Source organism: Sander vitreus, chromosome 16, assembly GCF_031162955.1.
Source record: "Sander vitreus isolate 19-12246 chromosome 16, sanVit1, whole genome shotgun sequence".
Classification (NCBI taxonomy): Eukaryota; Metazoa; Chordata; class Actinopteri; order Perciformes; family Percidae; genus Sander; species Sander vitreus.
Window position 1 is genome coordinate 15,845,313 of NC_135870.1, and position 72,089 is coordinate 15,917,401.

General features: G+C 40.2%; 1 protein-coding gene and 1 long non-coding RNA gene across 2 annotated transcripts; both read left to right on the plus strand.

Moving 5' to 3' along the window:
• The first annotated feature begins 9,352 nt into the window (after window positions 1–9,352).
• On the plus strand, window positions 9,353–30,413 carry fgf10a (fibroblast growth factor 10a). Its single transcript, XM_078271847.1, has 3 exons — window positions 9,353–10,101; window positions 26,385–26,488; window positions 29,554–30,413. Exons 1-3 carry the CDS (start codon window positions 9,654–9,656, stop codon window positions 29,752–29,754), a joined length of 753 nt encoding a protein of 250 aa, XP_078127973.1. The 5' UTR covers window positions 9,353–9,653; the 3' UTR covers window positions 29,755–30,413.
• A 26,091-nt stretch (window positions 30,414–56,504) lies between these two features.
• On the plus strand, window positions 56,505–57,343 carry LOC144531038 (uncharacterized). Its single transcript, XR_013503185.1, has 4 exons — window positions 56,505–56,712; window positions 56,802–56,887; window positions 56,996–57,108; window positions 57,224–57,343. It is a non-coding gene; the product is annotated as an uncharacterized LOC144531038 (long non-coding RNA).
• Window positions 57,344–72,089: the final 14,746 nt, after the last annotated feature.

Sequence of the window (72,089 nt, forward strand, 5' to 3'; positions counted from 1 at the left end):
AGATGAAGTGTAGAAACAAGACTAAGAGTCTACACGTAAAGAATTTAAGACTTAAACTCCTCTCAGATGCAGACAACATGTCTGCCTCACATTTGTCCCTCCTTCTAATGAACCAGCATCTGATTGGTTCTGGCATTCATCCCACCTTTAATGATGACCACTGATTGGTCACAGGCCTTCTCTGCTTTCAACCTTCCGCCTGGTGAAATAAACAAGAAAGCCACGAGAAACATCAGTCATCAATAACAATTATCTCTCTCTTTCCCCCTCTTCCCCTTCCCTGCCAAAAAAACTCCTCCTTTCTCACTCATGCTATATAACTTTATTTAGGCTTTCTTTAGCTACATACATGTCTGGACTGTGACAGATGTGCCAGTTTATGCTGAATGTCAAACTTCATTATTGTCACCTAAGAGGTGCTCACTTGAGTCTGTTGTAGAAGTGTAGATTTACAACAATAAAAGTGCCAAGGAGTAGTCATGTTAGTTGTCTTCAAATGAAGCTGCAAGGCCAGCAACTAAAACAAAACATCTTTTCCTGTTTTCCTCTTTTGCCTTTAATTCTTCCAGAGAGGTGAATGGAAGAAGCTCTAATCATTAATTTATCCATCTGCTCGCTTTCTCTGAAACCAGAAATGATCCACCTGTTGCATTATTTACCTGGAACCAACACTCACAGTCCCTACATCAATATTTCAGCAAAGACCATGCACCTCCACTGGACAGCATGATGAGATAGATGTGGATGTTGGTACAGAGCATGGTGGACAAAATACAGCCCACAGGGGATTTTGTTCAAAATTAACAAAGTGGAGACATGTAGATTTTTGTTTTGCTTTATCTTTATGCGCAAACTATAATGTGCCTTTATGACTACATTTTTAGAACTGTAAATAAAGGTTGAGATGAGATGGCATCTACTCTATTCGGATGAATGGCTCTAAAATATGAAATATTTTTTAATTTGTCTTAGGCAAAGAAGACATTTACAGCAACAGATAGAACGCCTTGGCCAAATGTAATTTGTTAAAATGGCAAATGTATCATGAGAATTAGCATTCCAGTGGCAGTTGTGTTTAACATCTTCGCATGGGCCACACAGTAATTACTTCCATGTAGTTATTAAAATATGGAAACTATATCAGCTTGTAGAAGCACTGTTAGAAGAAGCTGTCAGTGGAGCATCAGGCAACATTTCAGAACTTTAGGTTTACATTTCAAAATGTAAACTCAGTCGTAGAAGCGGCACCATCTGATATGGGGAATCACAGTTTGTAATTTAAGCCAGTAGTTGACAAATTAAGTATGAAACTGGCTGCAGATGGATCCGATGAGGTTTTGTGATGTTAGACTTTAAACTATGTAGAGTACACTCTTTGCTTAAACATAGCGGTTACTCAAAAACAAACCAGGGCCAGATTCATCTAGTTTAATTCTATGACTGCCTTGTTGGCACTGTGTTTCCACTGAGAGTAATTCTTTATCCTTCACCACATTCAGCATTAGTGATGTTAGTTTATACTGAGCTCACAGAGCCAACACACAAAAGAAGCAACAAAAACTTCCGATCGAGAAGGCCCAGCCATTAATAAAATCAACACCTGCTGCACACACTTCCTATGTGCTCTGTGAAGTCTATGATTCTAACTGTTTGTTTGACTGTATAGCTCATTATGGCATGTGTGCTGTTGATGTATGGATATATCTGTAAGGCAGATGTCAGATGGATATGTCTGTTTCACAGATGCAAGGTTTGGTGTAGAAAAACCAAAATATGGCAGCACTTTCCTTCAAATGTATAATTAACTCTGTTATGACTTCATATTGAGTCATAATTTTTATCATGGCCCTGAGAAATAAACTATTCCTTCTCACTGTCGGGCAGTTGTGGATGAAGACGAACAGCAGGCCTTCATCAGACTGCTCTCTATGTTGTTTGTTTCCATTGGTAATGACCCTTTAGTCCTCTGACCTATCAGGCGCGTTTATTCCGATGGATCAGATGTATGAGTGTATTTCAAGAATTCCCTGGTTTCGATATCGTTATCCAATAATCATCTGGATCAGCCTCTAAAATGAAAAAGGTCACCGCACAGAAAATACTCATGTGTGGCTCATATGATGTTGCATGTTTCATGGACAGGCGGGGCCCCGCATGTTCTTCAACAACAATAATAACTCTGTTTTACCCGGGGGTGGGAAAGGACCGCTGCCTGATGGCGACACTGGAAAGGCGGCTAGGGCGCAGTACAATATCCCGGGGATCTTGCACTTCCTGCAGCACGAATGGGCCAGTTTGGAAGTAGAGAGAGCACAATGGAGCAGGCTGAATTACAGGTGAAAACTACTACATTTTATGAATACACGGTTATATATTAGTGGCACTACCTGGGCATTGCGCTGCTCCTTTCTAGTAACTTGCGTTGAGTTTCTGGGTTTGACTGTTCTGGTTACCCCGCCTTAATTTTTATTGCATTTTACCTCTAAACCCACAAAAAAAGACATGTAGGAAGGGTAGTAGCTACTCTTCTTAAGTGCTTTGATATCTTGAGAGCTGTCAGTGCAGACAGCTTATAACACATAAGCGACTGTGGAATCCGTATGTCTTGTTTATGAATCTTATTATACAGGCCTCTTCGACACCATCTGAGAGTTATCTCCTGTGCAGGACATGCCATAAGTCAGGAGAGGTGTCGTATCTTGCCAGAGAAGGCAAATATGGTAATTTTTCTGCAAAAGAACTGCTAAAGTTTGAAGCTGGTTTAGTTAGCATACCAACTTAACATTTATTTTGTTGTTACTTGTTAATAGTATAACTGTTATTTATTGTTAAATTATTGTAGTTGTGTGTTAGGTGACTTAGGTTTACTTATTATATATTCTTATTATATATTTAAGTACTTTAAAACGTTAATATATTGTGAAATTTTAAATCGAAAAAAAAACTCTACAAAAGAGCCTTTCTTTGATATCATTTTTCAGTTTTTCAAGAATCGGTTTAGGAATCGGAATCGTTTTAAAAGTACCAGTTCGGCATCGGAATCGTAAAAATCCAAACGGTACCCAACTCTCTTAGTGCTGCATTTAACACGCTGATCTGTGTTCGTTTCCATTTCAAGTGCATGTAGTACATTCCGATGGGATGACAAATATAATGCACTCAGTGGGAAGGGCAACACAGAGCTTTCAAAAGAGCTTTTTTGATTCATTTAAAATCATGACTTCAAATTGAAAAGCTTGTTCAGATCCTGAACAGATCCCAATCAAAGTACTCTGCATTTTTGAGATTTTAACTGCTGTTTGAGCAGCTTTTCAGCAGCTTGACCGTAAACTGTAATGTATCTGTACGTTATCACAAGACCTCCCTTTTTGTCTGTAAGTGCTTTAATGTGTCTGTAATTAAAGTTAACTGCCAGAGCCATTTCTGCAGAGCTGGTTTGAAGACCATAATGCATTCGAAGCCACCAGCTCAACCGCAATGAAACAATTAGAATCACTGAGCCGAACTGCTGGTCCCTAATGGCATTCTCCTCCTAGGCATGAGCAATCAAGACTTATCCAAGGCATGACCAGCGGAGCCAGAGGGAACCCTGTGTCAGCTCATCTGGGCTGGAATCCACGAAGCCGCTCACATTTACTGATCTACAATCCGCGTGGCTCTTTGGGAATAAATAAGATCATAGCCATTTGCTTTGGGTGCTGACCCCGGATCAGCACTTCCACTCTGCTTGACTTTGAAGTTTGGCCTCCGATTGCAACGGCAGTTTAAGCCAAAACCACGAGACAATGAGACTGACTCATTTCTTTCCTACGAGGGGGGAAAAAGATTTTGAGAAATGTGGCCACATCTAAAAAGAAATATATATATATTCATCATTAGAGAGACACTGCTTTTACGTTGTGACCTAAATGTACGAGACCTACTGTAACTATGTATTACTAGCATCGCAATCATAGTATGTCCGATTTTCTGTAAAACTTTACTTTTCTGTTTAACTATTGAGATATATATATATATATATATATAAATAAAAGTTCAATTGCTAGAAAATAAACTGTAAAACCATGTACATTCATTTTGAGCTGTGTGTAACATTGTAAAGCAAACATTTGAGTTAAAAACATTTCCATGAAGGGAACTCCCTACAGCCTTCAGGCTACAGTAGTTCAGGGGGGGAAAGACAAGTATGTGGTGCTTCACTGCATCTAACAAATTGTTTTCTGGTGTGACAAAACAATCTTTCCCTCACAGACGAGTGACTTCCAACATCTGAGTCTCGTTAGGACTGTTACACAGAACAAGACTACGGGGCGAGGCAATGAAGACTTAGTCAGAAATTGATCAGCAACTGATAATTACTTCAATAGTGATTTGTGCTTACTATTACAACACAGCAATGAGTAAACGGTTTGAAAGTTTCAGCGCAATATAAGAAGGGTCAGCAACATACTCTGCATTTGTTTTTGTGTTTGTCCATGTGTGTGGGTGTGTGTTGTTTGTGTTGTCACACCCAAAATTCAAGCCACAGAGCCACTGACCAGATGTTTTTTTTCCTCTTTCTCTCTATCTCGTGGCATTTTTCTGTTTGACTTCCTAAAAGTTTCCATTGCTTCACAAGTTCCCATTCATTCATTCATTCAACTGCCATTGCATGTCATGCACAATGCATGAGCTTCTGTGATCAACACTATCCTAAATATATAATTACTTATCAAATTTGACCAAAAAGATCACAGTTACATTCAAGACTTAAGGGCTGCGACTAATGAGTATTTTCTAATTGATCCTAATGTTGATGTTCTTTCTCAACAATTCAATTGATAATTTCTTACATAAAATGTCAGAAAACATGGGCACCCAACTTTTGTATTCATGAAAACAGCTAAATTTGTGGCTTGTTTGGTGCATATTTTTCCATGTAGCTCTCAGTCTCGGCCCCCCATCACTAGCAGATGGGTCTGACCCAGACATAGGCAAACTACGGCCCACGGGCCATGTACGCCGTTAGGCTTTTTAATCCGGCATGCCTAACTTGTTAACTATATTATTAAATTTCATTATTATTAAGTCACATTCATTTTGACATCCCTGCAATTGCCGCGGAACTTGTTTCTCCAATGTTTCCAAATGCACGTGAATGCTACATTACCCTCAACTTCCAAAGAAAAGAAAAGTGAATAGCGAGTGCCGAGTGTTTAAGAAGGAGTGGACAGCAAAATATTTTTTCACTGATGTCCGATCAACGGCTGTATGTCTGATATGCCAGGAAACTGTTGCAGTTTTTAAAGACTACAATATCAGCCATCACTTTGCAACGAAGCATGTTAACTATGCTAGCAAGCAGTCTACGCAAGAACTGCTGAGAAGTTGATGGCTAATTTACAGACTCAGCAACATTTTTTTCACTGACAAACTGCGATTCAAGGGTCCAGTACCAGGGCAAGTTTTCTGCTAGCATTTAAATTAGCAAAGGCTAGCAAGCCTTTCTCAGAAGGCGAGTTTTTGAAGGAGTGCATGATAGAGAAAGCAGGTCTCTTATGTCCGGAGAGCAAAGGCAAGTTTGAAAAGATCAGTTTATCACGAAGGACAGTGACTCGCCGTGTGGAACTGATTGATGAAGATATTGCCAGCGAGTTAAACAAAGCACTGGATGAAAGCAACGGCATAAAAGACACTGCTCAGCTCCTAATTTTTATTCAAGGGATTAACGAAGGTTTTGAGATAACAAAGGAGCTTTTAACCATGGAGTCCCTGAAAGGTAAGACGCGGGGAGAGGACTTATATGACAGGGTGTCTGCTGTCATCGAGAGAATGAAGCTACCTTGAAGTAAACTTGCCAATGTCACCACGGATGGATCGCCAAATTTAACTGGAAAACACATCGGGCTGCTGAAAAGAATCCAGGATAAAGTGAAAGAGGAAAACCCTGATCAGGATGTTATTTTCCTTCACTGCATCATTCATCAGGAATCTCTATGTAAGTCTGTATTGTAGCTTAATCATGTGGCGAATCCAGTAGTAAAACTTGTGAACTTTATATACATACATCGAGGACGTCCATACTGAAACGGTACAGTTTAGTTTTGAACTACTATGCATGTGTTTTGTTGAGGTTTCAGGTGTAACGTTGGGACTGGAGCGCAGTATCACAGAACAGAAGGCATCAATAAATTGTTGGGGAGGGTCATGCCTCTTTTCCCAATCATTTTGGAGGGTCATAGAAAAATGTATTGCTGGCAAAGGGAGGGTCAAGTCTATTTTGACTAAAGATCCCAAAACTTCTCCGGTAGCCCCTTAAATAAAAAACAAACAGTCCCTTAGAGAATCCTCTTACGGCACACTTGATCCAAAGAAATGAAGCTTGACAAGCCACTACGAAAAGTTTACGATATAAAGTGAGGATCTTCAATTACATACAGCATGGTGAAGAACGTCATTGTAAAGTGCTGTCTGTGGTGCTGAATTTTGTCTGCAGGTGTTGACATGTAAGATGGTCCAAGTGCAGCACAGATTTTCTCCATTAATCATTGCTTTATAAAATGTCAGAAAATAGTGGCATTGCTTGTAACAACAGTATTAAAATCAAAGATATTCAGTTAAACACATGAGAAAGAAAAACCACAAATCATCACAATTGAGAAGCGGGAACTATAAAGGCTTGGTATTAAGTTGACGTGAATGACAGATTGCTGGCATCATCCAACTGCTGCAAATTTTTTCTTAAGATTATTTTTGGGGCATTTTTAGGCCTTTATTTAGATAGGACAGCTTAGACTTGAAAGGGGAGAGAGAAGGGGAATGACCTGCAGCAAAGGGCCGCAGGTCGGAGTCAAACCTGCGGCTGCTGCGTCGAGAAGTAAACCTCTATATATGGCGCGCGCTCTACCAGGTGAGCTAACCAGGGGCCCAACTGCTGCAAATTCTTAGTTAGAGTTAACTACCTAGAGGGAAATGCTGTGTATAGGTCTTTCTTTGACATAGTTATTGCTGTGTTGTTGGTGCATCGCCAAAAAGAATTACGTGAAAATCCTGGAGTACTGATGCATGACTGATTGACACTGAGGGACTTAATGAAGGAAAAAAAATACAGCAGAACGTGATAACTTAAATCTGCTGCATACCTCTGACAGGAGTTAGTAGTTCCAGTAATAACTGAGAGGGGCGGAGATGTGGCTGTTGTCTAACAATGTGAAAAGGAAATTAAACAATACTGAAACCAGACAGCAGACCTAGATTCCTGATAGAGTAAATGCAGCAACACACGTAAGGTACAACTTCTTTCATCCAAACAGAGAGATGTTTATCTAAAGATTAAGCTCCAAGTAAAGAAATCACTTGAGAGTATCTGTCATAATAGCTGAGGGGGACTTGACTCAGCACTAAACTGGTCTGTGTATATTCACAGAGAAGACATTTTTGGCCATTTTCATGCACTATGTATCATGGAGGGTGGAGGATTCATAGGTTCTAACTCCATCACAAACACTACAGGAGGTAATTTTAGTAATGAACATCTCTTGCACTGGAGAAGAAGACCAAATCAGGAATATTAGTTGGAGAAACTTATGTCAATTAACTGAGCATTTATAGCTGTGTGCTATATAATTTAATTTGGCAGAAAAGGGTTGGCTCTTTGAGGGAGCAACCAGGTTTCTGCTGAATGAACAATTCCCCCCCAGGTGTCAGGTTAATAATGGCCGCACCTGCATGAATATGATTGGATGTTACAAGTCAGCTGGTAGCCACAGAGCTGTGAATGAGCCAGTGATTGTAGAAGCATGAATGAAGCGCAACTTCAGCGCTCTGCCTGAACTAATGCTATGCTTCTTTTATTTATTGTTGAACTTTGAACTGTCAAATATTTATGTTACGTCCCCAGGGATTACTATGTACTAAAAACTAGTAGAGACCATGACATGTACCTTATAATAAAGTTTAATATTGTTTTGGTACTGACCATAATATGTCTTAGCCCAGCCTACAGAATAAAAAACGTGTCACTGAGTGCTCACAGTCTCAGAGTAAATGTTATCAATTTCAAATTTATTGTACTTAGGCAATATTCTTGTGATGCAAATTTAATATTTCAGAATTTGGGCTTCATTTGTTAAATGTGTTTTGTAAAGAAACACGTTTATTATTTCACAGTGTTATTACAGTGCATTTGTGGTACCATTAGTACCAAAACACAGATATTTTATCAGCACTAGCATCGAAAAATGTCTAACAATACACAGTACTAATCAAGAGGACAGAAATATTAGAAAGATGAACCTAAGAGCTCAGCAAAAGTAGAGAGATATGAAGAATGGTTTTCTTTTGGACCTGCTCTGCTCCACTGGAGGAGTTTTGTCTGGGAAGGGGAGGAGACAGAGAAAAGAGGGAAAGGGAGGGAAAGAGAAAACAGGGTGGGACAGATCCCCCCCCCTACATACGCACGCACGCACACACACAAACACACACACCACGTACATGTGCAGACACACGTGCACACATACATAAATGCACGCAGCTCTTCAAAGCCAAGTGGTTTTCATAGACATCCAATTACACTAAGGGATGACATCTGGGGAACTGCAGCGAATAAATAAGGTGAAAGGAAAGACAAGATTCAGTCACCTCAGAGAAACTCCAGATAACCAGAAAGCACACCGCTGATAGAGATAGCAGAGAGGGAGAGGCAAAGGAAAGAGGGAGGGGGCCAAAGGAGAGGGAGCCACACACAGGAGGAAAGAAGAGAGGCAACGCACTGCTCCAGCACTCAGACTCCGGGAGGACAGAGCACAGATAAGAAGCTCAGCTCAGCTCACTGACAAGACGCACAACAAGGGAGAAAGACAAGAGCTCCCGGGCTCAGTTACACACTGAAGTAACTTCAAACCAGCTCCGACAAACCAAGAGAAACAAAGAGAGAAAAGAAGAGAAGAAAGTTTGGATTCTGTGAATTTTTGCCTGCGTTGCGTGGATTTCTCGGGAGATTTTTTTTTTACTCCCCGTTTTTATTTATTCATTTAGTACTGAGCAGTTTGGCATCTTTTATCCAGACCTCCTCCGCCTTCCCGTTATCCACCTCCCTGGACTGTTGAAGTGCGGTGGAGTAGATTTTAGCAGTGTATATGAATGAACTGTGTGTTTTTGTCTTTGGATGTGAAAGTGTAGGTGTACATTTAAACTTTAAAAAGGGATTTTGAGTAAGTGCGTGTGTGTGTGTGTGTGTGTGTGTGTGTGTGTGTGTGAAACCGGGAGCAAAGAGCAGCAGTGTTGGGAGGAGAGGGAGGAGGTGGTGAGAGGTCTTTGAGGCGAACCCCCAGTTGTTCCCGTTAAGAGGTGATCTGAGTTATTGATGTTGACGCATTCCTGCGGCGCTGCTGAGGAATAAACAGCACCGGGACTACAGCAGAGCCAGCCACAACACTGTAGGCTTCACCCCCACCAGCAGCTGCATCGCCATCACTTTTACCGATAACGCTACATCACACCAACCGTCAGCCATTCAGGTTATAACACCTACAGTCCCAGTGAGGTTGGGGGTCCCCAGACAGAGGAGGTTGTCAGTCAGGGGGAGTTTCTCCCACTCTCGCTCCCTCTCCCTGCACCCAGCTCAGCATGCCCCAGCCCCTGAGCTCCTCCACAGCTCTCTCAGCTCCACTACCATGTGTAGATGGACAGTGACACAAGGTGCACCGGTCGCCTGGTTCTCCACCTGCCCCTGCTACAGACCTCCTTCACTCATCCTCTCTGTCACTTTCCTTCTCCTGCTTCTCCTGCTCGGACCCTCCTCATCATCGCCCCTGTCCGCTTTATCACCCGACTCTGAAAAGCACCACAATGCACCGCGAGGGACTTCTCCTCACATCTTCATCTCACACCCGCCACCTTCCTCATCACCGGCCCCACTGCACGCATCCTCTGCTAGGTTGCCATGGGCGACCAATGTGTCATCGTCCTCAGCGACAGTCGTCGGGCGCCACGTGCGGAGCAGCTACAACCATCTACAAGGAGATGTGCGCAGAAGGAAACTGTTCTCCTACCAGAAATTCTTCCTTCGCATTGACAAGAAAGGAAAAGTTAATGGCACCAAAAGTGAGGATGATCCATACAGTAAGTTGACTTTGTTACATTGTTCTATGTTTCATTGGCTGTTTATATTTTGAGCTGTATTTAAGAATGGAGATATTAGCTTGTGAGAATTAGAAGGCCATCTGGGAATTTCTTAAGCTTTTATTGGATATTGAGCCATTTAGTTTCCTACTTTTTTTAGTTGCACTAAAAATTGATAGAAGGGAGGTCCATGTTATGAAGTTTGCTATTAAAATTAAAAACATTAAACATTAAAATGTTTAATAGCAACATTTTAATGTCCATATTTGTCAGAGAAAACACTATAGCAAATGATGGGACTGGTTTTTTTCACATTGCATTTATCTGTGAAGAGAGATGTTTCTGGTTTCCACCCCTGGCAAACGTGCACATCAAAACAGGTGACTGGGGAAAAAAAAAAAATAACAGTGCCGCATGCTTTTCAGCCGTTTCACCATGTGTAGAGGCAGGCCAGACTACAGAAAGTTAGTGAAGGGGGGAGCATGACAGTGGGAAAGGGAGAGGAAAAAACAAAATGTGTATGCCAAGAAGATAAAAAAGAGAGATGATCTACTGGAACCAATTAGAAATTGCCCAGAGAAAGTTCTTCTTCTTCGAGTAAATATCTAAAACACAGCTATTACCAAACCCCTGGGGAGAATGACAAGTCCATTTACTCCTTGCTGCTATTGTACTGCAGCTATAATAGTGGTGGGCACATGCTAAGTATGAGGTTATACAGACTCAGATGTAAAGTAATAAACATGCGATTCTTGCTCCTTTTTCTGGTTGTGCATTTTGAGGGCTGTGAAATATGAGTTTAACCTTTATTTACCCTAAGAAGGATCACTGAGCACACATGCTCTTTTGTCAGCACCACTCATATTCACAGTTACACTCTTTCACACTGGGTAGACTCCCAGCTCTTAATCCTCCACTGTTGGGCACTGAGAAACCCCACTGGTACCTTTAAAGCACTTTGAGATAACTTAACTTTAGGATTTGATGGAGGAAAAAGTATGATTGCATGATGAATGCAAAATGCACACATTTTGTGGAATCTGTTGTAAGATAATAGAACTTAATATCCATGTTAAGAATGTGCATTAACATACAATTATGGCTTTGTTTTCAGTTAATTAAAAACCAGACTGTACCACAATAGCTATGGCAGCAACAAAGCATCTCATCTGTAAAATTATAAATACTGTTAATGCCTTGTAAGGGTCATCATAATCATTAATGACTGATCCAGAATAGGAAATCAGCTGTTATCATTCTTCTGTTCACAACTTTATCTTCTAGTTAAACACATCTGGAAGTTCTCCACGACTGCCACAGTGTTCTGGTCTCTGCGCAGCTCAGAATAGCCGCATCGCCTCAGGGCACATTGACAGTAGTTGTTGAGGGAGAACAGAACATTACTCCCACATTTACCTGCCTAAAGTTTCCCTGCCAGCTCACTGAATTAGATGGGTGACGTCTAAAACACAAGCTAATTTCTTTAAGATAATACAAGAGGCTCTTGCTGCATTACTTCTACTGTTTGTGTTCCATTCTGTCACAGCATGTAAAGTGTGTGTGTCTTGGGAATGTAATCTTCAAAAATAGATCTTTATCATTTGCACAACTTTATACTGAACACATAGGTTTGTATACATCTGTCTGTGGCTCTGTGGCGCACACACACACACACACACACACACACACACACACACACACACACACACACACACACAGAGAGAGAGAGAGAGGCCAGCCTTGCACATGGCCTCCATATGGCAAAGCCCACTTTTATTAGGGCCAGGGCCAGTGTGAATATGTGTGTGCGTGTGTGTGTTTGTGAGTGTGTGTGTGTCACTCAGACACCAAGGCTCTGCCAGACATGGCTGAAGGAATTTCAATTAGCGTCCCTTCCTCCCTCCCCTTGCCTGCAGTCCTCTGACACACACACATGCACATGTGCAAACACACACATACACTTTTACACACATGCACATAAAGAGCTCAACCATTAGGGTGCAACGTGTCACTTACTATAATGACATCAGGTCATGCCATTAGAAGCGCAATCCATCAATTTCAACAGCTCTTGCCACTTGATTGTGGTGGGAAGTAGGTAAGAACTTTCTAGAGCACAAGAAAAAATCCTAAATATGAGGACTTGGCCAAACCTTTCAGGGCATATGTTGTCTTGGTAGAAGGCATTTCATCAAGTTGTATCTACCTGATAGTAAGCGCAGATGTTTAACATGTTTCAGACTGAAAGAAGATGGGTGGAAATCTGGTGGTAAACTGGAGAGATTCGGCTGTAATGAAATAAAGATTAAATAATGTGTGTGTCAGCACATCATTTAATATGTGTCAGTGCTTGTGCATTGACAGTATTTGCATCTGGGCACAAGCTTGCATGTACAGCAGTTTGTGTGCTTATGCGCCACCTCCTGCTATTTTGCATGTGCTCTAAAATCAGGAGAACAAATTGTACCCTTCAAACTAAACCAAACAGAACATAATTAAATTCTCCTCCCTTAACTGAGAACATGGATGTGGTACTTGACATACTAGACATGCTTTTTGCAGGACCATTCCTGCTCAGAAGTTGTTTTTATATGCATTTACACATTATAACATTGTTTATTTATACTGTACAGTTTTAGAGCTGATAGAACCAAAACAACTGCTTCAGAGCTGCACACAGACGTTTGGACAAATTAGATCTTTGATGCCGATTTCTGGTCTTTATGTGCTCATTAAACACAAATGACTCTTTTGAGAGAATCCTCTACATATAACATATTATATCATATAATTACACCTGGATAACACAGTGCACACAAATGCATCCAATGTGTCAGAGCAATCAGAGTGTTGCACATCTATACGTTTACCCAAGATCTTATTTGTATCCTTAGAAAAGCATCAAATTAACAGCTAGTGAGGGGGCAGTTGTTAGTGTTGTTATCATGGTCTAGTAGTCTGGTAATGTTCAGGAGGTCAGATTGCAAATGAGTGTCATTAGATGGTGTCAGAGGTTATGAAGAAGTTGCAGCTCCAGCTCTGGGGTCGAGGCTCTCCTCCACAGCCGAGCCTTTCTAATCATCTTGTCAAAGCTGAAGGGAGTACATCATTTATGGTTTTGGGCCTGGATTGTGAATGTGTGCTCACTGGTGCATGTCAGTGTTTGTCTAGTTGTGCTCATGTGATCAATGTCCTTCTATCCATCTCACCTCATAAATATGGTATAAATACCTTCAAAATAAGGCACTCCTAGTCTGAATATGGAAATCCTGTCAGGCCGTCGTGTGATTAGCATTGATCCTTTCACTGCCCATAAGCAACAAAACGGTCCTTGTTTTCTTCCCTCAATGTCCTCCACGGACTGTCACATCTTGTTTACAAACAAACAAATGAAGCAATGAAACAAATGGACATGTGTTTGCAGTTGGACCACAGACTTGTGGTCCTGCGTAGCTCAATTAGTAATGAATGGTGCCAACTTGACCACAGTTGGAGCTTTGATTCTAACTGTTGCCACCCGGATTGTAAAAACTGCCACACATACTTATTGTTAACATTAATCACAGTAGACACAGTACACACTGACATGAATGAATTGAACGCACCACGATTTATGGAGAGTCTAATACACTGGACATTATTCTGATTTAGTGCAGGTTTTCCATGTCCAGGCTAATTACACAGGTCCAGCCCCTCTGGTTTGACCCGAGTCAGGAAGCTTTGTTAATGCAAAGGTTAACACTACACACATCACTTTTGGCTGTTGTTTTACTCCGCCACAGTTAGTTATGTGCCGTAGCTGGGGGATGCAAATTTCACATTCTGTGTGCAAGACTGTGATACATTTTAATTCTTCTGGAGGAAACTATTCTCCTAAAGTGCATATTCCACATCGTACAAAAAACCACAAGCACTTATTTATCTTTCTCCTCTGCATCCATAAACCTCAAATGACTCAGCCAAATTAACACACAAAAAAACATGTAACAAGTGCCTGCCCTTCCTGAACATCTTGAAATTAGTCCCAGCTTTTTTCCCCTTTTTCAGTTTCTGTATGTCTTCATTTTTGCTGCCTTACTCTGACTGTTTCTCCCTGCATTCTGTGTGATGAGTTTAGGGTTCTCGTGGGAAAAGGTAACAGTGTGGCCTATAAAAGAGAGTTATGAGGAGGTACTGGATGTACCAGAGGTTAGTGTCAGCGTTGCTTTTCATTCAAAGTAACTTTGACATCTTCATGGACTCTTCTGTCCAACAGCCGTAAATAAAAGTGGGGTGCAAACATCTCCGCACAAGCTTGTTCAGGAAATACTGAACCTATCATTGAGTACTCGTAACTTAACATCAACAATTAGATTCAGCTGTCCTGTGAAAACATACAATAAACATATACTGCCTCTGACCCTCCTTCCAACTGCACTGACATTCATTTTTGCTTATGGCTGAAACAACCCGATGGGTTCTAAACAAAAATCATGGAAAACAATTCAAGGTAACGAGTGAAATTAGTCAGGCTCTTTTACTTCATCACCATACAACATCCTAGAAGCTACAATCTGCTTGTATGGACGAACAAATCCTAAAGTCAGCAGTACAACATTTTCACATGCCACTCTTCATGATGTTTTGGTAATATCTGAAATGCATCGAGAGTCTGGATCAAATCATGTCAGTTCTGATTCATGATTCCTTTTAATGGAATCTACGGAGCAAACACGGTCAATGTCCTGCAGAAATATTACGTAACATTAAGTATATCTTACATAAGAGCAATGTTATTTTACTATAATAAAACCAAGCCAAAGCATCGATAACATCGTTGTAGACTGTTTAGAAAGACGGATTAACGGGCCATTTACTGGTATTAACTGGAAGTTCAATGGTACTTCACAAAAGTTATTACATAATCTTTGTTTGGGACAAGAGTTATTCAGAGTCCTACAAATCAGGCCGTCAATATCTAAAAAGCAGAGACTCTGCACCGAGAAAACCTGCATGTACTGATGTGCAGCTTACACTGTGAACCTGAGGCTGTGAGGGAGTAAGCGTTGCTGAATTTACCTGCTGTAGACGTTTTACAACTTTCTGTTTTTAACTAAATATTAGACCGTCTGAGACTTTGGAAACTTTCAAAGGTCCAATATGAGTTGTTACTAGTGCTGTCAAACGATTAAAATATTTAATCGCGATTAATCGCATTAATGTCATAGTTAACTCGCAATTAATTGCACATCTATCTATTCTAAATGTCCCTAGATTTCTTTTTGTCCCATTATTTTTTCTCATTTTAATGCTCTTATCAACATGGAAAAGTGGATCGGCTTGCTTTGTGCAAATGTTTTTTATTAAAAACAACATTGGCATACTGTAGTGTTCAATTTCACACTAACATTCTCACTTGGAGCAAATCATCTCTCACACAATGTAACAGCTTTGACGAGGGGGTGGAGAATTCACATCAGCTGTGTGCTTGGCCATAAAGTGGTATTTCAGACTGGACGTGCTGCGATGATAGCTCAGTTCACAACGACAAAACACACAGATCACTTTGGTCTTGTCAATGGAACCATTTGGCAACTTTTTTAAAGTAAACTTTCCATTCAGAATCTTACTGGCATCCATTTTGGCGTCTTGCGCTCACCATCCACTCAAAACGTAACGTTAGCCTACTACTCTTTGGCCGGCTCGCAAGCCCAAACAAGTGTGTGCGGCGTGCCTGTTGTTTTGTTTCCAGTCTAGCTAGATCCTGTGTGGTGTTGTAGTTTTTCTAACGTTACTAGTTGTTGCAACAGCATGTGAAAAAAACTACAAAGTTTGCTAGGCCAAAAACAACGTTAATCTCGCGATAAAAAAAATGAACGCCGTTAAAATGGGTTTGCGTTAACGCCGTTAATAACGCATTTAACTGACAGCACTAGTTGTTACGCAAGAAATGATCTGGCCCGTACCATGGCAAGATGTGCAGCACTCATTGGTGTTTGGCATTCTCATCTCCTCATGACTGCAACAGTACAGTTCATTGATGGTCTACGTGTCGTGTAGTAATAAAAAGACAGTTGTCAGATACGGCATTCATTTGTAAAAACACTGCCCATTTTTGACTTGCATATTTGATTAAACTTGAAAGACTAAAATGTAATGTTTCAGTCAAATGCAATATTTTCATCTCAATAGTTTTGTGAATCTACAATGAATATTAAAAATGTTGTTTAAGTCAAGATAAGTACAACTTACAACTACTATTTACGCAACTCCTCCCCTCTCTCTCCCCACCTTCGTCAGCACTATTTTTTATCTCCAACATAGGGGTGAATGTAAAGGTCCAGATGTATGAGCGCGCTTTGACCCCACAAGCACCCAAACAGGGTAATTTATGGGGCATGTGTGTGTTAATGCTTTGGATGGGTCTGGAAAAACATGCAGAGCTGAAAATAATCAGAACAACTCTTCACAGTTAATACGTTTGGTTAAGATATTTCTAGTTAAGATAGTTCTACATTGTTAAAGTGCAGTTGTTATACTTTTGAAAGCTCAGTGTTTTGTGGATTTTTCATCTCAGTTTACATATTTCCTATCATTGCTGCTTGATATTTCCCATTAATTCACTCCCGTCCATTAATGTGTCAGCTAAATCAAGACTGAAATAAGAGCCAGATTTCTGTAGGCAGACTGAGGCGGCCCTGCCACAAACTCCACCAGTTAGGCACAACCTTAAACAAAAGTCTTTTAGCAGCAAATTATGTTTCTGTAAGAACTTCAGCTGCTTTGGAGCGCTTCGGCTCCCTGAGGAGAAAATGGCTCCAAACACCAAGAGTCGATTACTGTCCGCAAAGAATCTTAAGTTGGACATCTTGGTTTTGATAGACAGCCTTTTTCATCGTTTATGTTATGTGGAGGATTCTTGCCAAGTACACTTATACATATTCTTGAGAGAGGAAGAGAGATACTCTGACGTACAACTAGTTCTCAGTAATCAACCAGATTTCTAAACAACTATCAAGATTTAGTGTGAATCATCATTTCCATGCGACTGGTATACAAATCTGCTAAATGAGCAAGTGTGTACTTTACAAATGTACTTAAGTTGTGTGGACGTTTTGGATACATCTGAGAGTACGGAGTCCTATCCTTGAAAACTTGCAAACATGTTGCCCATTCAACTCAGTTTCTGGCTCATCTCAGTGCTGTCCTAACATCAATCCAACAGTTTGTTGTTGTCTAAATAACAAATCATTACATTTGGCAACAAACTGCAAAGCAGAATCCCAGCAATATTCACTTTCGAGTAAACAATGATGGGAACGTTTGTAGCATCATTTACTGTTAAGAGCCGGAAATTGCAGTATTTGCCATGTCAGCATGACACTTTTCTCCACGCCTTAATGTTGTAACGTTGTGTAATCTTAGCAAAGTTGGAGCCAGTACTACTTTGTTTTAGAATTTCATTGTGAAGAAAAAGAAAGGAGGAAAAATGCAAACACCAATGTGAAACTCAGATTATAAAAATACAGTGTGTAGTGCAGTTTAATTGCTTCAACCACAGCATAATCCCATAAAAAGACCCTTTATACTGTAAACTGGGCTGAAACGTGACCTCTGACTCCGTAATCTAGTCCTTTTTAGATCTGAAACCATTAGCAGATAAATCTATAGGGCGATCCACAGAAATGAACCAGAAACTATTTTGATAAGCTTTTAAGACATTCAAGCTTGAGTATCAAGTTTGCTTTGGGTCCAGCTTCTACAATGTGCAGATTTACTGTTTCTATCTGTTTTATATAACTGTATATTGAATATATTTGGGTTTCGAACGGTCAGTGAGAGAAAAAATTATTTAAAGATATCACATTGAGCTCTAGGTAATTGTGATGGGCATTTTATGGACCGACCAAATAATCAAGAGAATAATCATTAGATTAATTGACAATAAAATTAGGGCAGCAACTAACGATTATTTTCATTGTCAATTAATCTGTTATTTCCTCAATTAATCAATTAGTAATTTGGTCTCTGAAATGTCAGAAAATGGTGAAAAATGTTTACTGTCAAAGAGGAGTGAAGAAACTAGAGACTATACATATTTAAGAAGCTGGAATCAAAATAGTTGGCGATTAATAAAATAGTTGACAAATAATCGGTTAATCTTTGCAGCTCTAATGAAAATAATCGTTAGTTGCAGCCCAAGTCCTTTTCGAACTTCTTTTAGAAAACCAAAAAGCAAAGAGCCTGAATTGCATTATAGCATATTTTCATCAGACATTCTCTACTAGTAACTATGCTGAAAAATGCACTGGAAGCCTAATATTAAAAGTAGGGCTGCAACTAACGATTATTTTAATAATCGATTAATCAGTTGATTATTTTTTCGATTAATCGATAAATCGGACTCAACTCAATACATACTTACATACATACTTGTTGTTTTAGTTAATAGTTTAAGTAACCCAAAGAGCAGATACAGACAACACACACACACACACACGTTCACTTGAAGCTTATTCATTAAATTATTACCATCATTGTAGTCAGTGCAGTTAAGTTCATTTATACACCACATTTAAACACAGCTTAAGATGACCAAGTGCTATAAAAGAACTTTAAAATGAAATTAAAAAGTACAACACACACACACACATATATTTGTCAACAATAACTGATATGGGACAAAGCACAGAATATATACATATTTTATATATATATATATATATATATATATATATATATATATATATATATATATATATATATACACACACACACACACAATAGATTGAAAAATTAATGGGCCAAAAAAAAGGCCAGTGAATAAAAACGTGTCTTTAGTCTTGCCTGCTTTACTACTGTTATTAACAAGCTAACGCTAGCTTGTCATGCTTGTCAAGCTAGATAACAAGTAAATACCACACCAGGACCAGAAGAGCTACTGGAGGGACGTTACGTTCCTCACTTCAAAACGGAACAAAAGTAGGATTCTGTAGTGACTTTACCCTGCTGTTGAACTCCCTTCCTCCTCATCAAGGACTCCAACATGTTTAGGTTTTAGGTGCTGAATCATCACCGTGGTGCGCCCGTGCCATGCCATGTCGCTTTTGCATATCTTGCAATTAACACGTTTTCGATTTATTTAGTGTGAAATGCTCCCACACCTTGGATGACTTAGGTCGCACTGATTTCTCTGCCTCCGCCGTGTGTTACGGATTAACGTTACGGGTCTCTCCGGTCTCTCTCTGTATTTCCGCTACCCCCGCTCTGCTCTTTTTTCTTTTCTTTCGCTCTGCGCTGCTCCGCTCTGCGCTGCTCCGCTCTGCGCTGCTCCGCTCAACTCAATTTATTTTATTTATCTCCGCGACTGAGAGGCATATTGATACAACGAATCGACAATGAAATTTGTTGCCAACTTTTTTAATAATCAAATTTTATCGATTTTATCGATTCGTTGTTGCAGCCCTAATTAAAAGTGTCACTTTGGTGTTCGCCTGGTGCATGTGAACAGGCAGAATTCATGGCCAGTAAAGCAGCGGGAGGGCTGGGGGGGGAAAGGGGACTGAGTACCTAGGGCCCTCATGTGAGAAGGGCCCAAAAAGATGCTAGAATGAATAGTTGTGGATGCGGGGAGGGGCCCGTAGAAAATGCCTTTCTACAGGGCGCAGAATTTTGGGCTACGCCCCTGAGCGGGAGGTGAAGAAAAAACACCTTTAACAGATAACATCCAGGGCTGCTGCCATATAGACATGCCGTGCTTCAGGACAAGCCCCCCACCACACACACACACACACGTTCCTGCTCCCCCATACTCTCTCACTCAACCCTAACCCTGCCACACACACACACACACACACACACACACACACACACACACACACACACACAGCATGAAAGTGAAGCTCTTAATGGAGTCATCAAAGGTAGAGCTGAAAGCTTATAGTTGAGTCCAGAGAGGCATCTGGACAGCCTGGCTGAAAAGAGCAGCCAGGAATGCCAGCTAATTACCCTCTGTGTGTGTGTGTGTGTGTGTGTGTGTGTGTGTGTGTGTGTGTGTGTGTGTGTGTGCGTGTGTGTGCGTGTGTGTGTGTGTGTATGTGAACATCAACGCAAGTGTGAGACAGAAACTTAGAACGATACAGAAAGACTTGTGGCAAACTGAATAATATTTAAGCATGTCGGTGCATTATATCTGCGGTGTAATATAACAAGATTTCTAAAGCTGAAAGTCCAACGCCAAAAAATCCAACCACAACAGTTGGGCAACATCTCACTGGCAGCTCAACTGTAAATAAAAAATGTGTGAAATGCAGACGACGGTCACAGCACTTTGCCTGAAAACATAGCTCCTGCCGTGTCAGGCTAGTGAAATGTTTTGACAGAAGCTGGCAGCTTTGGCACTTTATCATGTTACAAAGTCAACTGTGTTAAAGGAATCACAATATCTCAGGTGGTTATGTTTTTTCTTTTTCCTCTCCATCAAATCACCATTAACATCACTGTGAATTTCTTTTGGTTTCCTCCTAGCAGCTCTTAAATGTGTGTGACATAACTTGCTGCGGTCTTGCTGAGCCCGGTAAAGTGATCTCAAATTATGCGGTGCTGGAATGATGAGCAGCGCAGACGAGAAAGTTAACGCTATCTGTTGGCTAGACTTCTGGTATTTTAAAATGAGGGTTTTCACTCAGGTGATCCCTTTTGTATGATTTTGGAATAATCTGGGTTTGTTTTTCTTTTCATATCCCGGCCAGTTTTGAAATCACATACAGCTTGAAGAACAGTGTGTAGTTTCGGCTATTTCTGTCCAACAAAAAAAGACAGTGATGTGAGTGTCCCTGTCAGGGAAGGAAATAAAACCATCATGGGGGAAAGAATACGCTAAATAACACAGTGAGTGCAGGTCAAATAGAATAATCCTGCTAATGAAAAAAATACTTCAGAAGAAACACATTCAATGTAGTACATAAAAGGGCACACAATATGTGTTTAATCAAATGTATAACCCAGAAATGTAATACCAGCAAAACAAATTTAGAAAACAAATCAGTTAGACAAAAATTCTATTTGTCAAAAAATATTGACGCTGATGAATCAGAAACAGGCCTTTCTCAGCTTCGGTCAAAACCGTTGGTCAGGCAGGCTGTGATGTGGCCACTTAGTGCATGATGATACTGATGTCAACCACATCAGTCTAAACCAATACCTCAACGCTCCTCAAAACACATAATATACAGTAGTTTCCAGTCCAACCCAATACCTTCACCAGCACTCACCATGCAAACTGCGTAACCGAGAAGTGTTGGTTCTCTCTCAGACTTCACAGACAGATATTAATATTCAACCAAACATCAAGAAAAAATAATGCAAAGGAAATAGTTTAATCCTGTTAAAAGCACGGGTTTGCTGAAATGCAGCAGTGGCCAAGAAGGCTTGTTTGCATGCCTTTTGCTCTTTGTTTTTTGTATCTATATGGCCAAATACAGCAGAATAGTTTAATATTTTCAACTCATATCTGATTTGGTGGGTATTTTTCTGAATTCCTCTATTCTTCTTTTGTGTCTTTTCTTGTTTTCTCTCTTTTGAGTTTTTGGCAGTTGCATGGATGTAAACTCTTGTCACAATGAATACGAGACATCATCAGTCACTCTGTTGCCATAGTTTGCTTAGTGTTCAGACCTCAACTGATGCAATCAGATATTAAATAATAGGGGCCACTTTTGCGTTAAGATTTTTTGTTGCTTGGATGACACATTTATATTTAAAATAAAAAAAAAAAAAGCGTGACATATTTAGTTGCTGCAGAAAAACACAGTAAAGTCATCCAAACATCTAAATATTGGACCCAGAATAAAAGAACCAAACCAATTCCATTCTTCTTGCTGAGTTCATGACACAAACTATTCTGCAAGTGACAATATTTCACAATACAGAGTGAGACCACTACGGGCTGCAGGCATGCAGTAGACCCACTCACAGCTGGTCACCATGTCGAGGTCAAATTGTGAACAACCGCAGTATAATCTTCAAAAAAGCCCCCGGATAAACAGTGGAAAGATTTTCATAACCTCCCATAACCTTTAGGTTCAGCTGGAGTCTCCCTGACCGTGTTTCTAAAGGGGGCCAGGGTGGGTTGGTGGGGTGGGGTGTCGACAGGAGGTCTGCAGTATGTGTGTGTTCCCGTGTGTGTGGATCTGTGAGCATGTTATGTATATGTGCACTGTGATGCTGTTCAGAGCAGTAAATTCATTTCAAGTGACAAAGAGTGTTTGATTCATCTTAACTTGCAAGTGAATGTTACCCTCAACATTATTTTCTATGGTATCTGGGCAAAAACACGTCAAATTATCAGGGACAATTTTTAACGTTTTGGTCGTCTTACAGTATCGTATATTTATTAAGTTACCTAGGTTACCTGCGTTGAGAACTACTTTGTTGCATCTCATTCCCCCTCTGTCTTCCCTCATTTCCAGTCATCTCTCTTCTGTTGACTACTACTACTAAAAAGGCATGAATACCCTAAACCACACTTTAACAAAGAAATAAAGATCTATCAAAGACATCAAGTGACTTTCATGTCAAACCAAGGTTAATATCCTCTTAACTGGACAATAAACTAGTAACTGTAGGCTACTCAAACAGTACTTTATTCAAAACTAGACATTCTGTGCTAGCAAGCCAGTATTGCCAGTGTGTGTTGGGAAGCTACTTTTGCCTTATGTCTACTCAGTCAGATTCAAACACAGGTTTACTGGGAAAGAGGACGTTTTAACTGGGAAAAGAATAGAAGAAAATGGAGCCATTTAAAGAGAATGATGATGAGGACAGAAGGACGTGAGGAAGACAGAAGTAAAGGAACATTGAAGGTAAAGGTTAGGAAGTCTGAGAGAACCACACAACAAATTAACAACAACCATCCATGAAATGTGGATAAACATCACAAACTCAAGACACAAGCAGTCATGATCTGCCAGTGTCATAACCCTTTAATGACCAATAAAAGTAATAGATTAAAAAAAGGCTTAAATCTATTAAAGCTGCTGTTGCGTATCTGCAGTCTGCTTTCGTACGTCTGATTTGCATTTTAAAAGGCAAATTTCCATTCACGTTTAGAGATTTGACAGAGTCACATTGGAGTTTAGTTTTGGCTAAAAAATCCTAGTGGTCTTGATGAAGTTGTTAATGAACAGTTTCTTACTGTTAGAAGGCCAGATTGTGTTTATTTGTACTTGTAGCTCTGTTAGTGTTACGCTTTGGGTTTGACTGGCAAAGACCCTTTTGGCTTGTTTTTATGAAAGTTGTAGAGTTGTCCTGTTACGCACAAGTGTTTGCCCTATGGTGATAGCGGAAAATGTCCATGCCTTTTATATTAACTAAATCCTGTGCTTTTTGCACGTTCAGTGTTGGGTTATACAACAGTTTTTCTTTTGCACTTAAAAACAAAAATTCATAATTAAGATGGGCTGAGATCCAATGGACACAAGGAGGGAGAAAAACAGTTTTCCCTTCTCAGAAAAAAAGGGAACTATACAGTAACACACCCAAGGCACCAATAAGGCAAATTGTTAATAAGCGTTTAATATTTCACTTTTTAAGTTTTAGAGCAAGGTATGTCTAGCACCAGAGTTTAAACCATTTGCGTGTGTGTGTGAGTGTGTGTGTGTGTGTGTGTGTGTGTGTGTGTGTGTGTGTGTGTGTGTGTGTGTGTTCATAACAAAAACCTGATGAATGGGTCGATGTTAAAAGCTCAGGTCCTGTTTTTCTCTGTCTCCTCGCCATAAACTCTGTTGTTGCGATCTAAGCCTTTTGTTGCAGCCTGGCCTTTCAACTCGCAGGCAGACTGGCTGCTTCTGGTAACTGGTAAAGGGGCCATAAAAGAGCCCTGTGCTTTGGTTTTTGACAAACCACATCAAACGGGAGGAGGGAAAAGGGTTTGAACAGGTGGAGCGGCCTTTAGCACAGCACTGACAGATCTTATTCTGACAGATAACATTTATAAGATTTAGAAATGTCAGCTGTGTGTGCAGCGAGATGGAACATTTTGAACCTGATAGATAAGTGTTGTGGTACAGGTCTGTGTGAGTAACGGACTTAACATAATGAGCCAACATGATGCACTGTGAGCTTTGAAAATCTACTTCAAGTTTAGAGGCTTTAAAAAGCCTTTATTGACCAAATAAAGGAACAGTGGGGATGGAGTAATGCCAACGACTACATTTAGCAAAAAGAAACAAGGCCAAAAACTATTAAAAACCAGCAACACACATACAAGAGAAGATCGTTCGGAACTGCAAAACATCAAATTAATTTTGATGCCGTTGTCATACATTTCCAAAAACCAAACAAACAGTCTCAAGCCATAAGACAGACTGATCTCATGAAAAGGCGTATGTATGACACGCCAATTTGTATGCCATTATTTTTATTATTAATACATTATATTTACTTTTCATAAACTCAACAGTCGCTTTCTTCTTTTACTAAAGCAAACCCTGTTCTTCTTTTCCTAAACCCAACCGTAGCTTTCTACTCGCGATAACACGTTCTTCTCGCGATAACACACCAAGTGGCGTGTATGTGTACCGCTCTATACAGCACGCGGATAGCTCAAAAAGTGTACAGATAACACGCCACTTGGCTTAAGAAAGTTGGCGTGTATATTTACGCGAAGTCATGATGCCATGTTGCATGAGAAATTACAGACAACAGTGACACAGTTTAGTAGCGACAGATGTAACAGCAGTGAGAGAAAAAGAGGAAGGGGAATGAGGGCAGAGTAGGGGTATCTGGTAAGAAGACAGGTACGAGATTTGAAAGACATTTGCTGGATCTTTAACCCTTCATCTCATACTGTATTAATTGTCATTTGCTTCTACTGGTCACTGTTTATTCCAGGGTTTCTTTTACTGCCTCCCTGCCTAAGTTGGGGAAAATATGTGCATAATCTAGAAATAAATAGTAAATGAAAACGAAAAAATGAAATGGGTCCATCTTGAGTCTTTCATGGTAGCCTTACTACCACTGTATATCCAGCCAATTCACTCTTTATAAGAGAAATAGGCAGATTCAAATGTTTTTTTGGAAATGCAACATGGCATAAGGTTGCCCATAACTGAAACTGGAAGCTGTCTAATACTGTCACTTTAAAATCTCAAGAGTAGCAATACTAGACCTTTAGAGATACTCTGGATAGACTGTCCCTGTTTCTCACTTTATCTATCCTGCAAGCAGGCTCCACTTCCTACTGGGCCCTTCAGCTAATCCTTTCAAACCCCTGATAGTTTTATGGCTTGGTGTAACTGGCTTTAGGATGAGAGAAGAAAGGCCTGGCGACCACAGCTTAAACCAGTAATTGGTCCAGGCTTGAAAACTGATACGGACGCCTTGACCTCTTGCCAGTCTGGCAGCCAGAAAGCCTCTCTCAATCCTGTCCGTGTGCCTGCCTGCCTGCCCTAGCTCCCCTGGTCAGAAAAACAAACATAGGACGGAGAAATGTTTTTTTCCTGGCTTACACCTCGGTCCCACGGCATGCAGCCCACAAGCTAACCAGCAAATGAACAGGGGGCAAGAGGCCGGTCTGAGGTCTGACTGTCACATAGTGAAGAAAAAAAGAGAAGGGGGAGACAAGACTGGGGTTCACTTGTGCAAAAGATTCAGGTTTCAACTACAGTATTTTTAAGCTATTTTGCTAAATTATAGAATCTAATTAAGAGTGATGCATGCTGACCTAAAACCTCATATTTGGAATATGATGCACTGTTTCACATTTTAAACCAATGCTAATATAGTGAAATGCCTATTCTATCTGGTTATTCAGATCGCATTGTCTTTCAAATGATTTCATATTTTCTCTGTAACAATGCTAACATTTCCAAGAATCAGTAAAGGCCATAATTGAATTATTTTGCTGCTGTAGCACTGACATTTCCCAATTTGTTATCAATAAAGTCTATCTATTCTAATCTAAATTCAAGTGTTGGGTTTAGCCAATAAATTGATTAGGAGACGGACAGAAATATTTTTTTACTTTCCTCTGGTTTATATCACTTCGTCTTTGTGTTTTGTACTAATGGTCAAACAAAACAAGCAATTAGAAGATGCAAACATGGGTGTTGGAAAAAAATGTTACCTGCATTAATAATGAAATAATCATTAGTCGCGGCCCTATTCAGGACCATATGTATCTGGTATCAGCAAAATCAGCAGAACAAAAAGGAAACCACAATGTACATGAACGCAACAATATCTGAGGAACCAAGCCGCACAACCTTTTGACATGTTTGTCTATCTGTCCCCGCCTGCACCAGGTATGTTGGAGATCAAGTCAGTGGATGTGGGAGTCGTGGCCATCAGGGGCCTCAGCAGTAACTACTACCTGGCAATCAGCAAGAAGGGAGAGCTATATGGAGCGGTGAGTAGCTGATCTGTCTCTTTGAATGTAGGATATAAATTACTTTTTAATCCAGAATCTCCTCTACTTTAAGGTGTTGAGTGTCCAACACTTACGCAGTGTCATGACTGTTAAAGTTTACTCGTGATACAGTGTAAAATCTGTGTCAATCTTAATGACTCTTAGAGACACTTTTCTCCCCAAAGTGCTGACCCTGCAGCTTTGACTTTTCTTGAATGCTTTTTAAAACAATGGACAAGGCTGCAAGACTCTCTATTCCAGAAATAGGAACCAAAGTCAGTCAATGTGAGCTCTCCTCTCTGCTACCTACCTCTCCATTCATGAAACAGGGAACACAATCCTTCAGTTTCTCTATTCTGCTTCAGTCCCTCTGGGAGAGCAGCCCTTGTTTCATCTGTTTTTTTCTCTCTCCCTCCTTTTCTTCATCCCATTCTCTCCTTCCTTTTTTCTCTTTTACTTACTTTGAAAGACCCAACTTTCAGTGTGTCTCTCTGGGAGCTACACCACAGATGAAATGACACACGGTAGAAAAGACAGAGAGGCATTCTGTTGCATGGCCTGAAACCGAATTCCCATGACGTCTTCTGCTCGGTGCAACACAAGCCATAGTAATGCGGCAGCGAAGGGCTGGCGTTCGATTACACTTGATGGGTTTACACAGTGACTTCTTTATCCGGTGGTAATCAAATGAAATCATTGTTTCATTACATTGCCAGATTAATACATGTAAGGGACACAAAGGATTATGATTGCTTTGAGGTTTATACCATAATTCAATATTTGTAGAATTATCAAAGCAAACCAATGATGAAGGATGGATAACTTCATTAAAATGAATCTTTTTTTTAACTGTTGTTTGTCTATTAAATACAGAGACTGACTTTTTAAGATCTGGCCAGTAAGTCACTTAGTAAAACGGTAATGACATTATTATTTTTTACCACAATTTTATGTCACTCATGATTAGTTTTATTTTTTATCCGCCTTTCCAAACATTTTAATTGAAAGGCAGTCAGCACACACACAGTTTGGTTGTAGTAAAATATTCTCATTTTGCTTTGAGAACATTCAGTTTTACTTCTGGAACCAATTTAAACAGCTGTGGCCAGATACAGTGGAGAGGGAGAGAGAGAGAGAGAGAGAGAGTGTGAGTGAGTGAGTGAGTGAGTGTGAGTGTGAGTGTGTGTGTGTGTGTGTGTGTGTGTGTGTGTGTGTGTTCATGGCGAGTACATTTTTGCTCGTGAATAACCGCATCCAGTTAACTGGCTGTTTAAGCGACGTTAGCCTTAAGCACAAGGGCAGCTTCCAGTAAACTGACAAATGTTACTCTCTCAGATCATTTTCTGTGGGTGGTGGGTGGTCACTGTGGTAACGTAAGCCACAAACACAGTGTCACAATGCTCTTCCCTGGCACAGAGCCCGAACCTTTAACACGTCGCATCTCATGCTAACCTCTCTGCCCCGTCACCTACAACACCTCCCATAGCCCCCCCCCCCCCAGTCCACTGACACACAAACGCCATTTACAACAATTCGACTTTCAGGTCCAGTTTTTACGATTGGCCTTGATTACACTGGGAATTGTGCAACAGATTCTTAAGCTATGGCTGACCATGTTGTCACAATAAGTAAAATGCCATGTTGTTGCGCAGAACAACTTCTAGGAACAACTAAAGTGAGTTTTGATGAAACACCTAATAATGAAACTGAAAGATTAACAAGAGGAACTGAGTACATCATGTGGCTAAGGAGAATAAAAACTGGATAAGGACAAGATTACGATTAAGTGAAGACTAGGCTCACTGAATTTGTGGGGTTAATAAAAGCATACAGCAAGTGAGCAACCACAGCTGTACAGTATAAGAGCCTTCTGATGTGGGGAAAAGTTAAATATGACCCTGAGAAATCCACAAATCTCACACATCATCATCCAAGTTCTCAAATTCAACCACTTTCACATCTGCTCTCAACAGCTTGACTGCAATGCACGATTATTTAGAATTATTATTATAACTACTTAATTGTCTATAAAAAGGTCAAAGTAAGAAACGATCATCGCAATTTCCTCAAGCCCAAGGTAATGCCATCAGATTGTTCAACCAACTTTTTGGTCTCTTAACTAAGTCTTGATGTTTGCTACGGTGCCTCACCACAATGCACGTCAAACTCAAGGCCTGCGGGCCAAACCGGGCCCCTCGCAGATTTTGATCCGGCCTGCACATCAATTTAGGTTCTCAATAAATTTTGGCCCGCCTATGTTTCTGTCACTTTTGCAGACGTTTTTTTCAATCTTTTTGCCACTTTTTTTGGGGCGCTTTTCCCCCCCCGTTGTTTTGGTTGCTTTTGTGATCTTTTTTGGGGATTCTTTTCTATGATGGCTAAGAAACCTTTTTTCTGACTTTTTTTGGGCTTTATGTGGACCAAACTGTAAGTAAGAAGACTATATGAGACATGCAATAATACAGTCACATATATTTGACTTTTTCTCTTAAATAAAAGTATGTCAATAAACTATACATGTCTGGCCCTTGGTGTGATTCTCTTTTTCCAGTGTGGCCCTTAGTAAAGTTGAGTTTGACACCGCTGCCATAATGTATTCAGAATCCGCCAAATAATTACAATTGTATGTTCTTGGTTGCTGCTTATTCTTGTTATTGTATGAATAAGAAAATGGGCTGAACAATATATGGACTTCGCAGGAGGCCCAATATTTGTTAAAGGCAAGATATCTGTCAAAATACCATTTTGAATTAAGTAGGTGCTGCAGAGAGGTCCCAGGCTACAAATAATATTCTACAGACTTTGGTTAAAAAAAAACCATTTCTTTGGTATAGATCCTCCCAAAAATATCACACGAAGATTATTTGAATATATTTTTCAATGAAAATGAAAAAATTTAAAATTCCCTGCAATATCGTGAATCATATCGCGATTGCAATATCAGTCAAAATAATCACAATTAAATATTTTTTCAAATCGCTCAGCCATACTGGAATTAGTATTAATGAAGTAATCGTTTCAGCTCTAAAATTCTGACATTTACATTCTTTGTCTCTCCCCTGCAGAGGGACTTTGGTCCAGACTGCCGTCTGATTGAACGCATCGAGGAGAACAAGTACAACACCTACGCTTCAGCAGAGTGGCGCAACAAGAAGAAGCACATGTTTGTGGGACTGAACGCTAATGGCAAGCCAATGAGGGGTAAGAAGACAAGGAGGAAAAACACTGCCACTCACTTCCTGCCCATTGTGGTACAACCACGATGATTGGACATATCAGCCAAGAGAGAGCTCTGCACACTGCAGGCTATCAGACGTTTTCTGAGTAATAGCGATGGCTACATTGGACAGATCTGAATCAGATCTGAATGATGCACTGAGGAGGAACAGAATGGAAACCTATGGACATTTTGTTGCATAAAGACATTTCTATTTTTAAAGAAAGAAATAAGATATATTGCTATACAATGTATATACTATTTTCTGTTTTAAGTTATCAAGTACATTGGCACAGTAGAAAATATGAAAATAAATTACTTCTGTGCCAAAATGTGATTAGTAACACATTTCTAGATTTGTGTACATGTGAAGAGCTTGACTGGGAAGAAATAAAAATGACAAAATATGTAAGAGGAAAAGACAAAGACAAGAAGAGGAGGTATTGACAGAAAGCTAATTGAAAAGGAGAAGAAAAGACAAGAAAAGCAGAACATGAAAAGGATGAGAAAGAAGCAGCAACACAATAGCAAGTCTAACACGATCATGTTTTATTCTTTAAAATTTATTTATTTTGTGTAATATTTAACAAAAAAAAAAAAAAAAACACAAAAAAGGACAAATTCTTGTCTTTTTTACCATTTATGCTTTTTTTTTGGAATACTAATCATTTAAACCTGAATAAATATAAAAATATATTTGTCTTTAAGTTGTTTGACTGACTTTGAATGCTTTTAGATATTTTTACAGTTCAGTTATTGGTTGTTCATATTGTAAATACAGCAAAGAGATAGAAATAAATACATATATAAACTAAACATTCAATGAAATGCTTTAATCAGTTGACCCAGGTAACTGATCCACTGTATTCTTTTTATATTACCAAGAGAAGTGATGGGAATTATAAGATAAAAGATAATGTGACAATGAATATTATATACTTCAAGTCCATCTACTGATGAAGACCATGAGATGAGTTAAAAAGGTTGACAAAATAATCTTGATTCAAAGTCTACTTAGGTTTTTCTGAAGCTTTCAACCATACCTCATGGTCTTCACTGGCAGATGGACTTTTGCTAAGTTTGCCTGGATGGAGCAAACTATTGATAGATGCATACTGTGTGGTTGAAAGCTTTACAGCTTGTAAGCTGGCCATGATTATTTTGTCAAACTACTATTTCAAAAAGTCAAGAATGAGAACTGCGCTCAAATATTCAAATATTTTGGCAACTCAAAAGCATCATCTTGTCTTTCTCTAAGTAATCTATAACAAACTGTGAGTAAAACGGTGGAGTACTTTTCAAACCAATATGTGAATCAGGAATCTGTAAGAGATTAGACTTTTGAAAGAAGCCCAGCAAAAACCTGGTTGATGAGTTCTGGGGTTTTCATTTCACACTGTAAAAACCTCTCCCCTTACAAGTACACATGGCTTCCTGGAGGATAAACACTGTCTTTTATGTGATAAAGACAAAACAGGCTTTAGAAATGGCACACACACACACACACACACACACACACACACACACACACACACACACACACACACACACACACACAGACACACACACACACACACACACACACACACACACGGCTGGGTAAAGAGGTGTGTGCATCAGTGTGGTCCAGCAGCTGGGAAAAGCCTCCTCCTTGACCTTACTTGTCTGAAACCTGTTGCTGTGCCCCCCCCCCAGAGACAGAGAGACACATGGAGCAGGGCATATGGTATAACGTAAATATCACTCCCTTGTTTATCACCTGATTCTAATTAACTATGATGTCATGTTTTCTTTATTCTTCTCTTGCGTTCCCTCTCTTTTTCTTAAACTCCCTCTCTAGTGTGGTTGCTGTCTGGGTCCTGCCATTCCTCTCTGCATTCAAACTTTTGTCATGTATTGGTAAAGTTTAGATAGATTCCAGCAATTAGCAGGATCTGACCTAGAGCAAGGTTAATACACACACACACACACACACACACACACACACACACACACACACACACACACACACACTTCCTCTGCCCAGGGCTGCAGCAGTTATAATTTGTTCATTGCATCCATCACTTTCAACTCTCTGCCATCTGTTTGTGTGTGTGTGTGTGTGTGTGTGTGTATATATATATGTGTGTGTGTGTGTGTGTGTGTGTGTGTGTGTGTATATATGTGTGTGGGTGTAAGGTAATTTCGGAGTATGATGGAATCCACCAGTCGGTCCATCCCGCTGTGTTTATTACAGAAAAAGTCCTAGATCCTCTTTTTGTGCTCAGGAGATGCCTAACACTCATGTCAAAATGTGAGTAAGTATGATGCATCAGAGGGAGATTCAAATTTCCTTTCATCCTCCCAGGGCATCTAGTCCTTTGTTTATATGATTACTTGGGTGTTCTGTAAACGACATATCAAGTACAATTACTTTGAAATGTGTTCAAGACACTGATCTCCCTCCTCCATCCCCCCTTCTCCCTCCCTCATAAAGTCCAAGGGCTGGCATTCCTAAGCCAAGATGTCTTTATTATTTGGTGGTACAACTTCAGAGATCTACATATACTGAACAAAATTATAAACACAACACTTTATTTTTGCCCCCATTTTTCATGATCTGAAGTCAAAGATCTAAGACTTTTTCTATGTACACAGAAGGCTTATTTCTCTCAAATATTGTTCACAAATCTGTCTAAATCTGTGTTAGTGAGCACTTCTCTTTTGCCAAGATAATCCATCCACCTCACAGGTGTGACATATCAAGATGCTGATGCCCCCCCGCCCCCATACAGTAAAACTGCAGATTTTAGAGTGGCCTTTTATTGTGGCCAGCCTAAGGCACACCTGTGCAATAATCATGCTGTCTAATCAGCATCTTGATATGTCACACGTGTGAGGTGGATGGATTTTCTCAGCAAAGGAGAAGTGCTCACTAACACAGCCTTTTGTGTACATGACATGACATGATATGTAATGAGTTCAGCTCATTAAAAATGGGGGCAAAAACAAAAGTGTTGCGTTTATAATTTTGTTCAGTGTATGTAAAACTTCCCGTTGAAGTTCTATTAGAACATGGGACTCTGGATATTATATTATATATCGATATTTGAGACTAATCCGTCCACTTGTTCATTTGAACTTGGAATCAAGTATGCATGTATATCATGTTTAGACCTCTTGGAATAGCTTGATGTATTTTTATTGCAACTTTAACATGACTTAATGTGCTCTTGCCTTTACCCGTAATACATAACAAGGCCAGACTTTAAAAGCAGGGCATTTATCCAAGACAGATGTTTCACACTGATTATCAACCCCAATGACATCTGAGTTAGTCTGTTCAGAGGCACCAAGCCACACTTCATTTCTCCCATTTCTACAGTGTGCCTAACATGTTTCTAAAAACTGTTTGCCAATGTCATTTTTTTAGTGTTGTGCTTGGGTATGTTTGGTTAGTGTTTGGTTTGTTGAGGCATGTGGCGAGGCTCAGTATGCGGTTTCTGTTTTGACTACATCAGAATCTATCGGACCTGTGTCGGACCTCAAATGAAACGTACACCATCGGCTTCACACGTTCACAGCTCCTCTGTTTGCTCAGAGAGTCTTGTGGCCGTGCGACCTGACCGCAGCAGCAGCTGTGAATATTTTACTTCCCGGGGAGAGGGGGAGAGAAAGCCAGAGAAGGGGATAGAGAGAGAGAGAGAGAGAGAGAGAGAGAGAGAGAGAGAGAGAGAGAGATATTGTTTGCAAGCTCCAAATTGGAGAAAGACGTGTGGGTTTGGAGGCGAGGTGAGTAACTGAAAGAACCACAGTCCTGGGGGCATTTACAGCAGTGGGGGGTTGGGGGGGGCACACGAGAATGAAAGGGAGGAGGGGAGATGTTTGCTGAGAGGGCAGCAGTTTGGATGGGATGCCAAAGGGTGAAAGGAGGGGGTGAGTGCTTGAGAGGAAGAAGGGGTGATGGGGGCGATTAAAGGAGTTGCCAAAGGGGCTTGGGGGCAATCATTGGAAGCAGACCAAGGGAGTTCCTGGAACCCAGGAGGTGAACCAGGAGTCCTCCTCCTCCTCCTCCTCACATGTTCAGCTCCTTTTACTTAATTTCGTTTTTTTTCACCATTTAATCCTTCATAGCTCAACTATTTGTCATTGTCTTTCTCGTCAATAGCACCTTCACCCCTGGCTGCTAAAACGGCAGTGGTCTACAGACGAAGAACTAGCCTCACAAGAGTTGGAAAGAACGACACAGACAGAGGGGAAACAGGCAGATGAACTTGCTGCTCCAAGCGCAAGCTAAAGCTAGCCTTTAGTAACTGGAGGACATAGCCACACCACCACCGCTCCGTGGATTTTTATTGAGATGATTATCACAGAAGCCTGTCTGAATACACTCACCAGACGGCAGCTAGCAGCTAACGGCTAATGGCTATCAGCTAGCAGGGCAAGCTAGCTACAGGCAGGATCGAGACAGGGACCAGGGTAGGTGAATTTAAACAATGTCTGAGTTGAAAACGCATCTTGCTGACACGTAAGGGCCCTGTTAATGTGGCACAGACATATGAATTGCATTTTGTGTCTGTTAAGAGGCACAAAGGCACTTTAAAACTTGCCCCGACCACTGCCGTTTTAGCTCAGGGGACGCTTGTAGTACGTAGCTGCAGTGTTACCTGCACTGATTCGGGTCGGGGGTTTTTCTATCGAAAGTACTCGCGTAGCTATAGCGATCAAGATTAATGTAAAAATTGGCCGGAATTCTCCTTTAACTCAAATCTGACCGCTGCAACCAACACAGTTTCAGACAGAAGCATGCAGCTACTTCTGGCAAAAAAGTTCTGAACTGTCCAGCACCAGACAGACAAAGTTAGTGACTAACTGGTGAAGAAAGTCAAACACCCTGCTGCTATAGAGACAGATATTTTTCTCAGATGTTGGTGGAGACCAGAACAGATGAAAAAAAGGAGAGCCATTCATTAGAACTTTGACCCCAAATAATGATAATGGTGCTCTGCATTTGCTTAACCTGTAAATAGGCAATAGGCTTGTGTTAATTGGCATTCGGATCGTAAATCGATTAAAGGGACAATCGGCAAATGGTCTTTCCTATGCCGATTTTAAAGCATTTTAATCTAACTTACTATCAGAACTAAGATGTTTTTTCCATTGATCTGACACCTGATTGCTTCTTATGGACAGTCACCCAGCCTCCCTGGCTTCTGCGAAAGATCCCCATATGTATATGTTACTGTATGTCCAATTACGTGTTCAATGTAGTTGATCGCCAGACTGGCCATTGGATTGCCATGAACTGCAGCAACGCACTGCCATGAGTCACTAAATGAGACAACTGTCTGTGGTTAGCTCACGTCTGTAACAGCAGGAAAGTGGAGTTATAAAAAGGAAGAACATTGTCTGTAATGTTCGCCTACCGGTATTCTCGCATTGCCAGAACTATCTCCACAGCGCTGACAGATTCAGTTTTTTTAGCTGAGCGAAAATATTTGTTCAAAACAGATCGGTGATGCGGTTTTGCCATCGTTCTCCAGGAAGTTTGATGGATGTGATGTACTGTAGCGTTTTATGTGGAGTGAGCACTGCGCCAGACTCCGTTTAAAAGCTACATTGCTTGTAAGGAAATAACGTGAGTAACAGGTGAACAAGCTTTAAAAGTCGTAACATATTAATGTCGATGTGAAGTAGGGATGGGAATCTTTAGAGGCCTCACAATAGGATATCATCAGGATACGATATTATTGCTATTTTACACATGCCATATTCTGCGATATATTGTAATTTATTACCTTTTCCAACTTTTGTCCCAATTTCAAATATGTCCCCAAAAGGTAACTACTTACGTCAACATCTGTTTTATCTAAAAAGACACATTTCTCTGTTTGTTCATCTCACTTCAATTGTATTGCTGCAAAATGGGATTGTCAAGCAGACAAACTGACCAACACATATATAATAAAAGATCGATACATGGCGTCTGTGTATCGATACAGTTTTGCCACGGAAAATATCGCGATACTATGCTGTATCGATTTTTCCCCCACCCCTAATGTGAAGCGTTGTTCATGTGGATTTTGAAAAGTAACTGATAAATATTTAAAGAAACATTCAAGTGTTAAGTTGAGAACGCCTGTGTCATTTGACATTTTGCTTTTGTTGAAAGCATACTAAAATGAATTTTTATGCAGATGCAATGACATAATAAATTAAAAGCTAGGATTCATTTTTGGTTTTAGTAAGGCATCAGCAGACAAACACTGTGAAGTTTAAATATAGAAATAAGGATCATTCCATCTCATTAGTAAATGTGCATTCCAGGTTTGCAGTCTAGGCCACCTAAACTGAGACCAAGTCATCATAAAGACCAGAGTGTATCGAGACTGAGACAAGACCAAGACCAAGACCAAGGAAGGGCGAGGCGAGACCGAGTCAAGACCAGGGGCCCGTTTCAGGAAGGAGGTTTAACAAACTGAGTCTAACCCTGAACTCTGAGTTGATTTACCCTAAGATGGGAAACTCTGAGTTTTCGGTTCCAGAACAGTTGATTTGAGTTGGTTCAATCAACTCGGAGTAGGTTCACTCAGAGTTAAGCGCGTGCACCACCACTATAGAAAAGACAGCATGAATGGAGCCATGATACTACGATTCACCATGGTAACAACCACAAACAAACTGGTCGGCGGAAATACTCATGTGCACATACAGTGAGTTTGAACATGTATTTCGTTAAAAAAGCAACACAGCGGCTGCTGCAAAAGAGAGAGAATTTGCGTGGCAGAAAATTGCTGCTAGATAAAATGCTTAAGTTCCAATATAGCGTATTAATATCATATTTAATCATAAGTATAATATTACTGGTGAAATGGTATTGATCCTATAATCTATTTGATTTAGGTACAATCCTGCGGGCGAAAAAGTACTAGGCCTACTAATCCCATTCTGAGGCTGCAGCACCATCATTAACAGAATTATAATTCATAAGCATTCACCTGCAATACTGGGGAACTCCTTTGTAATGGCTCTTACTGGTTTGTGTCCAGGGAATACTACAGACATGTTTAAAACACGTTTCGGAGCGAGTAACACTCTTCTGTTGGTGCTTTACTACAGTGGCTTTACTTATATGCTCCACATCACCAATGTTGTAAAGAAAAGTGCCGTTTTGCAAAAAAACGTAACGTGACACAAATAATCTACTGGGATGTAAGAGCATGTCCACGATGGGTGACGTTAGTGATAGGACGGATAAGGTTATGTAGGCTACAGAACTGATAGACCGGGAAGAAAAACGATACCGCTCAAATAGTATCTGGAAATGAAAATACATCTAGTCGGGGCCTCAATATCATCTCCCGACGTATGTTTAACTCCCTGCGAAGTAATACAGCTTCTTCATCAACGGGATCGTCGACACAAGGAAATGCCATGTTTTGCAGATAACAAACTGTGCTAAAATGCACCTGATACAGACTGAATGAATGCATGAGGAAATGAAAGAGTGCTGTGTCAGAGGGAGGAGACTGAGAGAAACTCAAGGTTTATTGAAGAAAACCTGCTCCCGACCAGGTTAGGTTCACAGGATCAGTTACCATAGTAACTGACTCTGAGGTTAAGTTCTCTTTCTGAAACAGAAAACCCAGAGTTTCCCTCATCTCAGGGTTAACAAACTCAGAGTTTTCACTAAACCTGCGTTCTGAAACCAGTTCCAGACAGCCAGGATTCACTTTGTTGAGAGTGCGTGTTAAGGACGCGTGGAGAGGGGGTTAACAGTAACACATTTCAAATTAGAAATGAGTAAAGTTATTGGTTGCATTTGAAACAGAAAGTTTTACATCCAATCACAGGAATGATGTCAACACATAAAATTAGACAATGCACAGGCAATTTAGTGATATCCCTGCAGCTGTGATCTTGGAATAAAATCCTGAGTCGTCTTTATCCGAGACCGAGTAAAAATGCGGTTGATTCCGAGACGAGACCTTCAAAAAGTGGTCTCGAGTACTGTCCCTGTCAACACTGCCCAGCAGAAAACCTGGTTGATGAGTTCTGGGGTTTTCATTTCTCGCTGCAAAAACCTCTCCCCTTACAAGTACACATGGCAACATTGTCTTTTATGTGATAAAGACAAAACAGGCTTTAGAAATGGCGCGCGCGCACACACACACACACACACACACACACACACACACACTTACTTTTCCGTCACCCTTTCTGTTCTGGTTCAGAGGCGACCTGTACCTGGAGCACAGCCTCAGCTCCATCTTCACATCTCCTGAGGGCTTCAAGTTTCCTGCAACAGGTGGCTCAAACATTTGCCTTGGCCTGCACTGAGGTGAGGCCTCTGTTTATCGATTCGGAAAGAGCGAGGAGAGTTAGGAGCGGGAGGGAAAGACAGAAATAAAAAGAAAGAGGGAAAAAAAAAACTTGGTAAAGCCTGTCAGCAGGAGAGAGAAATATTCACAAGAGTACTAAATGTGAGTCACTCAAGTAGAGTGTTTCATGTTAATGCATTTGCTACATAGAGATTAAAAACAAGAATGTAAACATGTATTTTGTACTAATTTTTTAGTCAGGGCTTTGATAAACCTAAAAACATTTTCCAGAGCCTGAGACAGAGCAGCCAAAACCCCCAAATTAGTCTACTCTACTCAGTTTTTTTGTCATCTCATTCCTGCCTCGCTAAAGTCATTTTCTTTCTCCTTTCTCTCCTCGGCCCTACTTTACCTCTCCTACCCTTTCCTCACCTATACATCTCAACCCTCCTTCAGCCCCCTACTCTCCGGAGAAATATGCCTGCAGTCTAAATGAAAATATATTTGTTGTTTGTGTTGGCCTTCTTTCCTCTAACTCCACTGGTGTGATTTAGCCTTAGACCCAGGGTCGCTGGAAGCGGCTATGGCAGCAGAAAGCCTCTATTAGTCCTTGATCACTGGCTGCCTGACAGTAGAGTCAACATGCAGGGCATTAGGGCCTGACATGGGATCAAATAAAGGCTAATTTACTTGGTGTTTGTATATAGTAAAACCACATTAACTGTTTCCCTCCCCGGTTTCGTTTTTTAAAAATTAAATAAGCTGAAAAGTTAATTAACAAGAAGTGGTTATTTTGACTGTAGTTAAAATATGTAGAAACATATTTTTGGTTTTGATAATATATTTGTATAACAGTAAGAGAAGGGCAGCTGACTATAAATTAAACATTATATAAAATGATATCATATTGGTTTAATTTAAAGGCAACATGACTGCCAACCAGTGTTTTTTCTATTTGAACGTACTTGCTGTACAGTAAAGGAGGATTCGGTTGAATCTCATGTTTACATTGCAGGGTAAATATCTTGATACCAAGCACTATACTGTTATGATAAAGAATACCTTTACCATCTGCTATTGATTTATGTAGATTTCATGTAGAAAAATGTCATCAAAATCAGAATATCACTCTCCCTGAGGGAACTTTTAATGACACAGACCTCCAGACTGATGGTGTTTCTAGGATGATGGATTAAATGCATTTAGACATCGCTGCTGTGTAGGGCTGCAATTAACGATTATTTTAATAATCGATTAATCTGTCGATTATTTTTTCGATTAATCGGATAAAAAAAACAAAAGCATTAATTTACATCAACTCAATACATACTTACATACATACTTGTTGTTTTAGTTAATAGTTGTGTAAAGTTAAGTAACCCAAAGAGCAGATACAGACAAGACACACACACACACACACACTTGAAGCTTATTCATTAAATTATTACCATCATTGTAGTCAGTGCAGTTAAGTTCATTTATACACCACATTTAAACACAGCTTAAGATGACCAAGTGCTATAAAAGAAAAAATGAAATTAAAAAGTACAACACACACACATATATTTGTCAACAATAACTGATACGGGACAAAGCACAGAATATATACATGATAACAGATTGAAAAATGAATGGGCCACAAAAGGCGAGTGAATAAAAACGTGTCTTTAGTCTTGCCTGCTTTACTACTGTTATTAACAAGCTAACGCTAGCTTGTCATGCTTGTCAAGCTAGATAACAAGTAAATACCACACCAGGACCAGAAGAGCTACTGGAGGGACGTTACGTTCCTCACTTCAAAACGGAACAAAAGTAGGATTCTGTAGTGACTTTACCCTGCTGTTGAACTCCCTTCCTCCTCATCAAGGACTCCAACATGTTTAGGTTTTAGGTGCTGAATCATCACCGTGGTGCGCCCGTGCCATGCCATGTTGCTTTTGCTTATCTTGCAATTAACACGTTTTCGATTTATTTAGTGTGAAATGCTCCCACACCTTGGATGACTTAGGTTTTACAGATTTCTCTGCCTCCGCCATGTGTTTCAGAACAACGTTACGGGTCTCTCTCCGTATTTCCTCTACCCCCGCTCTGCTCTTTTTCAGGGTACCCCCACGGATCCTCCAACTAAATTCAAGGCTTTTTAAGACCTTTTTAATACAATTTCAAATGAAATTCAATGCCAACTTTGTACCCATTCCGACAGAAGTATGAGGGGAAAATGTCAAATCTGTATACATTTTAAATCCTAGAAAATAATTAAATAAAACATTTTATTTAAATTATCATATTTAATAAAATGTATTGGATTACAATATAATCCAATAAAATAAGATATATTACACTGCATAATGAGCACTTTTACTTTTGGTACTTTTCTACTTTTACTGCAATACATGATCTGAGTAAGTCTTCCACCTGTAAATCACCAACAACAGTCGTGCATGAATACCTGCAGCAGTGTTTAACACTGAAAAAACACAGCTCAGTTCAGCGTTAACTTGCAGCTCTGCTACAGTAGCAGATAACCTTTAATGTTACCTGCCGGTCACAGTGAAGTCCTGCACGGATCAACAGATGTTAGAATCCGGCGGCTGCTCACTCTGTTTGTTATAAGACACACAGCGAGCAGATTAATGCGCTCACAGCTCCAATCTTTGCAGATTTACCGCTCGGTGTTTGGCTAGCTAATAAATCGTTAGCCTGTTAGCTTGAGTTTTGTCTGAAGGCGCCGAGCGGCCAGCCAGGCTCGACACACACCGAGCATTCCGCTCATCCTCCGTTCAGTTTAACCGCTAAGCCCCCCGGTACCGTGTTTACTTTGTGTCTTGGTCCTCCGGTGCGACCAGTGACGGGCTCCGGTCAGTTTTTAATTAGCCTATATTAGTAACAACCATTTTGTTACGGTATGAACTTAATCCTAGGAAAGGCAAAAAAATATAAGACCTTTGTAACGAAATCCAAGACTTTGTATACCAAACTCAAGGCTTTTAAGGCCTTAATTTGAGATTATCAAATTTAAGACTTTTTCAATGCTTTTAAGACCCCGCGGGTACACTGTTTTTTCTTTTGCGCTGCTGCGCTCCGCTCGACAATTTTTTTTTTTTTATCTCTGCAACTGAGTGGCGTAATAGTTGCACGACACAATCGATAATGAAATTCGTTGACAACTTTTTTAATAATCGAATTTTATCGATTTTATTGATTCGTTGTTGCAGCCCTACTGCTGTGTTCTAGAATTACAACAAACTCAAAATGATAATGCTTGATACAAGCTTATGCAAGGCCACTGTATTTGTAATACTGTCTCGGTTCTTCATCATGAACCAAGTACCAAAGTATCAAACAAAAGTACAGCCAGTGCACCTAGTGGTTTCAACAAACTCTTTCCCAGAAGTACTAGGTTTTATTCAAAACCCCTGAGCTGTAATTGGCCCAGTATGCTTCAACGGAAGTGCTTATAGGATGGTTGAACAACATCTCAAACTTTGGTCCAGCACATACAGTGGGGCAAAAAAGTATTTAGTCAGCCACCAATTGTGCAAGTTCTCCCACTTAAAAAGATGAGCGAGGCCTGTAATTTTCATTTAGGTACACTTCAACTATGAGAGACAAAATGAGAAAAAAAATCCAGAAAATCACATTGTAGGATTTTTAATGAATTTATTTGCAAATTCCTCAGGAAAATAAGTATTTGGTTACCTACAAACAAGCAAGATTTCTGGCTCTCACAGACCTGTAACTTCTTCTTTAAGAGGCTCCTCTGTCCTCCACTCGTTACCTGTATTAATGACACCTGTTTGAACTTGTTATCAGTATAAAAGACACCTGTCCTGGCATCTACCAGGCTGGGAAGACTGAATCTGCAATAGATAAGCAGCTTGGTGTGAAGAAATCAACTGTGGGAGCAATTATAAGACAATGGAAGACATACAAGACCACTAATAATCTCCCTTGATCCGGGGCACCCCGTGGGGTCAAAATGATCACAAGAACGGTGAGCAAAAATCACAGAACTACATGGGGGGGACCTAGTGAATGACCTGCATAGAGCTGGGACCAAAGTAACAAAGGCTACCATCAGTAACACACTACACCGCCAGGGACTAAAATCCTGCAGTGCCAGACGTGTCCCCCTGCTTAAGCCAGTACATGTCCAGGCCCATCTGGAGTTTGCTAGAGAGCATTTGGATGATCCAAAAGAGGATTGGGAGAATGTCATATGGTCAGATGAAACCAAAATAGAACTTTTTGGTAAAAACTCAACTCGTCGTGTTTGGAAGGGAAAGAATGCCGAGTTGCATCCAAAGAACACCATACCTACTGTGAAGCATGGGGGTGGAAACATCATGCTTTGGGGCTGTTTTTCTGCAAAGGGACCAGGACGACTGATCCGTGTAAAGGAAAGAATGAATGGGGCCATGTATCGTGAGATTTTGAGTGAAAACCTCCTTCCATCAGCAAGGCCATTGAAGATGAAACGTGGCTGGGTCTTTCAGCATGACAATGATCCCAAACACACCACCCGGGCAACGAAGGAGTGGCTTCGTAAGAAGCATTTCAAGGTCCTGGAGTGGCCTAGCCAGTCTCCAGATCTCAACCCCATAGAAAATCTTTGGAGGGAGTTGAAAGTCTGTGTTGCCCAGCGACAGCCCCAAAACACCACTGCTCTAGAGGAGATCTGCATGGAGGAATGGGCCAAAATATCAGCAACAGTGTGTGAAAACCTTGTGAAGACTTACAGAAAACGTTTGACCTCTGTCATTGCCAACAAAGGGTATATAACAAAGTATTGAGATGAACTTTTGTTATTGACCAAGTACTTATTTTCCACCATAATTTGCAAATAAATTCATTAAAAATCATACAATGTGATTTTCTGGATTTTTTTTCTCATTTTGTCTCTCATAGTTGAAGTGTACCTATGATGAAAATTACAGGCCTCTCTCATCTTTTTAAGTGGGAGAACTTGCACAATTGGTGGCTGACTAAATACTTTTATGCCCCACTGTAGCTATCCATGTCAAAAAATTATTTCTGCTATTTAGAATTTTTTGTAAAACTGTTTTACCACTCCTACCAATTTTATTCAATCTTCACTAAATCTGGTACAAAACATATTTGAATGGCATTTTGCCTGTAGGTGGTGATATTTACAGCATGCACTAGGACTGTCCCAAACGATTATTTTTTAAACGATTAATCTAGCGATTATTCTTTTTTCGATTAGTCGACTAATCTAACGATTAGTTTTTCGATTAATCTAACGATTAATTTTTCAATTAGCGTTTTCCCATTCTCAATTATTAACAATTTACACAAAATAAATTTCAATAAGGGTCAAGTCAACTCTATTTATTAAAATTGTTTAACACTGCACTGTTCAAGTAAAATGAATTTGTAGTGCAACCTGAAGCCAGATGTAGGCTATCAATCCAACAGCAAAATAAAGTCACTTTCAGGAGGAATACAAAAATAAAAACTTAAAGTAAACCGAGCAAGTGCAAAAAGAGTATTTTTTTTTTTTTTAACAGTAGTAGGTAAAATAATGAATAAGCTCTTGTTTAACATCCAAACTCTTTTCCCTTTAATCTTACAGTAAAAAAAAGTGCAGTTTTAGCAACATATGAAATCAGATGTATCAAATAAAGCCAACATAAGGCAAGTTGCAGAGTGTCTAATATAACAGTCTGTAATCGATTGGGTCACTCATGATGATGGTAAACCAAAAAAATAACACTGCTGACTGACAGCGTTTGATGGTGCTTAATGTTAAGTCATAGCGGGGCATTAAAACAAATCTACTACTGGGAACACATTCCGTGTCACTATGTTGATAATCGCACATGCTTGCGGCCCAAAAAATCAAGCCCGACCCTACCCGAGCCCGGCCCGACACATTAACTGGAATTATGAGCCCAAGCCCAATTTCCTACTGTGTATTACGGTATGAAAGGCAAAGACATTTCTCCGTTCTCAGCTGAGACACATTAACTAGCTTAACAAGCTCCAGTGTTTACCATTGCACATTAGCCTAGCAGCTAGCGGAGTTTCCTTCTGTTTATAGCTTTATCCCGATAAAACGGCACAGTTGAATTTCAGCCTGCATGCACGTTTCGTAGCCTAAAACAGAGCGGCTTATATTGGTAGAGAGAGCAACAAGTTAGCGAACTGCCGAGTCGCCCTCTCTGCTCTCTGTCTGCTCAGCTGCTAGACGGGCTGCACTCGGCATTGTCGGCAAACTATGTTATTTATATTTTACTTTATTGACAAAAGAGCTTTCTGAACTGTCTGTGGAATGGATCGACGGAGATGAGAGAAACCATTGTGGCCCTAAATGACAGCAAAACTGAGTAAAGACTATGGCTCATACTGTATGTTGTAAGGTTTAAGCCAATGTTTTTTCGGGGGTAACGCCATTCACTTTACCGGCAGTATTGACAATAGATAAAGCCACCGTGTCTTGAGAAGCTCTAGCTTGTTGTTTTATTGTCCACTTTTAACTCACTTTACATCAACTTTGCTATCTCTTTTTCCTCTCTTTTCCTCACAGCGGCACTCATACGCTACTCTTCGTTACCGCTCGCTCTCCTTGTGCGTCCACACGGGCACTGACGTCACTCACTTAAGGCACTCGCTCTAACTTACGCTACTCTAGTAAGGGGGTTGCAGTATACCGCAGGAATTTCTTGCTTTTCAACCGCGGTATGAAAAAATCCATACCGCCCCAGCCCTTTTCAACCCCACTTCAAAATAGCTTTTTAATGTTTATTATTACTAACAAGAATAATAACCACACAATGAAACACTCAAGTGAAGTCTTGTTGAACCCTATTCCAGTTAATGTTTTGGTGTCTGACCAAATAGTAAATATGTTAGAGTCTTCGTCACATACTTTGCTAATAATTACATCATGTACTTCGGAATCTCTACTGCTCACTAATGTCTGTGTGAGTTTTTTTTTTTTCTTCAGTTTGTTCTCATTCCCTCCCCATTGAGCTAAACTCCCACTGGCTGTCGCTACCATTGAGCTCATTCCTGAAGACTCTTGGACCATTTCACAACAAGCCAAGAAAATCAACACATTTAGGGAAAAAAAAAAAAAGAGACTCAAGCGGAGAGTCTTGTGTTGGGCCCAAGTGTCCCTTGATCCCAGATTCAGCTTGATGGTTGGAATGTCTCACTGGTTTGGAATCAGCGTACAAACAGTGTGGTATGGCACAGTGTTAAGATTGTGTGGCAATAAGCAATATGTGATTGTGCACTGAGAGGGGTCTGTGCGGGTGCACCACATCAGGGGTTTAGATGGTGTAGTGCAACACAGTTTTACAATAAAACCGAATTTATGGTCAATGCAAGGGGTTAACGGCAGTAGATACCTGCAGAGTAGTTTTTGATTCATAGTTCAGTGTTAGATCTTACCCGTTCACACTAGATGGCTGTTCAGGCTGTATCGTGATATAATTTCATTCCTACTGTAGAGATTACCCCTTTTCAGGTTAAAGTCCTTTGGAACGGAATTTAGAGGAGTTTAAACAGAAACAGGATATTCATTATGCCCTCCTTATGAATCCCAATGTAACCTCTGGTGATAACACATGAAAGCTGACTGACTGTGAATGAATGAGAACAGCCATTTCTTTCTATTTTTGGAAAAGGGCTGCTTTTATTTCTAAGACTTCACAACAAAAGTACCGTATACAGTGGATGTTTTGTCAGTGTTACAAGGTGAAAATCATTTATCCAAATATATATATATATAAAAATGTAATTTTTTGCAACATTTCTCTATACGCTGATGTTTTATACTATACGCTATCTTTCTTATTTCTTTTCTTATATTTTCAGTTAGCATGTAATTTTGAGGTAGCCCTGACAAGTTTAATTTTTAATAATAAAAAGAAAATAGTTTAATCGGATTTGGGACGTCAGACAACCAACACAGTTACGTTTGCAGGTAATCTGAAAAGTGACTTTCTCTAACACGGATATTTTTCAAAATGGTATCTGCTGGCGACGCCCTCGATCCTTTGAATACATGTTTTCTTTAGTCAGCTGCAGTTTTTAATAAACCTTGATGCAACAGTCTCAACATAAGCTGCTTGGGAACAGATTTGTTGTGCAGTGACCGAGATTAAATGATCCGTTTCAGTGTGAAGCACCACTATAAAACCAGGGTCAGGGTTAAGCAGTAAATTAACTTGCTAACCACTATTCTTACTTGGTGAGACGGTACATGGTCTTGATAAAATAATTCCACCCTCTCTGCTTCAGAATAAAACAATGCCTGCTTCATTTCACTAAAGCATGCTCCTAATCATGTAGAAGATGAGTCAGGTGATAGTTTGTTTATGGCACACGCATGCATGCACTTTATGTGTATTAACATCTGATCTGCATCAATTCATTATGAAAGAAAACTGTTATTTAAACTGTATCAACACAAGAAGGAGACAAAGAAAGTCCAGCCAATTTAAGACAAGCTTTCGTTTTCATTTCTTAGTTTTAGTATTAGTTCTACAAACAAATGATAACGCAGTGAGTGTAGTAGAAGCAGTGTGATCATGTCTTAACGGTAAGAGCACCATAAGTGTACATATTACAGTAAAAAGAAGAAAAAAAATCCTGGCAAATGTGAAACACATGTTGGCTCCATATGAAAGCAATAAACAGCTTCTGGCCCCATGTCCCCAATTCCAGCCGTCATACAAGGCGAGTGTAGATAATAGCATTGATGACTGCCCAAAACACATTTATTGCATTTAATTATTTAGTATGGTGCTTTCAAGTCCCTAAGGTTATATGAGACACAATAATTTGCCATTAATCACACAGCTTGAAATCCTAATCAAAGTCATGTGTAAAAGCTTAGCGTAATCTCAGTTATGAGTTGATTTTTCTATTATATGACTGTCATAAGTGGTTGATTGTCATACTGCCATACGTAATATTGTATATTTATTTAAAGTTTATGAATTCAATAATGCCATATCCCACTTCAACAACACTATTTATATTTGTATTTATACTTATGTACCTATTTACCTATTCACTATAGCTAGGGTGCTTGCTGCTACAGTAGCTACATTGTGTCCTTAGCAGACACTGCACCCGGAGAGTGTCCCCACAGTCTGGCAACCTTATTCACACACAGACACACAAATCATCACTGCTACAGCTTTAACAAATAAAATTAAAGACAAACCGTTTAACAGTGCATTCTTGCTCATATTTCTCTAGACACTGTGGAAAATAGCATCAGACATTGACTTCAGAACTAAGGCTTAAGACAAGAGAAAACAAAAGGAAAATCCCTTCCTGAAAAGATTTGGCTTTATTAGACTGTCAAATATGATGGCCGGCTAATAGGAACCGCAAGTCGCTGGAGACTTTGCGGCCTGAGTCTAATGCAGTCAGCCTTTACAGTCTTTTTTTTTTTTTTTACACTGGTGGTTAGGGCAGAACAAGACTAGGACGGGCAACCACAATGTCACTCACAACACTGTGCCCAGACTCAGTGTGGGTACATGTGTGACTGTGTGCAAGAAGGCATTTCTGTGTTGTAAAAGCACTAGTGCTGCATGTAGGCCTACATCTGTGAGCATCGGCCCTATATGTTTAGTCTCTCAGTACTCTCGTCGTGCCGAGATGCAATGGGGCGACTAACCATCCCAGCGTTTAATTACTATGGAATAGAGACTGTGTGAGGACAGTGGTGGTTTAGACTGGCATTCTTCGTCTATACCCTCAGGTCACCTACAGATCCAGATGTGAGACAGCCTACAGTGACTCCAGTGACGTCTGGTAGGGGGACCTCCAGCAGTTCAAAGTGTTTTGAGATTGCAGCTGCTGAATTTGGCGGGAAGTGGTATTTTTCTGGAATTAGTTAACCTCTGTTGTACTTGTGTGTCAAAGTTGAGTTTTTTTAACTTGCATGTGTTTGTGCATCCCATAAAAGGATGTCAGACTATTTCATAAAGGGCTCCAAAACGCTGTGATGCTGCCGGCTGTTTGCTGTTTTTTTAGAGAGAAAACAAGCCACATGAGACAGAGGAAACAGACTCTTCAATTTCCTTATCTCTGATTCTCCCTGGTAACTGTCCAATATCCTTGGTGTGTGTGTGTGTGTGTGTGTGTGTGTGTGTGTGTGTGTGTGTGTGTGTGCGTGCGCGCGCGCACTCTCAGTCTTCTCTTGCAGAGTCCAGTCTGTGCAGACATGCATTCACAAGCAGCCTCTTTTGCTTTTCTTTCTATAGTAACAATCTCCATATGGCAGGCGTTCTGAGGTTGTGCTTTTTCTTGCATGAAATGGATCAAATAGAAATGATGACGGCCCAAGCTTTTTCCAGAGCTTTCACAGTACTTTACCTCACACAAGAACACAAGCACACATAGTTATTGCATGCACAAGATGCACAAGGATACAGACACACATAATTACCGTTCTTATGCGCACACACTCATATCACCAACGATTTCTACAGGTTTGGCTTGATCGTGCTCACTTCCATGTGTCTTTCATAAGGTAGACCTACCCCTGATTGTCTCTCACTCCTGCTCTATCCAACCTCCGATGTTTATGATATAATGACCCTCTCCTGTACCACACCACACTGAACTGAGATGAGAGTAGAAGATTTTAAACATGACATTAAAGTCATAACATTTACATTTCTTTGAGAACATATAGATTATAAGGCAAAATCTGTGTTATGCATTATTTTTTTCACCTATATATTTTAACCAGTGAAGAGTCACTGAGGTCAGAGGCCCCTTCTGCAAAGTAGACCTGGCCTAGACGGCAGCATAAAAAGCTGCAGACAAAATAATACAAAGACAAAAACAGCTTACAGCGGACAAAGATGAACAGATTCACTGAGCACAGACTTTTCAAAGTCTGCTTCCTCAATATAATTTGCTTCTGCGGACTATTTAAAAGTGGCAGATTGCAAGATGAACAGTGAGATATGTTTATGAAGATAATGAGGATTATCACATGTGAGGAAACCACATTAGCTCGCTCACAGTGACCATATAAAATACTGTACTACTGTACTGCTGTGGTTGCTACACAGCTTTTGTTTCTGTTCTTTTATTCCAACCTTATTTTTGTTGGAGAATATGCAGCCCTGCCCATGCTCTCAGAAGTGATGGGATACACAACCATTAACCCTCTTAGCTCACATTTCTAGTTTTCATTTACTCATTCATCCAACTTCCTTGCTCTCTTTTCGAACAGCTCCTCTTCTCTATACCCTCATTGCTCGCTCATCGCTGTAGCTGTCCTCACCCTGACATCTTACTGGCTCTCTCTCCTCCTTTCTCTCTCCTGTTGTTTTACTAGCAGTGCTCTCCCTGCCAGATGTACTCTATAGACAGAGTTTATCTTACCTTGGCTTTAAAACCCGGGTCCTCCACATGATTAAAAAGAGTCAGGGACTGAGAGCAGACTTCAAAAGAGGGGATGAGGGACCTCAGGGGGAGAAGGAGAGCGGGACGGACTGAGTGCCTAATGACACCGATTTATTTTCATGTGTGTATTCACTTGCTGCACTAATACTAGTTGCTATCACCGTCAAGAAGAAAAAGTAAATCTCACATTGGAAATAAAGCATAGATGCAAGAAGGACAAGTGTTTACAATAGTATACTCAGCTTACAGTTTATTACCCATTAACTGGACTAAAGACTGAACCAGTCCTGTCTCTGCTGGACGCCACTGAATAACATCTGAATTTTGCAGTCTGTTTTATATCATCACGCCACAAGCTGGACAGAATATTGTCCATTAAATCAGTTGGTACAAGTGTTTCCCACCTCCAGACTTAAAGGAGTGCTTTAACAAAACACTCCACAAAACAATTTATGGATCACTGCAGTGATCCATAAATCCACACACGAGGACAGCCAGAGAGAAATGTCAGGATGCTGTTATTTACAGTGCGGGAGGTACCCTCCGGGGGGTTTTCCCCCCTCTTTGAATTGTTACATGTATGTGGCAACAAACCTTGAGGTGTCTTTGACCTATAATTAAACAAAGGTGGGTGAATGAATGGTCCAAGCACCGCCGCCACACTCAAACTCCCCACAGGGTTGTGATGTGGTCTTGCTCCTAATTCCTGTTTGAGGACAAGTCATTCAGGCAGAATGGGAGCAGAGCTGAACATGGGAGTAATGTATGAATCCCACAGTGAGTGTTGCAGCTTTGTTTATGTGCTCCAGCATGATGGCTCTGCCTGCTGCTGTGAGGAGGACTGTTGGAAATTTGATCCCAATCTTATGCTCAAGGTCGATGAAGCACTGACTATTTGACAAAGGATTTGACTAATTAGTTACATCCATTTAGAGGTTGCTGCTCGAGGACATGCTATATTTCAACAAGTCTCGGATAAGGTGCTGCAATGTGGGCTCATAGCCAATGAATACAATTTTACAAGTGGATGGAGAGCTGCGCAGTTCGGTTTAATTATGCCTAACATCACTCTTTGTAATGGATTATACACTTATTAAAGCTGATCTCTTACACGTATTCAACTTAAAAAAAAACAATAAAAGAAAGAAGACAAAACATTGATACAACATACAAGTAAACATTAACCGACCACAAATAAAACCTTGAATCCACAGATATTCAACATGCACCTGCATGATCACTATAAAATTATTAAAAAAGGTTTTACAACACATCCATCCCGATTGTGGATTTGAAACCCAATTCTTCTCTAATGCAACAAGGAACACACACACACACACACACACACACACACACACACTGATTGTAATAAGTAAACAGATGTTTGTTGGTTGAATAGGACAGTGGTAATATGCAAATGAAGAAAAACATCTGGTGGAAGCCAAGACTATTTTTTTGTGATGATGATTCACCTCATGCATCTGTTTGTGTGTGTGTTTGTGTGTGTGTGTGTCCAAGTACACCTGCGTGTGTTTAAACTGTACAAATGAAACCTTATATTGGATATCAAGTAATGGCTCACTCTGTACATGTACAGAGTGAGCCATTACTTGATATCATGTGGGAAGACAAGACTATTAAAAATGAAGAAGGGAGAGGGTGAAAATGTTGTGCAATTCTGGCAATGCTGTTGTGTTTAAGGTACATAAATAATATCTGTTATTCCAAAAGAAAATCAAGTATAGACACAGAGTGTAAACCAATCTGCTCCAAAATCGTATGTATTATCTTCCAGATATGCAGCTGCATATTCAAATGCTGCTCTCCCTCAGGTAGCATCACAACTTGGAAACATTGGAAAAAGAGTGGAAGAGTGTTTTACACGCGTCTGGGAGCTCAAGCTTTACATTATAAGACAGATGTGACCCATTGAAAACTCAAGGACTCAAACTAGGTCCTTGTTGAACTGTGTAGTTCATTCACCTGGTTTTTCATTTATTGTGTTTAACTTAAATGGGTCTATGGGTCCTGGTTGGTAGGATATAACCAATACATTGGTCTTATTACCAATTATCAAAAGAAAACTACGGTGGAACTATTTTCTGCCGATCGACTAACTGATTAATCAACTAATCATGGCAGCTCTTTCATATATGCTTTAATTTATTTTTGTGCTGTTATTATAAAATAATTGGGATTATAAAAGTGTCAACTACAAATGTCTCCTGGGACGCGGAAGTGAACTGGGCAATGGAGGTTGAATGTACCAGTTAAGCCAATTTGTGTCAATCAGTAGTTTTTCCAATTGCTTTATTGATTCATAACATAACAGACAGGCTTAAAACCTTTTTTTTTGCTGCACTGCTGCATTGCACTGGAGAGGGTCCAGTATAAAAGCAAAAAAGATGCAAGGCGTACAGACATCTGTAACAGATACAATTCTAAAATGCTGCGTAAAATATTACATATAGTAGATTGCATTGCCTCATATCATGGTTTTATCCAGACATTACGCCTTTTGTATCTCACACAGTGTAGATAGACAGAAAATACTGTAGAGAGGACAAAGAGTCGATGACAGGCGACAAATCTTATGAGTATCTCACACTACAACAAGTACCACAGGCCTTCAAGCAACCATACATACGTCAAGTTCTCAGTATTCTCGCAGTCCTGCTTTTGACATGACACATGAGAGACAGAAGCAAAACGTGGAAAACTACAAACACTAGCGTATCATCCAAGTGTGAAGCATCTTACAGAACTCAGCCCGGAGCCTTGGACCAACCTGCTTATCAAAGACAGAAGGGGAATTACCCTGGCCTGGTGGACACATCCATATACAAACACACACACACACACTCACACACTCTCAGACAAACACAGGTCTAATGAGTCCCAGCTGTGAATGGTTGCGTGATACAGCAAGACAATTAATGTGGAGAGGAGGCAGGACATGTTGACCTACTAAACAGAGAGAGACAGAGAGAAGAGAGGATGAGAGAGAGACAGAAAGATGAAGGAAGGTGAGAGAGATGAGGAAGCGGTAGAGTCTTAAAGAAGAGCAAGAAAGTCCAACAAGAGCAGAAAATGGCAACCGTGTGTACCCGCTAACAGATTACACGAAGATACTTCACTGTACGCTATAGTCTCTGAAATATCACGTGAATTACTGCATATAGTCTCATCCCTCAGCAGCTGTTGGTGGGCTGTAAGTCAATGTCAGCTTAATCACTCATGATAGGCTCCAAACTGAAAAGAAAAGCCACTTTAAACAGAATCACCATGTGTTATTCTAAAGATACACAGTTCAGATAATCATTGTGAACAGGAATACGTCTTTCACAAAGCTTGAAACCAAAGAAATTAAGAAGAGACTGAAGGCTGAATGTTTGTGTGTTTGAACTTTACTTGCATCCTTTATTTTACTGGGGTGTTGACATCTCTGAACCAGAGAATGCGCCCATATCCCCATAAAAATTTCCCTCGGTACTGTCAGGGCCTGTAAAGTCAGTTTTTCATTATCTGTCAAAGGAGCAACTGTCGGCTTTGTAAGTTAAAGTTTCTTCCCTTAACAATAAATACAGCAGGTTTGTGGGAATTTGATTTTAGTGTGTTTAACCTCTGTCTGGAAAGTCCAAGTGAAGAAATGCTGAAGTATGTTGTTCACAAGTCGAGAAAACAGTTTGGAATTAATTTAAATGTTCCTAAAAAAAGGAGGAGGTGAAATGAAAGTGTCTCCCCTACAACACAGATGATCTGTACTGTTCTAACCCTTTCACGGTTCATTAGGTTCAGCCCAATTTAATGTTAGGTTTACATGCATTTTTCTCTTAAAACATAGGGTAATTAGGGGTGAACTGGATGCCTCACGCAAAGATTGAGATGAGGCCATGAGTAAACATGTATGTGCATAAGAAAGTCATTTACAGTAATAGGTGAACCATTTCATGAATGCATCAAATCTTTAAATCCTTTCAAAAAAGTAGCAACTGATTTCCAATTCATGGCAATTTAAATCGCCACATCATCTCTAGTTCTGCTTGGTCAGAATCAGAGTCAAGAAAGAATAAAATGACAGACGAGACCACGATAATAAGATCACTAGGAATGCTAATTTAGAGTGTTTTTTCTGACCAATAGCCGACGGTCGTTAACCATGAACCGTTAATTGACAAGCAAGCAACTGAGTCCCAGGTCACCTGTTTGGGAGGCTCAAATATACTTTCCGGGTTTCTGTGGACAGCTGCAGACTTGTACTAGTCCCGCAGCTACGATGTTCTGTGCATTGTCGTGGACACAGGCAGCCACTTTCCTGGAAGCTTGTGCAACCAACGCTAATGTGACCAACACAAGTCCACAGCGGTCCGCGGCGTGTCTGAGCCTGTCTCCACCACATCCACCTGTGTGGTTGTCAGCTTGGTGTCTGCCTGGCATACTCTTGAGTGGTTACAGCACATGCCATACAACCGCAAACGGGACATTTGTTGTATGCCATACCACTATCATCTGTAAAATAAAATGTGAAAATACTAAACTAAATTATAAAAAAAAAAAAAAGAATGACCTCTAGGCTCACTCTCTGAATTTGCATGAAGATAAATACATGTCGGTGCCTCTGCAAAATAACAGCAATGTATCAGGGTAGGCGTGTTATTCTCACTGAATAGACTGGATGTGCTTTCCTCAGCCATCAAGGCTGGGTGTGTTGATGTTTAACTGGCAAACAGCTCAAGAGGGTGAACCTGAGAATGTAGAGCTCAAACAATAATGCATCACAAAGCTGTTGCAAGGCACCTTATTTTAGGTTGGGTGTATGAGTTAGTTTAAATTTGTAAGATGATGATTAATTTTCCATTGACCTGAATGGCGGATATAAAAACTGTAGGTTTGTCACCTGCTGAACGATTTTCAATCGCTGTCCATCAACAGCTCATCTACTTTCCCTACTTCCATAATATATTCCAGCACCAATATAATCAAGTAATGGCACCTAATTAGCTGACTAATAAAAAATGCCATGTTTTGAAAGACAACATAAAGCATAGGCCTTATAGATGCAGCCAGAAAAGAGCAAGCCATGTTGCATGTGTGAATGAGGAAAACTACTTGGGGAAAAATGTACTTTTTCCCCAAGTGAAGGAGTTTCTAGAAAAGACTTGGTGACATCATTGTGCTAAACTGAAAAAGTTGAAATGACTGTTCTCAGGGATGGCTTTCAGGGGTTTTGGCCACCACAAAAACGTAGTGCTGCAGTAATGCTATACCCTTTCCATCAAAACTCATTAAAATTCTAGCAGGCCAGTAAAAGCCCTGGTTGCCCCTAATGTAAACGATTAAAAGAAAGGATTATGTTAACTTGTTCAAGAGAGCTCCATGATTTTCTAACTTTACACAAGCATTGGTCTCCTCTTGCATTTTTGAATAGAAACACCAAAAGCACTTATAATTATTGTATGCATCTTATAGGGGTGACCCCGAATAGTCGAATATTCGATGCTTCGATCAAAGGAGCCTGACTCGACTGCCAATCTCACAGTCAAATCTTCGCAGAGGTGTTAAAATTTGAAAAGAAAGAAACTTTTGAATAAATCTTTTTAAAGTGCATGATAAAATCCAACCGCTCCATGACAGATTTCACTTTCCATGATGGAGGAGCATCTTAGCGGCGGGGATTTAAATCATCCCAAAATCATCATTTAAAACATCAAGTGCTCATATTATGCTTTTTCCCTTTCCTTTATTGTGTTATATATCTTTTGTGTGCACGTTATAGGTTAACAAAGTGAACACTGCATGAAAAGTGGGATTTTCGTCAGTAAGCGGCACTGTAGATTGTCGTGGAAGTTCAGGTTTACGACTGTAAATTGACGAGGGCCTTGCTTGGCAGTTGTCCCCCCATGACCCCCTCCCCCTAGTTATAGGGGAGGCTTTAACATGTAAATGAAAATGTTGTGAGCTATACAAATGCAAATCAGGGTAGCAGCAGCAGGAGTTTTACCCCAGGTGACATTTTTCTAAAAGGTATTAACTTCATTTTAAGAAAATCTCTGGTATAAATAGATCAGGCTCAGTATAGCCTAATTGTAGACTCTTAAATTTGAACTTGAATTGATTTATTTAAAGAAAGTATGCTAGATTAATTACTGTGTATGTCATTAGCAATGGCCAATGTTGTGTAAAAAAGATACACAAAACAATTTATTTCAACAATTAGTTTTTATCAGGCTTTGCCATAAAGGTAAAATGTGCATTCCATGCAAACAACATCACAGTCTCCTAGAGCTCATCCACTGTGCATAGTGGCATGACTACAGCGACCTTTCTTTGGTCTTGCTCATCCAAGATTGTCTGGTGGAATGGAGCCAGAGGCACCACTGTACAGTTTTCTAAGAGAAGTATTTCTGCTGAAACCAAAACACTGTGCTTCACATAAAGCATACATCAGCTTTGTCATTGCATGACAAAGTCCCAACCATTTGTCTTCTTAAAATACTGGCAAATATTCACATGTCCATGTCATATGAAGCTGTTGGCTCTGCTGAAATGGCCTCATATTCTGGACTTCAATTGTCCTATTGTTATTAAACTTTCCCAGTATTCCATTAAAACTCACTGTAATTCACCTCCACACCAGTCTGTGCGCTGTTCGCGCCCTGCTGGTTAATCTGCCTCCTCTTTGTCTTTCTCTATCACTCTGCCCCTACCCCCCCTCACTGCTTTGATTTGAAAAATAGCGGAGGGAGACGAGTCCTCCGAGAGTTAGAGCAAAAGTTGCCAAAGTATGGCAGTATTTCAGGCCAACTGGTAAAATAGTAGTCTGTACACTCTGTAAAACTTTACTTGCTTATCACGGGAGTACAACCACGCACCTAAAAAGGAAACACGCAGGAGTTGTTCAAGATGTACGGAGCGTTTTTATTTCTTTCCTCCATGTCACCTCCGGGGCTCCGTAAAGATGCGCCCACAGAATGTAAGTATATGAATAATTAATGAAACGGTGAGCTGGTCTGTACAGTTTATTAACACTTGAGAAGTACAATGACTGTCTTTGGATGTTAAACAGGCTACTTAGACTTTGGCAGTAATATTTTAAACCCCACCATGCACGCAACTTTAAACGTGAGCAGCACAGCTGTGTGCCTGCTTTCAGCGCGATTCATTATTAGGCAGAGCTAAGCGGGGCAGTGTAAATTGCTTTATAAAAGCGTATTTTTTTGGTCTTGTAATCTACAGGAAGCAGTACGCCGTCTTCACAACTCGGAGACTAATTGTAGGCACTACGAACCAGAGCAAGGGTAAGATTGAAAGAATATGCTTTCATTCTGCTGTATAAGGAAATAGATCGTTAATAGACCGAGCTTAACCGTACATTTTGTTTTCACAGATTAACCTCACCTCATAACGAGGCCGTGACCTATTTGCTCGGAGTAAGTCCCGATTTACATGATGTTGACAATGACAGCATTGTGTGTAAGTAACTTTTCCTGTTTTCTCAATCCTTGTTTAATTTTACTGTGACTTATACATTTTTTTTTTTTTTTTTTTTATTCATACCACTTTTATTTAATTGTTTTCCAGCTTCCTGTAATTACGAGACAGTAAGCAGGAGCTTCAGGTAGAAACAACTAGATCTTGCATCGCAGGCGGAAGCTGTGAAGAGTTCAGCTCAGAGTCCAGCGAGAAGAAAGAGGGTAAGATTAGATCCGTTTTGGTCAATGTGACTATTTTTAATTAAATAATAGATGTGTTGTGTCCATACGCAGTGCATCGCGCAGTACTGATTGTCTTTATTGATTGTTTTTACAGCTGCTGGAAGCAAGACAGAGTGTGCTGGATGGATTGTGCGTCCTTTTCGCAGCCAGCAGAAGTACAGGGCAACGCACCACAGACGTCTGCAAAACGGACCGAATTAAGACAGAATGCCGCCAGTTACCCTTTTTTTTACCAGTTTACCATTTGTTGTGTAGGCTGTGTGTGTTGTGTGCTAATAAAGCTCTTTTTTTAATAAACATCACGTTCCTGGCAAATTTTCCTTTCCTCAATAAATTCATGTCCTTGATGGTAATATAGTGTAGACCATAGCATAACAATGACATGAATATACAACAAAATAGCATATGCATATGCATATATATATATATATATATATATATATATATATATATATATATATATATATATATATATATATATGATGCAAATCTCAGGAGTGATTTTACTTGTTTAAAAAGTAGTGGCTTCAGCCAATACTGAGTGAGGAAATTCAAGCCAGGCCAGACATAGAGCTCAACAGTCCCGCCCCTCCTCTGAGAGACCTTGGGTTCCCGAAGTAAATTTCCCATTCATTTCTCCCATTGACGTCTGGAAAAAAGAGTTTTAGACCATGCCTTAGGCTAACCAGATGGTACGTGACTCATAAGCATACAACGTATCATTTTGAGTAAAAAAAACAAACAGAAAATATCAAAAAAGTAAAAGGTACAAGACTTTGTACATATCGTCATCTCAGAGCGAAGGAACTACTCATCCCATAAACCACCGCGCGCCACTGAATAAAGGAAGATGTGTTAGTTTAGCTAACAGCTAATTCGGCTAACCGCTAGCTGAGACAGCATGTACCGGTAATAACTTTTAAAGACCCTCAAAATAAAACCTGAAAATAACCGTTAACATATATAACGGCTGTTACGTCAGCTGTAGACGGCTTTACCCAGTGTTACGTTTGAGTTTAGACTGAATCAAGCCGTAAGCTAGCGGTTAGCCGAATTAGCTGTTAGCTAAACTAACGTTAGCTTCCCAAGCTAAGCGTCAGAAGCGTGGAACAGATCGTGATTCGTGCAGTGTCGTAAATCCTCGTGACGGATCGTGCAGGCAGCAATGATCGGGTACTGACACCCCCCTCCTCACCAGCATGAGTTCCACCAATCAGAGGCATCACTGTGGGATTGTGGGATTGTTCAGGATTGTGGGTAATGAAGTACTTATCCAAGACATCGCGAATAAAAGACATTTATCTCAAAACAAGGGTAGTGCCCCATGATTTGTGGTGTCTATATGAGCATTAGGGTTGGGTACCGAAACCCGGTTCCACTATGGATCCGGTTCCTACGCAAACGGTAGTATTCGGACCGGATTAGAACGCAAATTTCGGTTCCAACTGAAATATTTTCCCTCTGTCGCTCTGGACAGCAGCAGACTCTTTTTTCTTTCTCCCTTTTCTGCCGAGTGGCGCACGTGCCCGCTCGCGGTGTGAAGCGCATGTCCACGCTATTCCCCCGACATGCGCTACAATCACTGCTCATAGACGGCTTTTTGTACACGCTCTGAAACGAACGTAAAAATATCACACTTTCTCTGTAGTCTACTGTTAGCTAGCTATCGTAAATGTAGGCTACTTTTAAAATGCCATATTTTCCCTCTGGGCTCACCAAAACGGACATAAAGGCATATTAACCATTCACTGCACGTGATCGCTAGTAAACATATTACACTTGCTCTGCTAGTCTATCGTCTAGTCAGCCTCCCCAAATTGTCTGCCCTTTCAAACTCCTACCTGTGCGTACAGGCCTCTTGGACACCATCCGAGAGAGTTTTCTCCTGTGCAGGACAATAAGTCAGGAGAGGTGTCGTATCTTGCCAGAGAAGGCAAATATGGTAATTCTTTTTGCAAAAGAACTGCTAAAGTTTGAAGCTGGTTGGCATACCAACTCAACATTTATTTTGTTGTTATTTGTTAATAGTGTAACTGTTATTTGTTAAATTATTGTAGTTATGTGTTAGCTGACTTAGGTTTACTTATTATATATTTAAGTACTTAAAAACGTTAATATATTGTTACATTTAAATAATTTTCAATGAAAAAAAAATCCATAAAAAAGCCTTTCTTTGATGTCATCCAATTTGTCAATGAAGAAATTGCACTGTATTTTTACTTCCAGAACCCGCTGTGGCCGGGACTGTTGAGCTTGATTCTCTCGACAGGCGCGGTGTCCAGACACTCTCTGGCCAGTAGAGGTTTCCCTGCTATTTATGTGCTTATTAGAGCCATTAGCACCTCCACGGGAGCTCTCCACATACGTCATGGTTCGTTTCCGACAATATGTGGCACAGACGAACGCAATGTTCACAGCCTGTAAATTGTCGTTAACTGCCGAAAATTAAGGAGATTTGCGGGCGTTTACGGGGACGAAAATCCCACTTTTAATGCAGTGGAAAAAGCCCAAAGTCCACCCCAAAGGGACTTACCATCTTCCAGATAAAACACTGTTCACAAACTGCTCCAAACACCTCAATTGTAGTCCAGCCTTTACTTCCGTGACGAACGTGCGTCACTTCGTAACACACGTTATAATGCTCGCCTAGCTGCTAGATGGCACACCCTCATACTCTGCTTCTGACTGACTTGTAGTGCTGACCTAGGTACTGAGCATGTGCGACTCCCAACAAAGATTGAACAGAAGTGAGATGTCTCACTCTGTAGCTAAAACAGAGAGCTCAACAAACAGGGTGAAAAAAGGAGCTGTAGCAATGTGCAGTACAACAAATATATGGTGTTTTCTGAAAATTAAACCGCAAAAACCTATTCTGGTACAACCTCTAAATACAATTATGAACCTGAAAATGAGCAAAATATGCGCACTGAAAATGTGTAGGAAAAAACTAATCTAAAGTGTGGGTGCACATTGAAATAGTAAAAGATGATCCCAAAAAAGTAAGATGCAAGTTGTGTTGTCCATGAGTACCCTCACTAGACCAGCAGGTGAAGTAGAGGCAACATTTGCGTTTCTGGCAGAAAAACATTATGACGAGAGGATTGTAAATGAAGTAGAGACCGCGCCCAGCAGGACAACAGCCTATTGCTTTGTGCGCTCCGCTTTTCACCCCCCACATGATTCAACGATCAGTCGACGATAGGAACAACTTTACAATTCTGATTCGACTATATAAATTCTTAGTCGGGTACACCCATAGTATCTCAATGTAGTGCAACACTGCACCTGTCAGCAGGTGAAAACATAGCTGGCTAAGATAAACACATGCCTAGTTTGCATTGCAGACTCTGTAAAACAACAAACAAATAATGCAATAATCACCTCTCCATGAGCATTTTAAGAGGTGAAGCCAACCATACCACAACCGCAGCAGCTGGTCAAAACTGGTCTAAACACACATTCACACATATGATACACACAAACAAGTAAGCACATAAATGTATAAACTCTCTGTTACGGTTTCTTACGATCTCCATGCATGCACACACGCACGTGTTCGCACACAATCACACTTTCAGATTTGGCCACCCAACACTCATCTAGCTAATAAAGCTTTTGGGTCGTAGCCCAGAGAGGGGCTGGGTTTTTTGGGGCTGTGCAGAGTAAACAGAGCTTTAAAAACAATAACAAGTCAATTGTGAAAGATTCTGAGTTTGCAGCAGTTCTATGGGCTAATAAACTTTGTATTAGCAGGTTACTTTATTGAGACCTCAGGGGAAATGTGTGGAGGTGTTTGCTTGTGGAATACAACGGGGATTAGACAGTCTGGTGTCATCAACCCAGGGAGGAGAAAACACACACACACACACACACACACACACACACACACACACGGGAGAGATGAAATAATGTTCACACTGACAAAGAAAAAACACACTCTCCATCCAAAGAATGAGCAGGGAAAACAGGCGAGTGCAAAGCTAGTGAGGTGGAAAAGTATTCCTCACACAAAGAATCAGCACAAAAGGACAGGCACGCTGGAGACTGGAAGATGTAGCCACAAAACCCTGGCTCTGAATTCCAAACAAAAAAAACAAAAACTGTTGATCTTTGGAGGCTAGAAAAAAAAAAAAAAATCAGCTCCAAATGTGTTTTAATGTAAAGTAGTAAAATTAAAATGTCTGTCTAGAAATATCTGCTGTCTATTTCCTAATCCGAAAGAGCAGTGCCAATATTAACACACCTCTTAGAGCACGGAGGCAATGTTATTTCATCTGGATATTGAGTATCTGTGTGCGCGAGTGCTTGCGTGTGTGCAAAATTACATCTAGGTATAGCCGAAATGACCCCGAAAAGCCAAGTTTAAAAACCACACACACACAATGGAATCCGGACTATGTTTGTTTTGTTTTGGTTAATTCCAGACCCCCAGTATGAGGGCTGACAGGACAGTGAAACGGGAGCTGAACAAGGGCCAGACACAGCCAGGAACGAGACCAAAAACTATTCACTAACACCTTCCTAAGCCTCTGCCGAGGTGCACTTTATCAGTCATAATTACAGCACAGCGATCTTGAAACCATCTCTCAGCAGCACTTTCTTCAGGGGCCTGGTCTGCACTAAAGAAGGTCGTTTTAGGGCATCTCCACGTGGCACCTAGTACTGTAGAAGTTATAACATTTTCACAAGAGACTATTTTTGAAGAACCACTGATCAACTAGTAACCATTACAGTGCCAGGTATATAGCATTTGGAATCTTAATAAATTGATTAAAATGTCATTTGTTTCCAAAATAGTGCCATACACAAAAAAGCATCTCTGTAAACACAGCATCATGACTTGAACAATTTCCAAGAGAGTTGGATAACAGTGGCCCAACACTGGAGGAAAATAGATTCAGAGACAAACATCTACTCTCAAATGAAATAAAACATATTTTAAAAACACATTCAAGAAGATCACCACACTCATGACACAATGCTTAATGCCAAAACAACTAGATTTCAGTTAATAGGCTTTTTAACAGCAGACATTCTGACTTGTAAAAGCAGGAAAGGCACAGGTGTTACTAATAGCTAGAACAATGGCTCTGTTCTATTCAAGTGTTACAGTAAGCCATGACAGTGCGACTCTTGAGCAACTGAACTCAGACATACTTTACATTATGGAAGCTAAAGACAAACACCTGCAATTTGACTGGACCAGGATACAACTTAAGGATGATAGTTGGAATAAATGCCACCTGTATAAATGTGAAATACTGTCGAAAAATCATGCCAGATCCAGAAGCACAACATTTAAATAAACCACTATTAGTTTTTTGGCGTCTATTCCTACAGTTCTTTAAGTTGTTCAGCTTGAAAATGGGCCTCTGTTTTGGTCCTCTGCGGTTACGAGCTAATACAATCAACTTTGATATAATTTCAGGGAATAACCCCAGCAGTTCTCAGGGTTTCTTCAGGGAAAATCTTGTGTAAAGTTCTATGCAAACGATGCTCATTTTGATTTTATTTGAATGACATGAACTGTGGTTACTGATGGTAGAGTAGAAATCATCTGTGCTTTCCCACATCCAAACAGACAGACAGGTAATTTTAGAGCCTGGGAGAACAAATTGGCCTGTTTTACCCACTCAAGTTAATCAAGAGACTGAGGGGGAAGGGAGAAAGAGAGAGAGAGAGAGAGAGAGAGAGAGAGAGAGAGAGAGACAGACAGAGAGAGAGAGCGAGAGAGTAAGCCACTGAACAAGACATGGGAGAGAATAAGATATATGACTGTGTTAAAGAGAAAAACTGTGAAAGAAAACATAAAAAGGAGGAGATACATGTGAAAAGAGAGATAGATATATATATATATATATATATAGACACACAAACACATATAGCCTCTCCCACTGTTTTTTTACAATTTAATTGCCTGGGTAGGAGTGAGTTCAGAGCAGCAGTTCAGCACTAGGCTTCTATCAGTCTTTAGAAACAACAACAAATAAGAAATTAAAGAGATGAGAGAGAAAGAAAGAAAACAGACGAGTGAGTAAAGGACCAGTGGAGTATGATGAAAAGGCACATAAAAGCTCACATTTAGAACACAAGGAGGAAGACTGAGGGCAAACAACGTGAGAGAAAGAAAGGGACAGAGGGAAAGCAGAAACAAGGAGAGCTGGTGGTCCATTTCCTTCTTTTCAGCTATATTTAATTATCCAAGTAGGAGTAAGTTCAGTAGATCAGTAGATTAGCAGTAGGAGTAGCAGGCCTTCATCAAAGCAGCAGTCACTGCTTATTAGAATATTATTACAGAACAGCAGCAGCCAGCCAGTGGGCTGATTACTGACTGGGTCCAATGGGAGGCCTCATTTGACTGGAATGTATGGAGGCTGAAATGGAGAACAGGGATAAACACAGAAATACCATTTATAGACTAGACGTTTTGATATGCTTTTATAAAACCTGTGTCCACAGGAGCGAGACTAAAAGACCAGGTATGCTTTTCCATTATACTGCACTGTGCTTTTTCAATGGCTTTCATTGATGTCTTGAACAACATTTTCTTCACCTTTTGCTTTCCAAAGAGCTTGTGAAAAATGTGTTTAATCATAAAAAATAACCGGCATTTGCAAGTAATAGCAGCATAAATCTGTAAATGATCTTTCCAGCAATTCAATTATTGAATAGATGAAATTCCTCAAGACAATTATGCCAATAATCAAAAGGAATATTGCGTTGTTTGTGGCATAGCTGATGGGGTTTGTACAACTGTATTCAAACAAATGAAAGGTTAAATGCAGGGACAGGGTAAAAACAACAGCAATATGGTACAATATGCATATTTGTGATTAATTTACATTTATCCAACGTTTTGGAACACGCACCAAAAAAATGCATGATTATGATGGGATAGGAAGATAGTTACAGTAGAGGGAGGATATTTCAAAATGCCTTTGCCGTTTTTATTTAAACCATCCTGCTGTCATTTAGCTTTTTTTCTCTATACACATTTGGTTTATTTTAACTGATAAAGTCACGTTTGTTTGGGAAGTCAAATATTTTGAACTTTAAACATTAGAGCCTTAACACAGAATACAGACCCGATCTAGGAATACCAATTCTGGGATGAAACACAAGTACAACAGCATGCTGGGTAATTAGCATTAGCAACAGGAATTCAGATCACATCTCCTCCAATCAGGACAGACACTGAACTCAGGTTGATTGGCTGGGTGAAATTAGGCAAAGCCTATTATTTATCCTCAGATTTGATATGGTGGTTGATACAGACTCCAACACACAAGGCACACGTGCACACAAACACAAGTAAGCACGCAAGCCGTATCCCTCTGCAACACACACCAACACATTACATCCCTCCAAACTCACGCACACACGGAAACATACACTCACCAAGTGTGGTCCAACCGACGACCACCGTGACTGAATGAGACACAAACACACAAACCACAAGCATACAGTCATTCATGACCTGAGAATGTTAAAGTTTGATTTGGTAAAATGCATAACAGGATTTTACACACAGGGCAGAGCGCAAGTAAATCCACTTCTACATATTAATACTGTACAAATGCACTAATGATTTTGTTTTTGTAAAATAAGATATAATGAGCATGTAGTTAACAAAGGCTATGTCTATTTAGGGCCAGAGCGCCGACAGTGGCGAAGGCCCTATTGAAACTGAAGGAATTATTTTCCCGGCAAATGAATCGCCTTTTTGAGGCAAAAACTCACCAAAATTGGCAGTCGCATCAATCCTGGTGAAAATGTACCTATTTTAAGGGTTACGGGAATAGGCGCACAAAATTGGCTCGCTAGCGCCCCCTACAAATTGAGCCCCTGCAGTGTGTTTAACGTAGACTAACGAAACGTGGTACACATATGTAGCATGTCACGACGTACAAAAAACATCATTGGAGCCATACCCTAAACCCAACAGGAAGTTCGAAATTAGTGCAATTTTGGCCATTTCCACATGTCATACTTTAACGAACTCCTCCTAGAGATTTGATCCGATCAACTTCAAATTTGGTCTGTGCCATCTTAAGACATTAAAGTTGAAAAGTTATTAAAAAAAAAACTTTTCGTCATAGGGCATGGCGGCCATTTTGTGCATTTCGCCATCGAAACAGGAAGCGGATGTAACTTCAGTGTACATTGTCCAATTGGCTCGAAACTTTTCAGGATTCATAAAAGTCCAACCCTGACGACAGCTACATGCCGATATTGGCTCAAAGTCATAGCGCCCCCTAGTGGCAACAGGAAGTAGACCTAAAAGTCAAGGTGCTATACTTTAACGAACTCCTCCTAGAGATTTCATCTGATGGACTTCAAATTTGGTCTGTAACATCTCAACACCTTGAAGATGAAAAGTTATTAAAAGAAAAACATTTCGTCAAACGGTGTGGGCGTGGCGGCCATTTGGAGCATTTATCGATGAACGAAGAAGTTGATGTATCTTGAGTGTACATTGTCATATCTGCCCGAAATGTCTCACGATTGACAAGCGTCTAAGCGCCTAATGACATCGCTAGGCCAAATTTGACTTTTGGTCATAGCGGTCATGACCGCTGGCAACAAGATATCAGCCTTATATGACAAACATCATCCGATTTACATGAAACTTATGTGTGGTCTACATGTGACACTGAGCCGCCCCCTGTAGTTTAACCACGCCCATGTACTCATACCACGCCCCATTTTATGCCTTTTGAACCGTTTAATGTACAGTCTTGTGTGAGGTATCATTGAACTCAGCAGAGAGTTCCTTTTTGAATGGTGATGGTGAATCGGTGTCCGCCAGTAACCCCGGCGCGCGAAGAGGAGCGAGGGCCCGTCTAACGCTGCTTGCAGCTTTAATTATAATTATGCTTCAACTTTAAACTGAGATTGTCCTTTAAATCTAAAAAATGCTTCATAATGCTGGGATCTATATATCTATATATGACAAACTGACAGGAGATAAAAGGATCTATTAAAAAAGAAAGCAGATTTTTCTTTTTTGTTCCAGACCTTTTGGAAATTCAAGGTCTCTTCGGGCGGTTGAGTTAAACAACTGCCTTGCCGAGTTGGATATGCACTATTTGGCATGTTTGTACTAATATGACTTGGATCACAAGTTTAAGTCCAGTCCCTGCCAAAAATCACAATGGTGTCAGCCGGAGTGGTGTGGAGGATTTTATGGAGAATTATGTCTGGCTTCTCTGCAAAATAACACAATGAAGCAATATTACAACTGAAGTAAATGTAGTGCTTCCAAGGAAATGATCACGTCTATTTACTTCTCTCCTTCCTTATCCTCCACTTTCTCTTTCTTTATCTGTTTTATACAGCTACACATCAACAAGAGTACATACACCCAATATGAGGTGGCAGAGTGCGTATTTCCGTGTGTGCATGTATGGGTATAAAATGCAGGCGTAGAGTGAGTCAAGGTTCGCCTAATTGGAGGTTGTTTGTGTGTATGGGAGAACGTGTAAATGATGGAGGTAAGAAAATGAAGGAAAGGGAGGGAGCAGGTGGCCTCCTTCATCTGGACCACAGCTGTACGCAGCATGACTCACACACTCCTACCTTGACCAAAAGATACACACACACACACACACACACACACACACACACGTACAACACACAAAAGTATATGCGCACATGCACGCTCAAACAAACATTTGTGACTGCATAAAAAGCCTCGAGACATCTTGAATCAGACTACAATGACCTCAATGTCACCCACTGATGCATGCTTTGATGTTGCAGAAAACACAATAAATTAATAATTTAAATTATAACAATTTATTTTTTTGCTGCATAATTGCTCATTATGCAACAAGAAATGTCTTACTATGCTCAACAGTTTTATTCAGGCATTTTTTTCAAGCATTACCCTATGGAAGTCTTTTACATTTAATATATTCTACATTATTCCCCAAATGTTTTCTTGGGTGGAGCAACAGTTTTATACAAACTGTGTGGGTCTAGATCTGTAAGCTCTGGGCATTGTTTTTGTGTACCTTAAATTATTCTTGTTTATAGCTATTTATTGTGTATCTTGTTTACTATCTTTAATGCACCTACAGCTGTGGCACTCACAATTTCGTCGTATGTGTCTCTGTGCAATGACAATAAAAGTTATCTTATTATCCTAAACAGTGCACTTTTGCTGAGGAAATTAATAGTTTCGTCCCCACTACCCTAAAGTAAGTTGAGCATATAAAACTTGACTCATGTCTACTCTACTACTAAGTTAAAATGGCTTAACTTTTTCAGCATGGGTCATTTTGTGTCATTCACTTCTTATGCTTTAGGGGTAGCTGGCAACTCTTTTCTCTCCTCTTTCTGGAGTTCACCTATGGGCTACAGGTTAGTTTGCCGCGTGTGTGTGTGTGTGTGTGTGTGTGTGTGTGTGTGTGTGTGTGTGTGTGAGGGGACAGGGGGCTGCTTGCCCTTCAGGGCATAGTTAAGGTCTTTTGGAGCTCGAGCTTTTATCCCTTTCATTTCACTTTGATTCCTGGAACACTTAATGTAGCACATGCATGAGAACTCACACACACACACACACACACACACAGTTCACTAGACATGGGCGCTTTACTGACAAAAAGTTGGGCAACAGCTCAAACGCTGTGTTAAATTAAACCGTCAAGTGACACTTTTCCCCCGTCTCTACATGAACTATATGAATGTTGCTTTGATTTTACACACATTTGGAGTACTATAAAATCAAGAAGGCACATGAAATTCTTAATTTAATGGTGAAATAAATTATGCGCCAAAGAAACTTTGTTTGTTTGAAACTGTGAAGACACAGTAGTCCATTTGTAGTCCCAGTTGGATGGGACTACAGCATTATGTATAGGTGTCATGTGTAGGTATCATCATGTGTGAATGTAATTCTGATTTTATCTACCTGCTGCTATCAATATTGTTTTGGGCATTACTGGGGGAGAAGTGCAGCCGTCTCAAGTTTTTCTGAGGGGCAGTGTCAGACATTGAAACCACTGGGTTGGGGTAATCATCAGGGTAATTCCCTATTGTTTTTAAGTAACATGTAAGTTACTGCAATGCTAAGCCAAGTTTTGAGTTTTTAGTGTAAAACGGCACAGCACCCTCCAGACCTCCTCTGAAGATTGCTTTCCTTCTCCTTGTAGACTTTTTGTCTGCTTATTTTACAGTCTTACTTTTCGACATTCATCATGGCTTGTTGAGATTCCATGTCGTGGACTGTGGTTTCCCCCTTTTGCCATGATGGTTATTTGACTGAACCTTGGCATATTCTGAATTCTTAACATGCCCTTTTCATGGCCGGAGCACTGGAGAATGATTGTATTTTCTATTGTTACAGCAAGCCAATGAATGCTTGTTTTGAACTTACTTTGGCATTAAATCTGATCAAATATATTGTGTTTCTCCCTCCCTGTTTTAAGAAAGGGCATAATATTAATCAAAATCTGTATTTCAGAACGTATGACTCTTAGTTTATAGCACGTAGCCTCAATTATTTTAAACTTAAAAAGGAAGCTGCATTTTGTTATTGATTGGCCAAGAGATGAAAAAGGACGATATGTCTTCTTGTTTAACCAGGAAAATGACAAAACAAACAAACCATATACAAGGCAGATATATTAGAGTGTATGTCTACGCTGCAAGAGAAAACTGTATGGCAACATACATATATTAACAAGAAAGCATGTGCATAACAGCATAATACAGACTTAAAACACCCAATTCAAGCCTGGTTATAGTCAATTATATACAGTGACATTAAGGAACACAAACAGGCCAGAACAGAAATAGCACCACAAGGAATGTAAAGAACAGAGAGCCACCATTCTCCAAATGTCATGGATATTAGTCTGGAATAAAAGAGAGTGCTGCTTTGCATAGACTGTTGGCATTTTCTTCCCCCTTTTAAGGGAAAGTTTGTCTCTTCTTTTGCTGCTTACTGTGCCTGTTTGCAAACTAGTTTGAGTTTGGAGAAGCCATCCTAAACTTCATGAGCTAAGTTTGTTATGGGATATCATCCACTAGAAGCTGCATGAATCAGCAAACTCTAGGACATGTTTTTTTATTGACAATGTGACTTAAATATGGCTTGAGTATAATTTAGCAAGTGACAAATGTAGAAGTCCCACCAACTTTTTATCTCGATTCGCCCAACCCCCAAAACAGTAGTGAATGGAAACATATATTAATTAGCATTTTCTTTTGTGGATTTTCTGGAAATTCTGTTTAAATGTGTGCTACATTTGGATGGAAACTTGACTGTTGGCAAAGTTTTTAGTTACTTTCCCTTTTGAGCTAGAAACCGCTGCTTCACTGAACTCACTGAACCCTCCCTAAAGAGGAATGTTTAACTGATGCTTCAGCACCAGAGGCATTTTACTTTCAGTAGAATATTATGGTACTATGATAGGATGTATGGAGTGTGTAAACGTGTGTGCCGAACAGCAACAGAAATAGATAACAAGGCTGTCAGCTGTGCTTTTGAAGAATTCCTCGTGTAACCTGACATCTAAACATTCAAACGCTGGTTCCAGTCAAGTATTGCTGAAACAGTGTGCAAACAAAACAGACTTAACTTGAAAGTAGTGAAGAAACCATTTGTTTGTGTTTAATTTAATCTCATGGCTAAATTCTACACTGACCTTTCTTTTGTTAATAGAAGTCATTGTAATCATTATTTAAAAGTGTAAACATCACTCCATCTGCAACACTTTAATCAAGATGAATGACACTTTGTATTGTTGTCCTGGAGATGGACTTGATTCAGGCTTGGTATTAGTTTGTGTATAAGCAGCAGTCACCTTCCTGCAGTTATTCGCTTCTCAGAATAGTAAAAGGTAATCTGCCTGAAATCAGTGTAACAGACAGTTTTATCAATATTGATATAATCTCAAACTAAACACCAGTACTGAAATGGAAAGTTTTTCCCTTCCAGTCTCCTTCTATCCCTTCGCTTCTTCCATTTACTCATCTAAATGAAAACTTTGGTGAACTGCTGGACATATTTATAAGGCAGGACTTTGAAAAATGAGCCAGAATAAACTGAAAAAAATCGATTTTGTTTTAACTTTAATGTAAGGTCATTTTTTTTAATTAGGCTTGTTTATTGCTAAGGCCATATGGTCAAATTTAAATTATTTATTTAAAATGTAATAAAAAAAACAACACAGACGACAGTGCATGCAGCTGCACCTTTTCAGACACCACGGCCACTGCCATAGTCGGCGATGACGGCGAAACAACAGAACTAATAAATCCTCTAGCTTTCAGGAAGTCACCGGTGTGGCAACATTTTGCCCTCCCTGCAAGTTATGTAAACAAACAACAAACTGTAAAGCGTATGGGCTCCAATGGGACCATTGTAAAGTCATGGTGCGTTCAGGTGCCCCTCAAAAACGAATGGTGCATTCAGGTGCACCTCGTAATGATGTTGCAGATATAAAAGAATGATCCCAGTCATTTCCACACAGTGAGGCAATACAGCTGATTAATTAAACACTGGTATCGGATCATTACTCGGTATCGGCCCAGGTATCGTATCGTGACTGAAAACGTTGGATCGGTGCATCCCTCCTTTCCTCTTCTCTCTCCATCTCTATTTCAATATCTCTCCCACCCATCCTTTTCTCCAGGCTTGTATATCCATTAGACAGTGTTATCTTCATGTCAACAGTTCCTCTCAAATATTTACAATAGTTCCCATTGGGGGGACATCCAGCTAGGGGTAGGATGATTCACGCTTTGTTAACACAATCACCCCAAAGTAACTCTGTACCACTCAGAAACACATGGACATGAGTAATAGACCCAAAGTGTCCTAAAACATGTTCGGTACACTGAAGCTCTTGACCTTTGAGAGCAGGTTTTATAATGTAAATTAAAAACGGAAGAGATCAAGCTGGAAAACAGCAGAAAAGTGATGAGCACCTGTGTGTTTTTAACATGAGTCAACATACAAAACTCAGAAGAAACAATCGTAGACCCAGAGGCTCCAATTTTCATCACCACCATGCTAACAATCATTTGTATAAAATCCATGCACATGCGACCAAAATTTGTAAGGGTGTGACTAAGATTTTTCCTAGGTCGCACCGGTGCACCTAACGTCCTCACATCCGCTGCCTCTCCACGAACGAAGCAATGTCGTTTATATCGATATGGTTTAATGTTGCGTTACATGACCCATTCCTTCTGTAAAGCCGTGCTTGTGTTTGGATCTCTCCTCCGCGCAGCCCCCCCCCCATTCACGCACACACGGCTCACCTGCAACATGGAGAGACACAGCGCCGCCGGTCCACATGCTGACATTTGTCTACAGTTTTAATTGTTAACACAGCTGTATATTGTTAAGTATGAGAGGGAAAGCTGTATTGGTACCAGTGTTTCCGCTGTTAACTCTCTGTTATTGCGGCCGCCACGGCGAAAAACACATTAGAAGTTATTAAATGCAACTAACTTCAGTTCGTTGAGTAGGCTAATAGGGTGTGAGACGGAGCCTGCTGGACCTGGGCGAGAGATGTGTCCCGCCAGTTCATAAAAATGCAGCGCAGTGACGATACAGACATTTCATAGCCTACACAAGACGTGTGTAACGCCGCTGACCCGCCAAAGTGCATTCGACTCGTGCTGGACCCATTCATAATGAGTCAGCCGTCACTCTGTGAGTAACATACGCTTCAGTCCATCGCACTCCCCCTCTCTCCCTCTGTCTGTCTGTCTTTCAGTTTTTTGTTTGTTTAAGATTTCGGCCTTTATTTTGATAGGACAGCTGAAGACATGAAAGGGGAGAGAGAGAGGGAATGACATGCAGGAAAGGGACGAGGTCGGAGTAGAACCAGGGCGCCATCTCTCTCTTTAATCAGTCTGTTATTGTTGTTGAAAACAAGTGAAGGAGCTTTCTAGATTATATATATATATATATATATATATATATATATATATATATATATATA

Bases quoted from the DNA above. Each gene is read 5' to 3' on its own strand.
- fgf10a (XM_078271847.1), top strand. From the start codon at position 9,654: ATGTGTAGATGGACAGTGACACAAGGTGCACCGGTCGCCTGGTTCTCC. The intron at 10,102-26,384 runs GTAAGTTGACTT...CGCCTGCACCAG, and splicing joins AAGTGAGGATGATCCATACA to GTATGTTGGAGATCAAGTCA. The intron at 26,489-29,553 runs GTGAGTAGCTGA...TCTCCCCTGCAG, and splicing joins AGGGAGAGCTATATGGAGCG to AGGGACTTTGGTCCAGACTG.